Raw genomic sequence first — 72,089 nt, forward strand, 5'->3', positions numbered from 1 at the left:
ACATCAGTGCATATTTTCAAGTAAATAAAATGAGATTTCTAAAATTGCCATAGTTAATTACTGATGTTTAGTAGTGCAATAGATGACATGTGCAATTAAGGTCTTATGTTGAATGTTTGTGTTCTACCTTATTTCTTCTTATCCTTTTGTAATTATATTTATTTCTAATTTGACACTGCAGGGACTGCACCTAATTTCGTTGTATTTGTTACACTGACAATAATGATATTCTGTTTTTTTTTGAGTTGACTTAAATATTTTAGTAGTTGCTCAAAAATTATTTGTTTAGTTGGTGCATGCTCGATTTTGTCTGACTGTGAAGTGCACAGCATTTCCTCAAATGGAAGCAAGGGTTGTTAACACAGTTCCATCAGGTTTTTTTTTGTCTGCCGGCATTCCTTTGCTTTAAAATGAGAAATTTTGGTTATAACCTAAAAAGCTTTCATATGCTGTCTGTTTTGTGCATGTGTGATTAACAGTTTTAAAGGTTATTAATAATAAATCGTAGTGGTTTTGATTGTGCTGATGGATTCAAAGACTTGAATGTGCTTCATAATAAACAACATGTGGTTGGAAGGATGCTATGTAGGAGTAAGAAACTCCACAAGCTAAAAAGGAGCACACCGAAACCGCTAGGGTATCCCTCTTGGAGCATTTCCCCATATAAGGGGTTTTGGGCAAAGGTTGGAGTTTCTCTCTGTGTAAGATCTTGGGGTCAGTTGTCTACTTATTTACTTCCATAAGCTGCACAGTTGTGTTCTGATGCATACCGTTTGAGACCCACGGTTCTGCAGCATCTCCTTTGTGGATTCAGCTTTTGTTTGTCAAGAAAAATACGGTAAGTAAAACTTAAGAAAACAATGTGAATTGAAATAAAGGAAACTTGGTTTTGAATGACAGGCCACAGTGTGAAAAACCCAGGCAAACTGTCAGTTTTGTGAAAAGTGCAAGGATACCCAATAGGCGCTTAAAAGGAGAACATTTCCGGGAACACCTGCGGATATATGGTAACCTTATGCTGATGAGCTGATTTAATTTATTCAGAAACTGAATATATCCACTGACTTAACTAAATATTCCATTGTTTTTGTAGTAGTAGTTAAATATATATACTTATAATTTGGAAGTTTTTAGTTAATCATAACTTGTCACAGGCTGGCACAGTGGCGCAGTGATAGCACTGATGCCTTGCAGTAAGGAGACCTGGGTTCGATTCCTGGGTCCCCCCTGCGTGGAGTTTGCATGTTCTCCCCGTGTCTGCGTGGGTTTCCTCCGGATGCTCCGTTTTCCTCTCACAGGTTAGGTGCATTGGCGATCCTAAATTGGGCTTGGTGTGCGTGTGTCCTGTGGTGGGCTGGCGCCCTGCCCGGGGATTTGTTCCTGCCTTGCTCCCTGTGCTGGCTGTAATTGGCTCCAGCAGACCCCCGTGACCCTGTGTTAGAATATAGCGGGTTGGATAATGACTGACTGACTAACTTGCCACAAGTTTCACTTAAGTATTTTAAAATATTATCAGACAAGTGAAAACAGTATATTATGTTGTAGTAAAGTTTGAATTTGATTGAAATAAAATCCTGGTGCGTTTGATGATTGCATGGCAGCTAAAAGAGACTAATGGGGAAAGGAGACTTGAAGCAAGGCCCAGTACAGACACTTTCTCCTGTTGGCCATTTCATCAAGATTTGACTAAGATTCAACATTTTGTTTCTTTTTATCATAAATAAAAGTCTTAAATGCTCCAGTATGTGCTGTCCAGCATTATTGATATGAATTAATATAGCATTTAAATCATTGTTATTGTATGATTTTTTGCTGGTTTGTCAAATAATGCATTGTAAAAATTACAAATTTTCGCATTCTGATCCACAGGTCCTGCTAAAACATTACAGACATCAGGCAAGAAATTGGCTCTGCTCTCAGTGAAAAACATCCCAGCCTTACAGAGAAAGGCAAACACACAGGTTGGGATGGCTGGCTAATGAGTATAAAGTTTAAGCTTGGTAATTACTGTGCAACATTATGTGATGCAGGCTGCTCTGAAGTGAGTATAAATTGTAAAAAGAGAGTAGGTGAAGACGCAGAACAAAGGAGTTGCATGAAAAAAACTAAGAAAGCAGAGGTAAATTTCTTACCTAACCCTCCAGAAGGTCAGACAGATGTGTCTCTTGAGAAGGAACATCTTACAATTGTTGAAGAAACAAAAAAGGATGGTGGATACAACTCTTACCCAACAGAAGATTTAGAGTTAGACATGGTACACAGCCAGTACTTTGATTTGCTCCTCTGTGGAAAAGAAAGGGATTGCAAGATACTGAAGGAAATGAGTTGCAGACTTAAAAGAAACACTTTCACCAGCATGGCTGCAATCCTGTGTGCTAGTCCTCTGGGAAAAGAAGTGACATACCCCACCAAACATGAACTGAGAAGAATATCACATAAGATCATTGACTATTATCCTATAGTACGAGATTTGCCATGTGTAAGAGGAGTTGGGTTTTTTTTGTTGGATTTTTTTGGGCTGCAACAACAAGACAAATTAAATATTAAACACATATCAAACATTTTGATTCCATAGCTGACCATTCACTCCAAAATGTACAAGCAACTCCAAAATATGAAGTCCCCAAAGAAGAGGCAGGGCCTGTGCCCCAATGAGGAGTTGCAAAGAGGTCTCTTTGATACAAACAGAGAAGATGAGACAAATGGTGATTCAACTGCTTCAACCGTAATTCTTTCAAGCAGGGATGACGTGAGTGATGACAATGCAGTCCGAGTATGTGTTAACTATAAAAGTGTGCTGTCACGGTAATATTTTTCTGTACATTAAGACCTTACCTGTACTCTGTCTACAATTACCTCCATCTTTTGGACCAGAACATACTGCTAGGGATGCACAATACTGAGTTCTTGGCAATATACTATGTATATGACTATTACCAATATTTGACACATCATACCAGGATCATGCATTTAAAATGTGCATTTACAGTATCTTAAAAGTCATGTAAATTCTTATTGACCAAATAAATAATTTTCTTCCTGAAATGGATTTAGTAATCAACCATATTGTATCTATCAATTGACATCCAATAAAAGGATTTTCAGAATAGCAGACTACCAACACTTCTAAAACTCCATTAAAATATCACTGCTTTTCTTCAGCTTTTATTGCCTTTAATTCTGTACACACCGAATGACAGACAAGCGTTACTTCTGAATAATTCTGGGAAAGTGATGGTGTACCCTACGATCTTAATTTTAATAAACCTTTTTTGATTCCAGAATTTTGACAGCTGCCTCCTGATTCTGACAGACAACCAAATCAGTGAGGCAGTGATGCAAAGTTTCGTTTTTAAGCCAGTATTGGCTGCTTCCCTATACATTGCATATTGTAGTCATGTGTGTGATATTTTTTACACATATAATTTCACTTCTCTGCTGCAAAAGTGCTTACATTGAAATGTCGGTACATGACTGTCCTGTTGTACGTATCTGTATTAGCTGGCCAGTACAGTCTGAAGATGCAAGTGAGGCATTACAAAACACTTAACTACAAGTACAACAAACCAAAACCCAACCAACGTTACTCAAATTTTGGACTTTGAATTTGAGGCCAGATGAGCCTTTAATGTTTCAAGTGCAATAAGGGAAGAAGAAAGAGTCACAAAAATCTTTAAGGCATATTTGTGCTTCAAAGACACTCGAAATGTACGTTTCTTAACTTGTTCTCACTGGAACTCATTTGCTTGTTTCTGTGCATGCTGTTATCAAGTCTGCATAATGGTAGAGTCAGCATAGTTTTTGTCCTAAGCAATGGGTGAGTTGTGTCACATCCTGGATGGTGCCAATCTCAAATACACCAAGGAGACAAAGAGAAGATGAGAAGACTTCTGTGCCAAGGTGCAGTTCTATGGTTTCTGGATGAAGACCTTCACACCCCCTTTTCCCTTCAGGCTACATGAAGGTAAGTTGCTGTTCCCTATACCAAATTCATTGGAATCTGTCATTCCCAATCCTGCTCCTGAAGGACCTCCGGGCTAAATGTTTTATAAGCAGTTTCCACTGTGATGTGTTCCAATATGATGGTGTCAATAAAGCCTCATTGAACTGAAAGTTAAACCATATAATCATGCTGCCCTTGAACAGTGGAATCAGGTGTGTTGAAAATAGGTTGAACACACCTGGGCTGCCCTTGATGATTTGATGTATTAGAACAGTAAGATCAGAAGAACATACAGGGCAGTGGTGCTCCAGGAACAGAATTGGAAAATACTGGTGTATGTGACCAGCTCACATATTTATGTTCCTAATATTGCCCTTTTTCTCTGTGTTGGTCCCATAGTGGGTTTCACCATTGCCCTTCTTGATAGCACTCCCATCACTTTTTCCCCTCCCCAACTCGGGAATGACAGTGAAGCACTCCATCATATCCTTCAGGTGAGAATTATGTTGATCCTCTCTCAATGTTCCCATTGTAATATGTCCCTGAATTGTCTACCTTACGGTTCTCTTGAAACTCTTCTAATTCAAATTGAACTGTTTGTTTTTTGATACTAGCCAAGGATGGATCCATTACTTTACATTGAGAAGCGGCCTTTCTCTAGCCCAGTGTTACTCTTCGATGGAACAGCCTACATCCTCACCGTGGGAAATATATCTGTGAGCCAAAGAAAGACTTCTTGGACAGAATGCTAATGTTAATGACATACTACTACACTTACAAGTTAGGGAACAGCCAGGTCATTCATCAATATTCTTTTTATCAAAAAATTAGTTCCCACAACCTACATATCACAAAAATATTTAAATATTTAATATCATTTATTTGAGCAGAAAGTCTTAGAAAAGTTTACATTATTATAAACATTTTTTAAACATTCTGTAAAGTATAAACATGTCAGGTAAAGAAACCTAAATAACATGTAAGTAAAAATGTCCAGAGAGTCAATATACAGTGATATGAAAAAGTTTGGGAACCCCTCTCAGCCTGGATAATAATTTACTCTACTTTCAACAAAAAAAATAACAGTGGTATGTCTTTCATTTCCTAGGAACATCTGAATACTGGGGTGTTTTCTAAAGAAAGATTTTTAGCGAAGCAGTATTTAGTTGTATGAAGTTAAATCAAATGTGAATAACCGGCTGTGCAAAAAATTGGGTCCCCTTGTAGTTTTGCTGATTTGAATGCCTGTCACTGCTCAATGCTGATTACTTGCAACACCAAATTGGTTGGATGAGCTCAGTAAGCCTTGAACTTCATAGATAGGTGTGTCCAATCATGAGATATAAAAGGTATTTAAGGTGGTCAATTGCAAGTTGTGCTTCCCTTTGATTCTCCTCTGAAGAGTGACAGCATGGGATCCTCAAAGCAACTCTCCAAAGATCTGAAAACAAAGATTGTTGAGTCTCATGGTTTAGGGGAAGGCTACAAAAAGCTATCTCAGAGGTTTAAACTGTCAGTTTCAACTGTAAGGAATGGAATCAGGGAATGGAAGGCCACAGGCACAGCTGCTTTTAAACCCAGTTCTGGCAGGCCAAGAAAAATACAGGAGCGGCATATGCGCAGGATTGTGAGAATGGTTACAGACAACCCACAGATCACCTCCAAAGACCTGCAAGAACATCTTGCTGCAGATGGTGTATCTGTACATCGTTCTACAATTCAGCGCAATTTGCCCAAAGAACATCTGTATGGCAGGGTGATGAGAAAGAAGCCCTTTCTACACTCACACCACAAACAGAGTCGCTTGTTGTATGCAAATGCTCATTTAGATAAGCCAGATTCATTTTGGAACAAAGTGCTTTGGACTGATGAGACAAAAATGGAGTTATTTGGTCATAACAAAAAGTGCTTTGCATGGCGGAAGAAGAACACCGCATTCTAAGAAAAACACCAGCTACCTACTGTCAAATTTGGTGGTGGTTCCATCATGCTGTGGGGCTGTGTGGCTAGTTCAGGGACTGTGGCCCTTGTTAAAGTCGAGGGTTGGATGAATTCAACCCAATATCAACAAATTCTTCAGGATAATGTTCAAGCATCAGTCACAAAGTTGAAGTTACGCAGGGGTTGGATATTCCAACAAGACAATGACTCAAAACACAGTATCGAAATCTACAAAGGAATTCATGCTGAGGGAGATGTACAATGTTCTGGAATGGTCGTCACAGTCCCCTGACTTGAATATCATTGAAAACCTATGGGATGATTTGAAGCAGGCTGTCCATGCTTGGCAGCCATCAAATGTAACTGAACTGGAGAGATTTTGTATGGAAGAATGGTCAGAAATACCTCCATCCAGAATCCAGACACTCATCAAAGGCTATAGGAGGCGTCTAGAGGCTGTTATATTTACAAAAAGAGGCTCAACTAAGTATTGATGTCATATCTCTGTTGGGGTGCCCAAATTTATGCACCTGTCTAATTTTGTTATGATGCATATTGCATATTTTCTGTTAATCTAATAAACGTAATGTCACTGCTGAAACACTACTGTTTCCATAAGGCATGTCATACATTAAAAGGAAGTTGCTACTTTGAAAGCTCAGCCAATGATAAACAAAAATCCAAAAAATTAAGTGGGGTTCCCAAACTTTTTCATATGACTGTATTCAAAGTAGCCAAGTATTAAACTTCTGTTAGTGAATATTCACGCGGTTCTCCACCAGGTGGACATGTTTTGGGACTCTACCCCTTCAACAGGGCTGGACAAACTGGAAACTAAAGACAAATATATTTTATATCTTATCAAAATGTTACATAATCCATCACTCCGCCCAAATAAATAAGATTAGCAGCTTATTAAGACCTTATAGTCTGAGAAGTCTGAGAAGTGTAATACACATCACTAACTGAAAGAATGCCCAAAAATCCCAAAAGTGCATACAAAACCTACATTGTAGGCCTACATATGCACATATATTATATATATATATCTTTATATTTCTATCTATCTTATATATATATTGTCACACACGTGCGCATGGGAGGCAGTTAAAGGGCTTGAATGAGGGTAATTCTGAGCCAGACCCTCATTCCAGACACTGACTCTTTTTCTTGCTTTTCTGCAGACCGTTCATGGGAGATTTTGCCTGGCCCTGATGACATCGATTCTGGTTCTGACCCCTTTGACGTCACTTCTGGGTAGAAGACTATGGATGAAGACCCTTCCGGTTCCGGCCCCTCTGATGTCATTTCCTTGCTTAAGCCTATGGATGAAGTATAGGAGGTCACCTTTCTCCTATCCCCTCAGTTCTGTTTTGGACTCCAATTTGTGCACATCAGCGCTCTCACTTTATTCAATTTTGAAGCCAGGAAATATGGGTGGCTGCCCCAAACCTTGCTATGGCTCTTTGTTGAGTTTGTGACAATATACAGTAGAACCTCTGGTCACGAACGTTTCTGAACACGTACAAATCAGGTTACGATCAAAAAGTTCACCAAAATTTTGCAACTGTTCACGACCACACTCTCTGGTGGCGAACAAAAACACTGGCGGCCAGTTTCCCTTCTGGTTCGTACGCGCCAATGATTTCCCATTCTCCGTTTCCCATTTTCTTTTGTTTGCAGATACAGGGCCTAAGAGAGAAGCTGATGTTGCAAAAGGAGTTACAATGTTAACCAAGCAGGGGCCTCAAGTGCTGGAAGAGATGGAAAAACTGTTGCTAGTGTGGTTAAACGAGAACCAACTTGTAGGGGATAGCGTAAGCAAGGCGATCATATGTGAGAAAGCCAGGAAGATTCATGGCGATTTGCTGAAAAAAAATCCTTCATCGAGTGGTGAAGGTGAGGAATTTAAAGCCAGTAGAGGATGGTTTGAAAAGTTTCGCAAGAGAAGTGGTATTTAATTTTTTTCCCTGTGCTTAAAACTCATTAAAAAAGTGTTTATAGTGAGGGGTCCGTAAGGGTCTAGCGCGAACTCTTACAATGTTAGTTTTCTCTGTTGTTCAAGGTTTTCTCAATGTTTTTACATTTAGTTTACTATTACACTGTGCATTCTATGGTATAATTAAGTATTTTTGTGCTTAAAATTTTTTTTAAATATATATATTTACCTACAGTTTGTACGGTCTGGAACGGATTAATTGTACAGTGGAACCTCTAGATACGAGTTTAATTCGTTCCAGCACTGAGCTTGTATAGTGAATTTCTCGTATCTAGAACAAACGTCCCCATTGAAAATAATGGAAATCCAGTTAATCCGTTCCGCATCCCAAATATATTAACATAAAAATCAATTTTCCTAACAAATAACACTGATAAATTATATATACTGTAGTCTACCTTTAATAAATAACACTGGTAAATAATATAACTGATTATTAAAAGAATCAAAACAGGTGTCCAAAGTGCAGTAGAGCATTCAATAAATCTTTAATCCTTAAAACAGTTGTGAAGTGGAGGTTTAAAGTACATAAGAATAACAATCCTTTAACACGAGGTTAAAACGTCAACAGGAAGCAGTCTTCAAAAAACAGATGACAATCCCCGGTGCTTCTTCTCTGTTAGCGTCTCACCTGCTTCTCCCATGCAGGCTCTGCAACAGGCGAGACACTTAATGCAGCTGACCTTCTCTACACCGTCCTGCTTCAGCTGTTTGGCTCGCCTGTTCAGCTACACGCGAGCCTGTACTCGCTCGCTCTCTCACACCGACTTCCTACTGCTGCGGATTCCTGCCTCCTCCTGCAACCTCCGTTCTCTCTCCTCTCCTCTCTTTTCTTTTACTTCTTCTCCCCCATAACCGGCTCGCGCTTCTCTATATATGCGGGGAAGACATGGCAGCTGCTAGGGTTACCACTTTTAATACAAAAAAATAAGGGATGCATACGTATTGATTCAAAACGGGACGCGCAATTTCATTCTCAAATACTGGACGATTTCGTATTTTAAAGGACGGGTGGCAACCCTGCCCAGCCCATCAGCCACAGGACAAATCATGGATGTGGGCAGTTTCCCACCTGTGCACTTAGGTGAGAAACGCAGACACCGCAGATCGCCCTGCGGCTCACTACAGCTACCACGCCCCCTCGCTAAGCCGCGAGCTATACCCACAGCCTGGCTCGTGGCTCGTTACGTGAGCCAATGCTCGTATTTAGATCTGAATTTTTCACTCATACTTTCCTCGTATTTTGAATTTCTCGTATACAGAGGTGATCGTATCTCGAGGTTCCACTGTATTTACATACAATCTTATGGGGAAATTACGTTTGGGTCGCGACCAGAGTTTTGGAACAAATTATGGTCGTGACCAGAGGTACCACTTAATAAAATCCCTCTATGTTTGTCTTTAAAGGCGACAGAGACAGTTAAAAGGTGAATAATCAATTAATCACAAAAGCCACCAACTTGTATACATCAACAAATACTACAAAACTTTACACCTGACATATCGCAAATGTATTGCAACCCTCCTCTCAGTCATTCAAACAGTAGTACTAGGTGATGCCATCCACAAGTGCATATAAGAAAGCAATCACTGAGTGGAAATCATTCACTGAGAAATAGATGTGCATAGGAGTGCAAAAGCGTAGAATACCAGGGGCCTCATGTATAAACGATGTGTACGCACAAAAATGTTGTGTATGCCCATTTCCATGCTCACATTGCATTGTATAAAAACTAAACTTTGCTTAAAGCCACACACGTTTTCATGCCAGCTCAATCCCTGGCATACGTAAATTCTCTGTTCGGTTTTGCAAACTGGCAGCACCCAGTATCAAAGCAGTGCTATTGTTCCAGTGTGGTCTCCCTTTCTTTTTTAGATCCACATCCCTGACGCGGCTTTATCAAATACACTGAAATTAATGGCATATTGCTTATTAGTTTAAGGCATCTGATTGTAATCAATCTGTAACAATACAATGGTCCACAGAATGGCCAAACTATTCCAAATACCATAGCTGCTTTAGCGTTGTTACTATCACTGTACCACTCAGAGTATTTATTCCACTGTTTCTGAGTGTGGAATCACAGCTTTACAGCAGCTGATCAGAAAGAGAATTATCGATATACAGCATCAAGCACACGCTGCCTCAGCCATGCACACAGTCTGTTTGAATTTCTCCCATATGGCAAACGCTTCAGAGCCTTTCCTGTAGGAACCTTGTGGTTCAGAAACAGTTTCATCCCAAGAACTATAAATGCACTCAATCAGTCCATCAAGTGCTCCTTGTAGAACTGTTTGTGCTTATAAGTACAATTACCTCACTGTAAACTTGTTATACAGTTATAATATTGCACAACCTGAGCCACTTTATAAAGCTTGTATTTATATATGATGACGACTGGCTTTTAAGTCGATTTAGATTTCCAAGCACTATCTTCTTGGAGCTCTTGATATCATTTTTAAGATAAAATGCAGCAAAGTATGTTTATTACATTATACAGATAAACTTTTTACATTTAAATAAACTATATTGTTAATAATTAAACATGTGAGGACACAGTGGACAGCGGTAGTGACGAGCTAGTGCCCCGTTCAGGGATTGTTCCTGCCTCACGCTGTATGCTTGCTGGGATTGGCGCCACCCTGGATGGATAGAGTAATTAAATATGTACTACGAAGATATTTCAATGTTCCTTAAAGTTTTTCAAGAATCTGCGTTCTCAGCTTACAGATGACCTTACATCTATTACAGAGCTGCTTGTGTGGCAATTAGTTAGTTGGAGAAAGAAAAATAAAGACAGGAATTGGGGGTTAGTACGTTTGAAAGAGACAGTACTGCTGCAATAAATGATTTCATCGAAGGTCGCGCATAGTGCAGCAAGCATCTTGAGGGAGACTGGAACAATCTCTGGATGGGGCGCCAGTTCGTCACTATCAATGCGCCACCGTATTCCCATGTTTAACACATGCTTTAATTCCTAACATCATGAAAATGATATCAAGTATACATCTTAGTATTTAATTTATTCAGAGAGCTGTAATATCATGAATGGATTCTGTGTCCTGTCGGAGGAAGAGAAAGCACGTTTAAGAAGCACGTAGTGATTCACACACAGAGCACTGTAGAAGAACACATACAATACAAAGCATTTAACGCGCTACTTTAGTTACGATGGGATTTGAAAAACTAGTAAATTAAATGATTTTAAGATGAAGTTTATGACGTTCTGCTTTAATGACAAATTAAGCTATGTGAATAAAGTGAAAATTTCGAGATTAAAGTTGACACTTCAAGCTTTTTTCCCACTGTGTCCCTATTTTTTTCTTTTCTCTGTACCCTAATAAGCTTCCATATGACATTCCGATGGTGAGCTATGATTCGCCTTTTCATGGGGACTTTGATATCTAACATCTTCTTTTTATTTCTGGCACTGTGCACCTTTGTGAACTTGAGCTTTCGAGTTTCTCCGGCACTCTATGTCACTCAATCAACTTCCTTTTGTTGTTTATACCACTGTTTAAATCAACAAATAGTACGTTTTTCCTTGCCTCCACTTGGTATTCGCTGAAATTCTTCTATTTTCCCCGGTGCTTTTGCCATTGTCTTTTCACAGAGCACTGAACTTAAGGGCTATTTATGTTGATTTGCATATTCAAAGAGGCGTAATTCTGGGAGGAGACGGGGTGGGACGGCAGACGCATGAACGTGCGTTACTTTTCACACTGACTGGTATTTATGGAGCAGAAGAATGTGGAAGTTGGCATACGCAAAGATTTATGCATCTGCATTTTTGTGTGTACATTTCCACTTTTGTCCATAAGCCATGTTTTAGTGTGAATTCTACGCACAGCGTTATGCATGAGGCCCCAAGGTCTGGTATTAGGGTCCTTGTTGTTCTGTTTGCACTGTTCTCCAGTCATTTGTTGACATGCACCTATACCTGACTCTACCTCCTCTGCGGAGTTTTTTTTCATTCCCTGTTTTGGGGTATAGTTTTATTTCATTCAGAAATATTTTTATAGCTGATGTTCAGTTTAACCTTTTTTGTTCTACAGCGGTCCAGTGCCATCTCTCTCCTTCTCTCTTTGTCTCTCAGTCGGTCTCTAACTCTATCACTCTGTTTTGCTTTCTGCCTATCTCTTTCCGTGGTTGTTGTGAAATTCCTTTGGTTTGACAATGGGGTAGAGTAGACAGTATGATATTGGAACAATTTACTTATGTATGTATTTATTTATTTTTTCCCAGTAGTTTGCACAATAATAAGATATGGAAGAAGATGATCCGCTATGGCAACCCCTAACAGGAGCAGCCGAAAGAAGAAGTTTGCACAATAATACTGTTAATGGTGTGAAAGCTTGTTCCACTTTCAATGAATGTTGACATGAAATTCCACCTGCAGTCCTGTGAGTTTCGTAAAACAATTTCTGTTTTAATATACTTGAATATTGGATTACCTATTTCAAGATGAGCTAACTTGTTTCAAGTAACAGGACAATCACTCTCCACTGGTATTAAGAATGTTCTGCTTATATTATTGATTTATTCTCAAGTTCCTTTGCCTTCATTTTTCAGTGTGCTAAAATAAAGAATGCAAAAAAAAGAAAACTGAATTAAGAATTATTTTCTAATATTCAATGTATTTCCACTGTAGAAAGTAATTTGATCTAAAAAAAACAGAATTTTCTACTTATTTCAAACCGTTGAACACCTATCAGAGCTTTCTTATTTCTAGAATCAAACTAACTTACTGTATATTAAGATGTCTTGGCAATTAAAACTATCCTGCTGCATGGACAGAAAATTTCACTAGTATTAAGTTATTTTCTCCTGAAATTCAGTTTTTATATCTTAATTTTTAGCTAAGCTTTTTTTGCCATGTAAAATGACCTTGTGCCACATCCAGAGATAAATCCTACCTTGTGCTGGATGCTATTGGGATAAGCGAATGGATGGACGCTCTCACTTTTCTCTGTATGCTTTATTTCCCACTTACTGGTCTTAATAAAGTTCACCTCACTGTTCTCTTACTGCTATAATATTCTCCAGGTGCCTTTTGGTATTTCTAATTTCCCCTTTAGATGTTGCTCTCATATGTTCATGAGTACCTCACTTAGAATTAGTGCTATTTATGTTAGATGTATTAAAGACCTGTCTTATTTTAAATAATTTCTTTATCTTCTTAGGAATCCACAAAGGAGGCTTTTGAAGAATGATAGGTACAGCAGGTTTTCTGCATGCACTGATTAAAGTAGCAGGGTGCCATTTCACAGGAGGCAACTAAAGTGCACAACACGTCTTCAAGGCATGATCTGCCGCCCCTTGCATGAGCCCATCCAAACTCATTATGTCGTTTCTAAAGATGATTTATTTTACCTTTAAGATGTGTCATAACAAGAAGGGGAATATTTATAAATGCAACCAATTATTATTTTATCTATAATTAATTTAGAGGTATATTAAGAATTTACATTCTGACATTCCAGAATTTATTTTGTTCATCAATGGCAAAAAAAACTCTTAAAAATATGTTAAATATTGCACATTATAACATACATCTTTTCTTTCATAAGTACATTAGAACACATTCAGCACAACAAAGTTTGCCAGTCCTTTCTACTTAATTCTTCAAAAAAAAAAAAAAAAATTAAGTCAAGTTTTTAAAGTCCCTAAAGTCCAACTAGCTACCACATTACTTGGTAACTTATTACATGTGTCTATGATTTCTTTGTGTGAAGAAAAACTTTCTAATATTTGCGCGAAATTTACCCTTAACAAGTTTCCAACTATGGCCCTGTGTTCTTGATCAACTCATTTTAAAGTAACACTCTCGATCCACTCTACTTATTGCCTTCATAGTTTTAAACACATGTCTTCTCTTAATCTTCTTTGCACTATGACTCCTAAATCCTTCTCATTAGGTATATGTTCGATTTTCAGACCTCCCATTGTGTATTCAAAACTAACATTTTTACTTCCTATGTGTAATACTTTACATTTACTGACATTAAATTTCAACTGCCACAAATCTGCCCAAGCCCCTCTGTAATGACTTAACAGATTCTAGATTATCTGCTAGTTCACCTCGCTTGGTATCATCTGCTACCTTAACCAGTTTGTTATTTATATTCCTATCCAAATTACTTATATATATTAAAAATAGCTGCGGCTCTGGCAATGACCTCTGAGGGACACCACTCATAATATCTACCAATTTTGATGGGCTTCATCACACCATAACCTTCTGTTTCCTCTGTCTGAGACAATTTTTCTATTCATCTACCCACAACACCCTAAACTCCCACTTCTTTTAGTTTGATGCCCAATCTCTCATGTGGCACTTTATCAAATGCTTTTTGAAAATCAAGATAAATAATATCAAATGCTCTACTTTGATCATATCCTTTTGTTGTGTCCTCATAGAATTCCAGCATGTTAGCAAGACATGACCTCCATCTTCTGAACCCAAGCTGACTTTTCAGTAAAACTCCTGTTCTTACCATGTGTTGCTCAATCTTTTCCTTAATAATTCCTTCGATTTACTAACCTGTGATGCACGTTAATATTACTGGCCTATAAATGCTTATGTTAAACTTAGCAGTTTTGGTCTTTGCATCCTTGCTCTTCCAAAACACTGAGAATTGTATTATATTATGATCACTTGAACCCCTACACCAGGCATGCGCAACCTTTCCGCTATTGACGGCCGCACTACAGACTTTTTACTTTAATACCGGCCGCCAGTAAGTCCAAGTAAACTTAATAATGTTTTATGATTTATGTAAAAATTTACAGATTACACATTAAAACAGAGTATGATATATCTGACAATATTCAATTTACTGGTCTACATATGTAAAAAAATGTCTACGAAACGTCATATAGGACAAAAAACCTTTACAGCAATTGTTTCAGGAAGTTTGGAAAACATCGCCATTAATGGCTTCCTTGCTCTTGCATGTTTGCAGACAGACTTGCAAAGTCAGGGGACTCGCTGGAGACCATTAGGAGATGGCAGTGCTACATCGAATGCTACTTCCATTTGTTTATCCACGCTGCACCATCTCACCCCATTTCTCCCAGGAAATGCGGAGTAAGCTCGAGAGTCCCTAGGCCTCGATGAATATATAAAGGGCAACATTTTGGTCAACATACCGACCCGGCTAAGGAAGGTTCTGCGGTGTTTGAGATTCTACACTTGCAGGAGTCTAGAGACCCCAGAGTCCAAATCGGCTTTCGGCGTCACCATACCGACCCGGCCGACAAAGATTCCGCGGCGTTGAGACCCTTACTCGCTGGAGTCCAGAGACCCTACACCTGCACGGCCGCCATTACGTACACTTTAATATACACGTCCACGGCCGCCAAAGTCCTTGCCCACGGCCGCATGCGGCCGTACGGCCGCAGGTTGCGCACAGCTGCCCTACACCCTCAATTGTATCATGATTATTATAATATACTAAATCTAGACAGATTTCCCCCTCTATTAGTGTTTTAACATACTGTGTTAAAAAACAGTCACAGATTACATCAAAAAACTCATGTGTTCCACTACTTGCATAGTTAGCCTAGATTTCATTTGGGTGGTTAAAGTCCCCAATGACTACGCTATCCCTTGTAAACATGCCTTTATAATATTACTAAAAAGAATCAAATTAAAATTACTGTCTGCATTGGAAGGGATTTATAACACACTCCTAAAATAAGGCCTCCAGTTGAATCCAGACATCCTCACTAAGAAGGGGTTCATCGTCCAATTGAAGAGGACTGTGTTTACAAATTGAATAAGACTCGCTTTTAAAGAAGAAGACGTGCATCTATGTCTGCCTGTCCCTCTTTCTCTCTGTTAGTTTACCAAAACCATCTTCTGGGTTCACTCAAGGAGGCTCATTGCCATCCTCCTTTGGTTGGTCTTTATGACAGGATGGTGACTATATTCTAACCCTAGGGCACAGGGATATCACACTGTAAAAAAGAGAGGAGACAATCAACTAAGGACTAAGACAATCACAGGATTGACTGTGCTGACCAACAAGTGGTGTCATTCATTACATTTTCAGTATTTCATTACAGCTCCAGAAAATGCTGCTTCTCTGAGAAATCTTAAGATGGATTTTACAGTGGTCTTAGCAATGCAATAGTTTCACAAAATGCACCCCAATACAGTATGCTGAACTGTAAAACAAGATGAAAATGGAATGATGCAGTTGACAGTTGAGCCATAAACTGATGCATACAAATGCCACAAAGCTGGACATGAATTTACAAAAAGGTTGTCGCTGCACCACTGCAAATCAGAGCAAGCATCAGTAGTATGCCAGACTGATTGGCAAACACTGTATTTTTCTATTGCCAAAGACGAAAGGCACCTCTTCAGCTAATTACTACAGACCAGTGGCCCTTACATCCCACATCATGTAAACCATTGAGAGGTTGGTCCTAGACAATATGATTTCTTGTGAAAGACAACTTGAGCCCACTGCAGTTTGCCTATCAGACAAAGATCAGAGTGGAAGATACAATTGTCTATCAGCTCCACAAGGCTTGACAAAGCTGGCAGCACAATGAGGATTACACTTTTTTATTTCTCCAGTGCTTTCCAGACCATCCTGTTAAGAGGTAAGACTACACAGAGCCTGTCAAAGAGCCTGTGGTGTCCCGGATAATGGACTGTCTATCAGGCAAAGCTCAAAGACTATGTGAATACTGGAGCACCACATGGAACAATCTTGACTCCTTTTCTCTTCACCCTCTACACCTTGCACTACAAATATAACACCAAGTCATGTCTTTTCGCAGAAATTCTCTGATGATTCTGTATTTATAGGATGTATTGATAAGGGGGATGAAACAGAATAGTGAAGACAGGTTGATAACTTTGTTTCTTGGTACAAAGAGAATTGTTTGGAACTTAACTTCAGCAAAACCAAGGAACTGATTATTGGCTTTTGCCACACCAAAGAGTCTCTATGTCTGGTCAAAATATAGGGAGTGGATGTAGAAGTGAGCCACTCCTACAAGTACTTGGGGGTCCACATCAATGACAGGTTTGGTAACACTGAGGAATTCAACTTTTTCTTAGAAGACTGCGTTTGTTGGGTAGTGATATCCTTAACTCTTTTAGGGTGGATGTCGACTTTTGTCGACAGGAGGGGTTGAGGGCGAATGTCGACAAAAGTCGACATTCAGGGATAGAGGGCGACAATCAGCTGTTGATTGCGACAAAACTCACAGTCACGTCACAGGCATTCCCTCTCTGCTTGGAGGAATGTTAAGACTCATTGACTCAGCAACTGATCCTTGCGTGTGCTTGAGTTGCAATATGTAAACAAATGCAAACAAAGGTAAGATGGCATCAACATCTCACGAGGGAGCGAAGCGAGTGCAGAAAAGAAAATACTCGACAGATGACATTTTGCGCATTATTGTGGAGTTGAACTCTGATTTTTCAGAGTCGGATTTCATTGACAGTGATCAGGAGATCGAGCAAGAGATTGAGGATCCAGCATCGGCCGATCGGAGACCAGCTGATGCCACCCCAGCTGCTCAGCTGGAAGCTGAGCGCATTCGCGCTGCCAATGCACCTATGGCAAGGTTCGCGTGGGAGGAATACCCAGAAATTGATCCGTGGGAGTCGAACTGGCTACCGGACTTCACAAGAAGGCACGGCTTGCTGCTGGACACAACGGATTACAAGCCGCTGGACTATTTCAATCTGTTTTTTTCTGAGGCAGTTTTTCAGCTGATATCAGACGGGACAAACAGGTATGCAGAGCAATTTTTTGAATCGCGGGATGCGCTTGCTCCAAATTCTCGTTTTTCGAAATGGAAACCCACAACAAAAGACGAGATGAAGGGCTTTGTGGCATTGCAGATAGAGATGGGACAAGACTGGCGATATAATTTCAGGGAGCATTGGTCCAAATGTACTTTGTCACCTGGTGGCTTTGGACAGGATATGCCGCGTGATAGGTACGTGCTGCTGCAAAGCTTCATTCACTTCTGTGATAACCAGAAGCAAATCCCAAGGGGAGAGCCAGGCTATAACCCCATGTGTAAAGTTCAGCCCCTGCTTGAAATAGTGGAGCCAACATATAAACAATTTTATCAACCTGGCCGTGATTTGTCTGTGGATGAATCAATGATAAAATATAAGGGACGGCTTTTTTTCCGCCAACACATGCCAGACAAGCCCACAAAGTATGGCATAAAGGATTTTGTACTGGCAGAAGCAAACACTGGTTTCTGCCTGAAAGTAATTACTTATACTGGAAAGCATTCCTTTCAAAGAGAGAACTGTCCCTTGACAAGTCAGGTTGTGCTGGAGCTGCTTCAGGGCTATGAACATTTGGGTCATGTTGTGTACATGGACAATTTTTATACATCACCAGAATTGTTCATGGAACTACAGAGCAGGGGAATTGGAGCTTGTGGCACAGTGAGGGTGAACAGGAGACACATGCCTTCACAGTTGAAGCCAGACAGGCTGAAGATGAAAAGAGGTGACAATCCTGTTTTCATGCGGGCGGATAACTTGGTGGCACTGGCATGGCATGATGTCAAACGGGTGACTTGTCTTACTACAGTTCACACCAACAATTTATGTGAGAAAGTAATTTGTTCAAAGGGAAACCCAGAAGGTAGGAAGCTGGACAAGCCCATTGCACTTAAGGAGTAAAATTGCAAAATGGCTGGAGTTGATCGACTAGATCAGATGCTGGGGTCATATGCTTACGGCCATAAGTCCACCAAGTGGTACCACACTGTGTACCATCGCATGCGTGAGATTGCACTCACAAATGGATATATATTATTCAAGCAGGCAAACAGTGACAGCACTATGACTGTGGCAGATTTCCGCAAGAAGGTGGTTGACAGCTTGCTGGCAGATTATGTTGGAGTGCCTTTGGCAAAGCGTTCTCACAAAGAGCAGTGCCAGACACGCTGACTGAGCGCCACTTTCCTGCAACATATGAGGACAAAAAGTACAAGCCTGACTGTCTTGTGTGCAGCAACAGACAACTGAAAAAGAGGCACCAGTGCAACACGTATTGTAAGCAGTGCAACGTGGCAGTGCATGCAATTGGCTGCTTTGAGCGTTACCATACTTTGCAGGACTTTGCTTTGTAACATGTACAGTATGTGAAATAATAATATGTTAAATTATATAGTATGCAGTCTCATACAAAATGCAAAACAGTTATATTAGTCAAAAATAAATATTTTTTGTTGATTTGATATGTTAAGCAATTGTTTTGTGTTCTTTTTTAAAAAAAGTTAGTTTTTGGAAAAATATTCAGCCCTGGGAGAAAAGAAACAAAAAAAAATATTTTCTATACTTTATGTGACACTTCACTTCTCACTTCATAAGAGACCCACAGAATCAACAAGTTGATGAAGAAGCCAGGCTCGGTTATTGGACACACTCTGGACCTGCTGGAGGTAATAACGATGGACAACATTAAAACAAAAGTGATAACCATTATGAACAATGCTGCACATAATGTAGCAATTCTTTACATATACATACTGCTTTTCTCGGTACTCAAAACACTTTAGATCGTGAGTGGAGAGACACTTCATCCACCACATTCTCATCTATTGCCAAGTCAGAATTTTTTTTTCTTTGTAGTAATTTTGGTATGTACAACAACAACAACACCATTTATTTATATAGCACATTTTCATACAAATTATGTAGCTGAAAGTGCTTTACAAGATGAAGAAATAAAAAAGAAAAATATAAAAACAAGATTAGGCAATACTAAGTAACAAAGAATAAAGTAAGGATCGATGGCCAGGGAGGACAGAAAAAAAAACAAACAAAAAGGGTTGGAGAAAAAAACAAAAGCTGCAGGGGTTCCGAGGCCACGAGAACACCCAGCCCCCACTGTACTTGAATTTGTTGTTTATTTATTTATTGAGCTTTTATAAATAGTTAAATTACCCCTTGGGATAAGTGTGACACTAGTAGTCTCACAATGTTGGCAATGCAGCACAATACAACCTGACAGAGACAAGCAAGATGCACCATAAGAGTTAGCGCGAGCAGTAAAATGAACTGTCACACAGTATACAGCAGAAAAGGAAATATTTAACAAAGTTTTTGAGTTATTGGAAAGTTGATTCTTCATTTTTCCAACCTTTCGCCATTAGTTTCAGCTATGGGCCTCACGTGTGTTATTCCATGCTTACCAGCCTGTGTTTTAAAGTTGATAGCAAAGCTTAGTGCATGGCTGGGAATCCAGAAAGACAGCCACAAGGGAGTCCAGTTTGTTTATTAGTGGATTTATACCATTGCATTTTTTTTTTAGTATTATCCTCAAGGTTAGGCGGGACTATGTTTGGTTCTGTAAGTTGATGATCGATTATATTTATTTGTCTTGATGCTTTGATTTCTGTTAGAGGAGTGCAATTCCTCCTGCAGGGCCAAAATGGTGTCTCCCTGTGTGTATACAGCACATGCTGTACGGGAGAACTGAGTTATCTTCATAAGGATGGTTGTGGCCACAAGAGGTGGTTGGTTCACTTGATCATGGAGGCTTAGTGAGACGTAGTTAGTGTAAAGGGACTGGTGGCTGGGCAGTTGGTTACTGTTAAGGAGCAGCTTGAGGCTCCTGAATTTTTTTTTTTTCCTGAGCAATCATATATATTGAATTGGCTGAAGCAGAGTCCAGTTTTTGATGTTTTAGTTTAATAATAAAGATTAATTCCATTTATATATTAATTTCCTTCTTACCCAAACTGCTTAGGCAGAAGGGAACTACTTGAACCACCAATAAGGTATAGCACTCTCCTGGATGATGTGACAGCAACCATTATTACGACAGTACACTAACCACACATCACCTATTAGGTGATGAAAGGGTGGGACAGAAATAGCCGATTAGAGACTGGTGATGATTAGAGGGCCAGAATGGATGGAGCCATGATGAGCAACTTAGCCAGTACATTGAGATAAACCCTACCTTTTATGAAAAATGCCCAGAGAGTCTGAACCGTTTTATGTCATCTCCAACACCTCTTCCAGCAGCAACTGTAGCTTTTCATGAATGGTCTTCTACCCAAGTACTGGCCGGGCCCAGACATACTTAGCTTCAGGCGGATGACCTGTTTTGAAGCACAGGTAGTAAGGCTGCTAATAACCTTTTATGGACTTTACTTATTCATTTTTTTTCTCTCCAAGAATTGTTTTAACTCTGGACTGCATTTTTTTGTACCCTACACTTTTTACTATAAAAATTTACACTGAAAACTGAGTTTTTAAAAAAAAATACTTTACTATTGTGGAGCAAATATCTACCTTTTTTGTACTTTTGTCTCTCTTGTGCTTCTCTCAGTCCTAGCTGGTCCCAAACATTTTGTAGGCCATCTGCTCTGGTAGACGGTTTATGACACGACAACAAGATCTATATCTATATATCTGTATAATAATATAATGCAAAAATGTCCATGGTGTTAATACCTTTTATAGCCACTATATTGGACAGATTAGTGTTCAGTCCTCAATATTAGGGCTATGTGACAGGAAGCAACCATATATTTTTAGAAGAAAGACATAAAAATACAATATTGTCCTACGGTTATAAAGATGGAAAGCAGTACAGAATGCACATAATAAAACACTGCGGGTATTTCACATGGGAAAATACAAGTCTATAATTTTGTTCATCAATGTTAAAGGTGTCTCGAATGTTAATGCAGTTGAACCTTACACTTGAGATATGCACTTCAAATTCTTGATTGTAACTTTTGCGTACTTGAGATGTGAAGGTACTGGGATGGTGCCAAATTGTTTGGGTATAATCCAAGAATGATAAAGAATTTCTGACATATCAGTTTACTTCCTTCTACAGAAGATCCTGTAATAGGCAAAAACCATCTGTAGCTCTTGACAAAAATGCTCAAGGGGCCAGGCATCTGATGAAAGTCAAATTGTTATTGTAACGTGAATACAGAAGCAAACTTGTTTTCAAACTGAAAAGTCTTGCATGTATTTTATACTTGGTACATTGACTTATTTTCATTCTGAGTTTCTTCGTTTTCTTTCAAGGTGCTGGAAAAAGTGGCTTAATCATGAAAAATAAGATAAAAGCTTACATGCAACATTTAGTGTCTGCATGTCATTCTCATAGTAAATTTTTATAGTAAAGTATTTATGTAGTAATGTCAGAGCTTTAATAAATGAGCACAGTAACTATACTATCTCCCTACATAAGAAGACAGCTATGTATCATTATCAAACCTAAATAAAGCTGCTTCAGCTCAGGTTCTTCCTTTATAATAATGCTGTCATTGGAAAAGCTCTGAAGTTAGAAATATAAAACAGACAAAGTAAAATATAAAACACCAAACTACACAAACATATTAATAAACTAGACAAGCCACTAGCACGCATAAAGAGTACTGATTGCAGAGTCATACCTTTTTAAGCAAACAGAGATTAAGAGATGACATGACTGAAATTTTTAAAATTATGGAGGGACTTAGTACAATGTCTCGTGACTGTTATTTTAAAATGAGTTTAGCAAGAACACAGGCACACAGTTGGAAACATTTCTTTACAAGTAGAACCATACATAAATAAATAGCTAAGTAGTACTGTGGAGAGTACAGCTTTAGGGACCTTCACATTGTGACCTGAGGTAATTTTGTACAAAATACATTTACATTTATTTGCTTGGCAGTTGCTTTTCATCCAAAGAGGCTTACAAAACAGGTAGACATAATCTAATAACATTAGGAGAAAAAGATGGCCAAGTTTTGCTGGGTTAAATGTTCAGTTCTTGCCAAGTTTTTTTCTAATATTCTAATATATTGCAGAGATGTCTGTTAATTACAAGGAATCACCTGGAGTAAGAGTTAGGATTAGGGTTAGGTTAGGGTTTGTAATTAGGGTTAAGATTCAGGGGATAGTAGACCGAAGGCAGAGGACCCCAGTACCTAAGGTTTCCAGGTGAAGCAGACAGAATGAATACACAGCCATGACACCCACCTCTGTTGCAATGAAATGCTTTGAAAACATTTTACTGACAGATTAAGTTATTTAGGATACCCATCAATTTGCTTCTTGTGCAAAGAGCAGTTTAGAAGATGTTCTGCTAGTTACCTTACATCAAATCTGCACCTTTCTTGATAAGCGAAGTTTCTGTCAGATCACTATTTTTGGATTTTTCTTCAGTGTTTAATACCATCCAGTCTCAAATACTGATTGAGAAACTGAACAGTATGACATGGAATACAAACATCAACTCCATTGTCAAGAAAGCACAGCAGTGCCTTCACTTTCTGCAGCGGATGAAGAGAGTAAACCTCCCTCCTCCTGTCCGCACAACATTCTACAGAGGCGCTATAGAGAGCATCTTGACCAGAAATCTCACAGTCTGGTATGGCAGCTGCACTGTTTCAGGTCAGCGGTCCCTCCAGAGAGTGGTGAAGACGGCAGAAGAAATCATCAGAACCACCCACCTGCCTATACATGATCTGTACTTGTCACGCTTCTTAGGAGAACTACTAAGAGAGTCAGAGAAATGGACTGTTCAAACTTTTGCTGTCTGGCAAATGCTAGCACAGTAGGTGGTGCAATGCTACCAGACTCATGAGGAGTTTCTTCCCCAAGGCAATCAGACTACTTAACTCCCACCAACAACAAACATTTACTTTCCATGTTATACTAAACAAAATGCTTCACACCTTTTTTCTTACTGCATGTGAAGCCACGTAGACCTCCATGGTGGCCTGAAGCTGAAGTGGCACCACTGCAGCAGCACTAAAATGCTAGCGAAAGAGTCATCTTGCCTTCTTGTCCACTGAAAAAGAAAGGTAATTGCTAGGAAAATAACATAAAAAAAGGTGAGATCAAAGCTATAAATCAAGATTTGATCATCAAAACCTGTAATGCAAAACTAAAATTCAAAGTCTTAATTCAAGCTGGGATCAAATACCAAAAATACATAGAGAGAATCACGCCTAATTGCCCTTTAAACTTATCCAGTTTCAAGACAGTATGGTAGTTATGAGGCACAACCTTTATACTGTCACTCTTGATGCTGTTATCGAATGATATTCCCAGAGCATGATGGGAGTGTTAATGGGGCAACAGGCAACAAAAGGTTTCTCAAAGTAGCAGCACTCATTACCAAAACAAAATGTTGCTATAAATAAGATTATTAACAACTATAAAGTAAAGACTCCAAACTAAAAATAAACAAGAGAAACATATTCCTTAGGTAAGAAAACTCTGGAATAGATGTAAAGTTGATTTTTAAGCTTCAGGAAAGTTCTAAAAAAATTAAAAACGTTAATCGAAATATCAGCCAAAAAAAAAAAGGTTTTATAATCAGTCCATCTTGACAGTTTCCTACCTATTACATTAATTATGAATGGCTGTAGTTTTCATAAACTATTTATATACTGCATAATATATTCAAAATTTTTACTTGATTTATTGTTTTAAGCTTCTAGTCAATTAAAATGTGTCATTTTAGTTTTTACGATTAAATACTGAAGTGTATGTGGACAGCTGCTCGTGTCATAACATCCTTTCAGGCTCCTGTTGTTCTGAGTATGAAGCAGTGCAAGGTGGAATGATGTACATAAAATAAAAAATAAAAATGTGTGAAGTATTACTGTAAAAATGCTAAGAATCTGATCTGACTCTTTTGTAATAAACATATGTTTTGACATTTACAAATGTTTGCATATCCACAGAAATATTTGAGTAAGATTGTACATTTTTAAACTATTTTTACAAAAACATTTCAATTTTATTTGTTTTATGAGCCCAGCTGACTGAAATGTGTTGTTTCCCTTTTCACATTAGTAGTTTTCTGCCCAGGAACCCTGGAAAGCTTTTTTTTTTAAATGAAAATGTATGCTTACATATAAAGTGAAAAGAGATGCTAATAATAAATGTTTTGTGACAAGAAATTAATGATTTTACTTTCCCTTAAGCTGTATTAGGCTTTCTGTTTTTTGGGAATAGGGCTGTAGGAATGTACAATTGTAAGCTGATGGGCTATTAGCGGTAACAAAAGGATTTTGGTGCCACAATTTCTATTTTTTCGGCTAAATTCTTGAATAAAGGTGCTTTTGTTTTGTTATACCTTTTGTGGAACTGCTTACTTGATATTTGGACTCCAGTCTTCACACATTAATTTTTAATATTACGTGTTCAACATTTCTTGTATCACGTTTCCTGTCATCTTACATTTACCCAGATCATTGTAGACATGGAACACACATGAAATGCATGTATTACAAATTACGATACATTATTTACCCTATACAACTCCAGGCACCTCACAACCAGACAAACAGACTTGAGCTTGGAGAACATCACCTGCGTCAGTGGGGAATGGAATAGCAGGTTGCTTGCTGCTTGTGCTGATCGACACATCTGCAAAACAAAGACGTTGATGAAGAGGTGCGAAGGAATTTTTTTTTAAATAGGCTTCAGGGATTCTAGTGTTAATACATGAAACAATTACACATTTCCTGTTTTCCAGAAAGAAGAGAAAAAAATGAATGCTCCCTCTTTAGCTAGAACTGTTGTTCTTAAAAAGGTTTTAAAGGGTCCCTCATGATGCTAAGGTAACTGTAATATGCTTAAGTTCACCAAAATCTTTTCTCCTTTTGAAATAGCTTAACTGCTACACTATTCGCTTAAATTCGTAAAAAAATGTCAGAATCATTAGAGTCATACTCTACAATACAAGTTAAAAGGTCCAAAGGAAACTGAACAAAATTTCTGTTTTCTCTTAAATTATAAATTTCAACTAAGTAACATGCCACTTGCTTTTAAATTGTCTTGATCCTACGTACAGGTGGGAAAAGATGAAGAGGCAGAAGAAGTATCTGATTACCACATAAACGTTAATAATCAAGTGCATTAATACCACCTATAAGGCTTATTGTCTTTTGATATAACAGTTTCAGAGTTTGACCTGCCTTCTTGGAAAGCAAATTTTGGGTGTTCATTGAAAGAGTGAGGGCCTCCAGCTCCCTTCGAGTGCTGGTGTTGTGTCAGAGGGACAAATCACCATTTTTTAACTGCATGAACTTTGCCCCACAAAACAACAGTAAATGGCTTTTAACCTCAGATTTCTCAGAAATGCTGCTATGAACAGATACAGTATTACACCATCTCTCTTTATCTGTAAAGAGTTTATATACATAAAGTAGCAGCTATGGGACTCTGCTTTATATTTTGGTTTATGATTCTGTAAATTTTAAGTCAGTTTATACTTGTTTTCTTTTTGTCTCAGTGTATGGATCATATTATAATTTAAAGTTAGAAAGACCAGTCAGTTTATAACCCACAGGTAGGGTCTCTCTATTCATATGGAAAGTGGATACAGAACAGATAAAGGACAAGAAAAGGTGCATCTCCACTTACTGTACTTTGAAGATTAAAGCTTTAGAACAAAGTTATCAATTAAAGGAACAATTAGCAGTGAGTGACATCCTGGGGCCTGAAATTTGGGAGAATTGGCATAAAGTATGGAGGTGAAAGTAAGAGAGACTACCTATATACTCGCGTTTAAGTTCTCCTGCGCATAAGTCCGGGCTTGATTTTACTGTATAACTTTCAGTATTTTATAATGTCGGTCGTATAAGTCGAACACAGAAAACTCACGCTATAGGTCCAAGAGATTGCGATATTTTAATGCCCACCTGAGAGAGTAATCACGGAGCACACAGTAATACCCAAACTATTCTGAAGCGATGTTTGCACTGTTCTGTGTTTTTTGTATCTCACACCCTCATGCACCTTTATCGTAACAGCATCCCTTATCTACGATGGAGTGTTCGATCAGAAGAAAATATAAAGCTGGTTTTAAATTAAAAGTCGTTGAAGTGGTGAAAGAAATTGGTAAATTGCGCTACTGCAAAAAAATTCGACGTGTCTGAGAAACTGGTGTGAGATTGGAGGAAGCAAGAAGATGTAAAAAAAAAAAATTAAGTGTATTTTTGAATGGGCGTATAAGTCGGGGTTTGATTTTATGATCGATTTTTAGGGTTTCAAGACCCAACTTATACATGAGTATATATGGTAAATTCCATCAGACAGCCTCCATCTAGTTAGACCTGAGAGAGGCCATTCATGCATCAGCTTGACTTCTGTGACAGTCTGCCTTCAGATGCACATTCTGTGTTGCAGAGATACATTTTTAGATCCTACTTTATATATATATATATATATATATATATATATATATATATATATATATATATATATATATTGTAATTGGTGTATACTATCTCAGAAATTAAAGTAGGAAATTTCAATGTAAGGACAGGACCAGGGGCCTCATGTATAAACGGTGCATATGCACAAAAATGTTGCATACTCCCATTTCCACGCTCAAATCATGATGTATAAAACCTAAACTTGGCGTAAAGCCACGCACATTTTCACGCCAGCTAAATGCTTGCCGTACGCAAGTTCTCCGCTCGGTTTTACAAACTGCCGGCACCCAGTGTCAAAGCAGTGCTACTGTTCCTTTGTGGTTTCCCTTTCTTTTTTAGATGCACATCCCTGACCCGGCTTTAAAAATACACTGAAATTAACCACATATTGTTTATTAGTTTAAGGCATCTGATTGTAATTAACCTGTAACAATATAATGGTCCACGGAATGGCCAAACTATTCCAAATACCATAGCTGCTTTAGCGTTATGTTGTTTGAAAGAGACAGTACTACTGCAATAAATTATTTCATCAAAGGTCACACACGGTGCAGCAAGCATCTTGTGTGAGGCATAAACAATCTCTGGACGAGGCGCCAGCTCGTCACTATCACTGTGCCACTGTGTTCCCATGTTTAATACATGCTTTAATTCCTATCATCATGAAAATTATATCAAGTATACATCTCACTATTTAAATTATTCAGAGAGCTGTAATATCATGAATGTAATGGATTCTTTGTCCTGTTGGAGGAAGAAAAAGCCCATTTAAGAAGCACATAGTAATTCACGTACATAGAGCACATAGAAGAACATATACAAAACAAAGCATTTAACATGCTACTTTAGTTACGATGTGATTTGAGAAACTAGTAAATGAAATGATTTTAAGATGAAGTTTATGATGTTCTACTTTAATGACAAAATAAACTATGTGATTAAAGTGAAAATTTTGAGATTAAAGTGACATTTCAAGCTTTTTTCCCCACTGTGTCCCTATATTTTTTCTTTTCTCTGTACCCAATAAGCTTTCATGACACTCAGACTCAATGGGCTACAACCTTTTCACGGCGACTTTGATATCTAACATCTTCTTTTTTATTTCTAGCGCTGTGCGACTTTATGAACTTGAGCTTTCGAGTTTCTCTGACATTCTATGTCACTCGATCAACTTCCTTTTGTTGTTTATAAGACTGTTTAAACCAACAAGTAGTATGTTTTTAATTCCCTCCACTTGGTATTCCCTGAAATTCTTCTGTTTCCCACCGTGCTTTTGCCATTGCCTTTTCACAGAATGCTGAGCTTAAGGGCTATTTATATTGATTTGAATATTCAAAGAATTGTAATTCAGGGAGGAGTTTGGGGAGTGGCAGCAGGCGCATGCACATGCGTTATTTTCATGTTCACTGGGAAGTTGGCATATGCACAGATTTATGCATTTGGATTTTTTTTGTGTGTACGCACATTTCTGCTTTTGTCCATACGCCATGTTTTAGTGTGAATTCTACGCACAGCGTTATGCATGAGGCCCCAGGAGAATAGTGTGGCCAAAATACAAAGGTGATGTCAGAACTGGAAGTCAAGAATTGATTGCCAAAATCCATGTGGAGAAACCAAAAGTCAAATTTTTATTTCAAGAATGAATCTAATACTAAAATAACAAAGACAGAATCACATTTAATTGCCAGTAAGTTTCTCCTATGTCAGATATTTTTGCGCTTGTGTGAGCGACCTTTATATCGTCGAAGTGATTGATGTCATTGTCAAATAGTCTCAATGCATGATATGACCATTGTGTGTGCGACCTTTATACTGTTGCAATGAGTGACATCATTTTCACAAACTCTTAGTGCATGATGGGAATATTACTGAGACTCTCAAAATGGTGGCACTTGTTACAATAAAATGGCAAACAAAATAGCGTTATTAATTTAATAACTATTATATAAATGCTCCAGTACAAAAACCTCCCAGACAGCATGCTAATATGTTAAAATAACTGTATGAGCTTAAGGAGAATTCCAGAAAAAAGACTCATGAATTACAAGTGTGAAGCTTTCTGACTTTGATACAAGGAGGGCTTAATATCCAAACTTTGCTATAATTAATTTTTGTTAATAAATATTGCTTTGCTTTAAACCTGTATATGTTGTCTGGCAATTTTAAGTGACTGAAGTAAGTGAGTCAAAATATTATGAATTAGTGAAAGCTGCCCTATGTTATGAATAGGATTTCTTTTAAATATTTTCAGGCATTTCGAAATCTATAAAAATCATCTAGGTGTCGTTTCTGTGATTTTTACATTTAGGGAATTTAATTCTGTGCTTGTTTTCTTGATTGGAGCTGTCATTTACAAACTTACTACTTTTATTTAACACCTTTTTGAATGTAATTTTATTCTGACTATTGCAGCCACCATTTTGTGGTTTCAGTTGTCATGATGCTGGTCTTGGTTGCTAGGGGCGTGGTCTATAGGTTCATGACATTGGTGTAATTGGTGAGGGGTTAAAAGGTCACCTCAGCAGCCATTTTGTATCTTAGATTGAACTAAGTTGGTAGCTCATTTTTAGGGGAAAATTTTGTTTTGGAGAACTGGCTATTAAACTTGATATTTGGTTTATGATTTGACTTTGATTTTCTCTTTGTTTGACTTTTGTTTTTGATTCTAGTTATTTTCTCTCATTTTTTCTTTTTTTTAATTGTACTTCTATTTTCTGTATTGATTGCTTTTTCTACAGACCGTAAGTAATGTTGGTTTCTCACGGATGACCCAATTCCCCCCCCCCCCCTTTTTTTTTTTTTTTTTAAATGTATTTAAAAGAATTATAGGGGGAAGGTTGATCTTCTGTAAGAGGAAGTTTCAGAAAAACTTCTGATCTGTATGAAAAGATGTGTAATTGTTTCAAAAAATGTTCCCACTCTACCTTCAAGTGCATTTATTTTTTTTGCAAAAAAAACAAAGTGCATTACTAGAAAATTTTACAGAGTCAATAAATTCATGGTGGGAAATGGGGATGTGATCTTACATTTTTCATTTAGCATTTGTTTGTTAAATTTCAGTAACCAACTTTTCTGTAAGAACCTGTTTATGGTGCGAACTGTAGTGATATGTTATTATAGTCACTCTTGTGTACTGTGAAGTAAAGCATTTTATTAGTTCTTGTTAAAAGGTCTAGGAGTCGGTCCTATATTTATAAAAATGAAATGGTGGATTGTTTCGGTGCTTGTGACAGTGATGGGTCTCTAGAATATTTAAGTCTCTTGTCTGGTACAATGCAATTTATCTGTACAGGCTCAAGGTGTCTGTTAGGCATATGTCAGAAATACTATTGTAAAATAGGAATTCAAAATGTGAGTGCTTACACATATCAACAGTTTGGTGTAATGCTTTAAAAATACAAAATATTATGTACACGACACAGAGGATGTTCTTTGAAACAAATGTTTTATGTAAGAAGTTCTCTTTATGTAACTGAACAAAACTCCCCTTTTTACCGTTTTCAAAGCATAAGTTGCAGACCAGATTGGCATGTTCCACACAAAGTGCAGTGTGGCTTTTTTTGCATTCGTATCTTGAAAGCTTTCTGTGACCGCTGTCTCTGGTACATGGAGAACATCTATTTTTTTTTTTTTTTTGTTGATGGTCCTAGAGTGTTTTCATCATCTTCATTTCTTTAATCTAGGCAGGTAATATTTTTGTAATCTTGCTTGAAGATATCTTGGCATTCCCACTGTTTTTACACTCCGTCTGAGTAGTTCTCCTGCAATATGTTCTTTGGAGTGTATCTTCATGCTGTCATGTACATACGTAGTGAAATTGCACTTTTGGGTGCAATGTGCCTAATAGGAATGGTGACAAGATATACAGTAATAATTGTGACATATGGTAATAGTCTCAGACAAGTAAAGGAAAAGTGAAGGAAAAAAAAAAAAATCCTGTTTTGTCACGAATGACCATATTTGGGTGCAATGTGCCTGAGGGATCTCTGACACCATATTTGCCTTCCATGATGTTGAATCTGCGATTACTCCTCACGTTGTTTGCGGGCACGTGATGTGCAAGGTTGGTTCAGAGGTCCAGCTCCGCCAGTCGGAACATAAGATATATACAAAATTTTGTCGTGTGTGTTCCTGTTAGATCAGTTGTGCCCAACAGAGGGTAAATAATGTAAGGAATATGTCTCCACCTACACATTTCCAAGTAGGATTATTTCCACAAACTTTTTTTTTTTTTTTTTTTCCATCTCTTGGCTTATTTTGGGTCTTTGGTGGTTATGTAAACATAATCCTATTATAGATTGGGAAACTAATGAAATTAAGAATTGGGATATGAAATGTAAGGAAGAATTTCTTGATAGTTGAATTCGGACCAATACTATTTGTACACAAATTTAGTGTCTTGTTTTCACCAGGAGTGATTGTGATTATGCCATTTTTATTAACCTAATGCATTCCTCCCAAAGAGTAAAATCTGTCCATTAACCCATCCAGAATGTCGAGCTATGGAGGAATATATTAAAGAAAAATTGCAGAATGGATTTATTTGTTCTTCCTTACAGTCCAGTTGGGGGCAAGCTTTTTCTTTTTTGAGAAAAATCAAGCTAAATTAAACTACCAAAAATAAACCCACTTCTTTCCACTTATCTCGTCACTTGTTAAGTGATGGGCTCCGCTTTCTTCTAAATTGGATTTAAGGAGTTCATATTTTAATTGGAGATGAATGGAAAACTACTTTTAACACTGCTCATGGGCATTATCAATGCCATGTACAGTGATCCCTCGCTATATCGCGCTTCGCCTTTCGCGGCTTCACTCCATCGCGGATTTTATATGTAAGCATATTTAAATATATATCGCGGATTTTTCGCTGCTTCGCGGGTTTCTGCGGACAATAGGTCTTTTAATTTCTGGTAAATGCTTCCTCAGTTGGTTTGGCCAGTTGATTTCATACAAACGACACTATTGGCAGATGGCTGAGAAGCTATCCAGCTTACTTTCTCTCTCCCTCTCTCTCTCTCTCTCTCTCTCTTGCGCTGATGTAGGGGGGTGTGAGCAGGGGGGCTGTGTGCAGCTGCTTCCTGAAGGACACGTATTGATTTTTTTTTTATCTGTCTCTCGCTATCTCTCTCTCTCTCTGTCTTCCTGCTCCTGACAGAGGGGGTGTGAGCTGCCGCCTTCAACAGCTTTGTACCGGCGGTGCTTCGCATACTTAAAAGCCAAAAAGCCGTATTGATTTTTTTTTTGACTGCTTGCTTTGCACTCCTTTGAAAAGGAAGATATGTTTGCATTCTTTTAATTGTGAGACAGAACTGTCATCTCTGTCTTGTCATGGAGCACAGTTTAAACTTTTGAAAAAGAGACAAATGTTTGTTTGCAGTGTTTGAATAACGTTCCTGTCTCTCTACAACCTCCTGTGTTTCTGCGCAAATCTGTGACCCAAGCATGACAATATAAAAATAACCATATAAACATATGGTTTCTACTTCGCGGATTTTCCTATTTCGCGGGTGGCTCTGGAACGCAACCCCCGCGATGGAGGAGGGATTACTGTATTGCCCTATGAAGTTGCCAATGCACCCATAGGGCATTACTTTGATAGTCTGATATATTCAGAAATGTTCATGGGCATTACATGTCGCCATTTTGATTTTCTCTAAGGATTTAGAAACTCACTCAACACGTTCATGATGTACTGAAACGTCTGAGAGCTAATCACTTGTTTGTAGAATTTGAGAAATGAGTTTCATATTGATTCAGTTCAGATTCTGGATTTGATGTCATGCAAAATGGGATAGCAAAGGATCAAATGGTATGTGTGTATGTATGTAGTCTGATCTCAATAGATAGGAGCTGATCATTTGTATAAGTAATCCTCATTTTGTTACAAAAGGCAAGTTAACACAGGATTAGCAGTGACCAAACAACTGTGGCTGCCCTGATTGGCGCTATTTCATTATACATTTCGTTTTTCTCACTTAAAACCTGCAGGATATCAGTATTTTTTAATTCGACTCCTTCTCCCCCAGTGTCAGTGGATGGTTATGAACAACTTAAGATTCAGTCCATCTTGGATTCTTTGATGCTGGGGTAAGGGATAAGAGTATCTTGTACACTGGAAAGGGTATGGCCCAGAGGACCACTCTTTGATTCATTCTAGTAACATTCTTGCGCCTTTAAGCTTCAGAAGGCTCTCTAACAAGTCTGATGGGCATGTTAGGAGACCAAGTTCTAAATGGGGATCTGTTGTGAATAGTTTAGTTTTTTTTTTTTTTTTTAGTCTTATCCGAAGCTATACAAATCATTCAAGTGTTTCTGGGGTTTATAAATTCTGAATTTAATACTGTGATTTTATTTTCTTATTTGTAGTTCTCATTTAGAAGTTGACTGTTATGTAACGTTGTTGCAGACAGCCGGGGTCTTTGCCTGGCCTGGACGCCTCTTCACTGAGAGTTTTAGGGTAACAAGCATGGGCAGAACTTTACCTCCCCGGGATGCTAGATGGCAGCATCCATGGGTTGCAGTGGTGCCTCGGACTCCCACAGGGCTTCATTAGAGATGGAGTTATTTACAGCCCTGTTGAGATCCAGGGGATGCTGCAGCGGTTCCTGAGGCAGTGTGGATGCCTCTTCCTCCACACCTGGAAGTGCAGCTGGAAGTAGGGCAATGAGCACCTGCAGAACTTAAAGGTGACTTGAATAAGGGGCCAGCAGAGACTACTTGGTGAGTCAGGAGGAGGGAGATGAAGCTTGCCGGGAGGAGACAAGAGAAGACTGTGTTCTGATCATGTTTATCGGGGCTGTGTTGTGCTGGTGAGAAATGGGGAAGGCATTGTAACTAATTTACATTCAGTACTGCAGTTAAACTGAACACATTAACTGAAATATTAAAACTTAGCTCTGCAATATTTTATATCAGTAGCCTCAAAAATAATATAAAACACTCCACATGCTTGCTATTACTCCTCCCCATTTTCTCAAAGCTTTGTGAAAAGGAGTAACTTTGACCTCTAGTATCCCATTAGGAGGTTAATGCCAGGAGTCGGATGGGGCATGCACAACTTAAATCGTCCTGGTCATTTTTGATGAAGGTGCCTACTTGTTTACTCTTTATCATAAAGGTTGTTCTGTATAGGAAATGACACATAGTCCAAAAATTCCATAAAAATGAGGTTTTCCTGGGTCTAGAGGGGCAAAAATAAGGTGAAGCCCCAAAAAGCTTGATATGTCGTATTGCTAGGCATCAAGGTTGAACTTTAAATCCTTTGTGGTGGATTTCTCATACTGGTGAGTCGGGGGGCACTGGACCAAAAAGAAAAACCTGAAGTGAATTCAAAACATTCAGTAATTATAAAATAAAAATACCTTTTGTAGTGTGAGTTGAAAGTAATTTTACAATATTTGAAAATGTTATGATAAATTGCTTTACTCGTTGTGGATACAGCCACAGTAACCGAGATCTTTGTATTTCTCTACTTCAAGTTTTGTCTGGTTGAATATCTTATTTCACTCTAGGGTGTTATTACTCTTTTTTATATGCTGCATACACTGTACATCCCAATTTCTGTAACAATGTTAATTGGGTCAGATCCTCTTTGGTGAAGTTCATTTAAATAAAGCATCAACACAAACAGACAACTTAGACAACAGTAATTCTTATTCTCAAAAGCCCAATTTATATAACCAGTTTAACACAAACATGGTTATTAAATCATGGTAGACTACACTGAAGGTCAAGAGTTTAGGTCAATACATCAACAGGTTGTGTGCAAGAAGTATAGTGAAATCTAGTAGTCGTGCTCTTGGCGTGTGTATTTTCTTTAACCTATATACACAAATGAAAGTAGAGTGAACAAGAATGGACATGGGAATGTTTTGGTATGCAAATGCAGAGCAAACCCATAATGAACTTAACGAGTCACAATCGTACAATGACCAAGATCAAAGAATAGTCACAAACTGGAGCCATTAACTTTAATTCACAAAAGAACAAAACCAAAAAGGCAAACATCAGAGTCAAAAAGTAGAAGCAAGAGATGTTTGTTTAACTCTTTCCAGGGCTTAGGCCATATGGTCTAGAGTTGCTTTGCTATTTGCCAGTCTTGTGACAAATTATGGCATGGTAAACCTATATAAGATGGCAGCACATAGCTTGTAGCATTTTGATTTTTATTTTTTCTTGCTCTTTTCAGTGTTTCACAGCTAGTGTTTCCAAGATGACTGAGTGGTAGGACCTTTTTGCATTGTTTCTTTGGCTTTGTTTGCTTTTGCATTTTGGCTTTGGCTTCAGTTCAGTACTTAATCTTCCCAGAATTCCGACCTTTGCTTGTCCCAGATCTTGCCTTTTCTTATTTAAGTTTGTTTATCTTCTGGTCCTCTTTCCTTCTCTGCCAATAGGCCCCTGTGTGCTTGAGGTCAAATAAATTACAATATGCGGTACGGGGCAGAAGGCAGGATTATCTCTCTACCTTCATGGATTCGGCCTGTAATAGACCACAGTGATGCATACAACAACAACAACATTTGTTTATATAGCACATCTTCATACAAAAAGTAGCTCAAAGTGCTTTACATAATGAAGAAAAGAAAAATAAAAGACAAAATACAAAATTAAAATAAGACAACATTAGTTAACATAGAAAGGAGTAAGGTCCGATGGCCAGGGTGGACAGAAAAAACAAAACAAAAAAAAAAAACTCCAGAAGGCTGGAGAAAAAAATAAAATCTGTAGGGGTTCCAGGCCACAAGACTGCCCAGTCCCCTCTGGGCATTCTACCTAACATAAATGAAATAGTCCTCTTTGTAGTTATGGTTCTCACGGAGTCACTTGATGCTGATAGTCATACAGACTTCTGGCTTTTAATCCATCCATCATTGTTGGAACATCATGGTGCTTTGGGTAGATGCGCCACCACCAACAGGACACCGGAAAAGGAAACCGAAGAGAGAGTAGGGGTTAGTACAGATCTTGAATGAATAGTAGTTATAATGAATTGGATATACAGAGTATCAGGATTAAATTACAGTGAAGTTATGAGAAGGCCATGTTAAAATAATGTGTTTTCAGCAGTTTTTTTAAAGTGCTCCACTGTATTAGTCTGGCGAATTCCTACTGGCAGGCTATTCCAGATTTTAGGTGCATAACAGCAGAAGGCCGCCTCACCACTTTTGTTTTGCTCTTGGAATTCTAAGGAGACACTCAATTGAGGATCTGAGGTTACGATTTGGAATATAAGGTGTCAGACATTCCGATATATAAGATGGGGCGAGATTTATTTAAGTCTTTATAAACCATAAGCAGAATTTTAAAGTCAATTCTGAATGACACAGGTAACCAGTGTAGTGACATCAAAACTGGAGAAATGTGTTTGGATTTTCTTTTCCTAGTTAGGATTCTAGCAGCTGCATTCTGCACTAGTTGCAAACGATTGATGTCTTTTTTGGGTAGTCCTGAGAGGAGTGCGTTACAGTAATCTAGCCGACTGAAAACAAATGCGTGAACTAATTTCTCTGCATCTTTCAATGATATAAGAGCTCTAACTTTTGCTATGTTTCTTAGGTGAAAAAATGCTGTCCTAGTGAGCTGAGTAATATGCAATTTTAAAATTCAGATTACAATCAACGGTTACCCCTAAGCTTTTTACCTCAGTTTTGACTTTTAATCCTAATGCATCCAGTTTATTTCTAATAGCCTCATTGTATCCATTATTGCCAATCACTAAGATTTCGGTTTTCTCTATTTGAGAAAGTTACTATTCATCCATTCTGAGATACAGGTTAGACATTGTGTTAGCGATTCAAGAGATTCGGGGTCATCAGGTGCTATTGATAAGTACAGCTGTGTGTCATCAGCATAGCTGTGGTAGCTCACGTTATGTCCTGAAATAATCTGACCTAATGGAAGCATGTAGATTGAGAAGAGCAGTGGACCGAGGATAGAGCCTTGTGGAACACCATATAGAATATCATGTGTCTTTGAATTATAATTACCACAACTAACAAAGAATTTTCTCCCTGCCAGGTAGGATTCAAACCAATTTAAGACACTGCCAGAGAGGCCCACCCATTGACTAAGGCGATTCTTAAGAATATTATGATCAATGGTGTCAAATGTGGCACTCAGATCTAAGAGGATGAGAACAGATAAATGGCCTCTGTCTGCATTTACCCGCAAGTCATTTACTACTTTAACGAGTGCAGTTTCTGTGCTGTGATTTGTTCTAAAACCTGACTGAAATTTATCAAGAATAGCATGTTTATTGAGGTGCTCATTTAACTGTATGACTGCCTTCTCTAGAATTTTACTTAAGAAAGGCAGGTTAGAGATGGGTCTATAATTTTCAAGAGCAGAGGGGTCGAGATTATTTTTCTTAAGTAGGGGTTTAACTACCACAGTCTTAAGACAGTCTGGGAAGACCCCCGTATCTAATGACGAATTTACTATGTCAAGAACATTATCAATAAGCACGCCCGATACTTTGTTGGTATTGGGTCAAGGGCACAGGTGGAGGGTTTCATTTGAGAAATTATTTTATGTAAATCAGGTAAATCTATCCTAGTGAAAGAATTTAATTTGTTTATTATGGAGTACTGGGGTTTAGGAGGATCCTTAGTGTTGGGGAGATATACTATGTTATTTCTAATATCATTAATTTTTTGATAGCCTCACAGGTTTTACTGGAAGTACTTAGGAGGCATTCCTTTGAGTTACCTGGGTTTAACAGACGATCAATCGTTGAGAATAAGACTCTAGGATTACTAGCATTATTTATAATCTTAGAGAAATAGCAGCGCCTCTCAAGACGGACTGTGTTATTGTATTCTGTATTCTTATTTTAACTTTTAATATTTCATAGTCAATAGTTAGTTTAGTTTTCCTCCATTTACGCTCAGCTCTATGGCATGTTCTCTTTAAATCAGACACTCTTTGGGTCTTCCATGGTATAACAATGCTAGAAAATTTTTCAACTGTCTTTTCAGGTGCAAATAAGTCAACAGCAGCCCTCACTTTACTATTAAATCTTTCCACCTTTACTATTTACATTCTCCTCGCTATTATAGTTGGCACTATAAACGGACTGATTGGTTAGAATGTTTGTAAGTTTTAAAGCTGCTGAGGAGTCAAAGAAGCGTTTTTTAACAATATGCTTCTCATGAGTGTTTTCTATCATTATTTCTATATTAAAAAGTAGAAGAAAATGGTCTGATAGACCCGTATCAATGACCTGTTTTATATCAACATTTAGTCCTTTAGTAATCACTAAGTCTAACGTATGACCTGCTTTATGTGTAGGCTGATTAATGAGCTGTCTCAAATCAAGAGTCCAGGAGGTTCATAAATTCTTTTACTTTTTGGTCACATTGATTATCTATATGAAAATTTTGAAGTCGCCGACTATTAAGAGTGTGTCATAGTTCGTAATTAAGATTGACATCAAGTCAGAATTCCTCAAAGAAAGACGCGTTGAATTTTGGAGGTCTATACATGGATAATACTAGAACGTGTGAATCTCCCTGAATAACAATAGCGAGATACTCAAAGGACTTGAATTTACCAAAACTGACATTTTTACATTTTAATCTGCTTGAGTAAATGTTTGCTTGTCCGCCACCTCTTTCCTTGGCGATCTGCACGAGTAAAACTGTAATCCGGAGGCGCAGATTCGATTAAAACAGCTGCGCCATCTGAGCTAAGCCACGTTTCACTTAGTGCAATAAAATCTATTTTTTTTTTTTATCACTAATTAAGATCGTTGATAAAAAACGTCTTGTTAGTTAAAGCTCTAATTTTTAATAGTGCCATATTTAATGTTTCGGAGGAGCAGAGATGAATACTATGTGCGTTATTTGATATATGGAACAGGAATTAAGTTATTTTTATTAGCGCCGCTCTGTGTGTATTTTTTGTTTAATCTATAATCTGTTTTTATAGTTTTAATACATTGTTCATCTAAAGTAGTAACTAATTAAATTATTGGTGTTTATGCCGTATTGCTTAGATTTTCTATGTGCATTAAGATTGGTTATTACAGTATTTATGTTGTGCACTTTTATGGAAGATTTTATTAAACAATTATCATGACCAAGCACAGGAGTGGCATTTCGGAAGGGGTTAAAAGCAGAGATCGTCAAGACAAACGAATTACCTTGGATATGTTTTCGGAGAGGACCTGGGCACCGAAGCTGTTCGGATGCAGGCCATCTCGCTTGAAAAAACGCGGTCTTTCCCAAAAGAGGTCCCAGTTGTTGATGTACCCGATGTCTTGATTCTTGCAGAAGCCCTGCAGCCAGTTGTTTAATCCTAGCAGACGACTGTAGTACTCGTTTGATCGTCTGACGAGAGGGAGTGGACCCGAGATGAATATCTTTGCCGATGGGGTCCTCTCCTTTTGTGTCTTTAATGCAGTGAAGTCTGCTTTGAGGATCTCTGACTCTCGGTGCTTTATGTCGTTTACGCCAGCATGCAAAACAATTGCTCCAACTGCCCTGTTCTTGTGCTTCTTGTAGATTGCCGGCGCACGTCTCATCACATCTCAGACACGAGCACCGGGAAAACAAGAAACAAAAGATTTTCTATTAGGGCAAGTGATATTGAGGTCCCTAACAATAGAATCACCTACCACTATTACATCACCAGGAGCTGAAGGCGAACTGGGGACGCTTAGAGGGTCGAATCGGTTCTGTGTTACGATGCTTGCCTGTGCCGATGGAGGTGTTCTGGCCTTGAACCCCCGCCTGCATAGCTGAAATACACCGAGGTCCATCATCGGTGTTGCTCCTACGAGGCGCGGGGGTGAAGTTGACTTGAGCGGCGCAACGCGGGGTTGATGTTACGCCGATAACAGATGGCGAGGACGGTTTATCCAACAGCCGAGCCTTCAGATCTGTAAGGTATCTTCGTCTGGACAGAAGTTTCTGAATCTGTTCATCAAGTGCCTGGAGTTCCTCGACTACAATTGCAACGTGATTCACCTCACTATCGGCCATTGTCCACTTCCGTTTCCGCTTCCGCTTCGTGCCCTAGGAAGAATGAGAGAGAGAGATTGCAGCCAACTTAGTTGCCAGTTAACCTAAAACATCCATATTTGGGACACGGGAGAAACACTAAAGTATAGTGAGAGGATGTAAAACTCCACAAAGACAAGGATGTTCAGAGTTGAGCTTCAAACTCTGGATTTGTGAGATGGCAATGCTGAGCCACTGAAAATTCAAAATATAAATGATGGTATTAAAGTAACATGAACAAAATGTAAGAGTATATGTTGTGTTTAAGGCATTCTCAGAGCCAACAAAAAGGCAGGGAGTTGCCTTCAGGGATTAGAGAAAGAATTGTATTTAGGAACAGATCTTGAAGGTTACAAAAAAATTTCTGCAGTTTTTTGCATAGTTCTCAAGAAAATTGGAACAGCCACGACTCTTCTGGAGTTGGCTAAACAGCCAACCTGGGTAATTGTGGAAGAATGAACATGGTGTTCTTGGTCACCTCTTACCATGGTCCATCTGGCAGAGTTTGAAGGACCCTTTGTGGAGAATGTGGGGAACTTCCAGAAGGACAACCATCTTCCATATGGTAGAATCTCCAGACAGTTGTTAAAAAAAAAAAAAAACACACATGGAATCCCTCTAGGAGTTTACAAACAAAAAGGCACCTAAAGTCTCATTTGACATTGAGAAACAAGATTCTGTAGTCTGAACCCAAGATTAGCATCATGTCTGTACTAGAGTTTGATCTGATCTGCATAAAAATAATTACTGCAGGTAGATCAAAAAGAAATAAGTAATTCAGCACTGTTCCTCAAGGCTTGCTATGAGATATATATAACACTTGTCAAATTTTGTTTTTAAATACTACATTACTTTATCACCTTCAGGACATCATTTGCATGGAATTCGATTTGTTGGAACTCTCACTAATAAAACATCAATTGAAACATACAACATAAGGACAACACTAATCATCATTCCCAAATGCATTCTAAAATGATCAATAGGTCTAAGTGTTTATTTTGCTAAATTATTACAGCCAACTATGGATAAGATATTAAATTCATACCATATAGCTAATGGAGAAGGACTGTTATAACTGGTATACATGGTTGTGATTGACCTAAGTTGTATGCCAAATTAAAGGAGAGTGATGGCATCCAGTTTTACTACCATCCTCTTTTCCACGACCGCTTCCAGTGTTTGTAGAGTTCTTCCTGTGATGGTGCAGGCTTTCCTGATAAGTTTGTTCTGGCATTGTGCATCTTTTGCTTCCCCAGAAAATTGCAGTGAGGAACACCACACTGGCTACTATGGACTGGTAGAACATTTCCAGCAGCTTGCTGCACACATAAAAAGACCGGAGTCTCCTTAGGAAGTCCAATCTGCTCTGGCCCTTGTCCAGTGCCACTGTATTGTTAGACCAGTCCAGTTTGTTGTTTGTGAACTCCAAGGTACTTGTAGCTCTGCACCACTTCCATGTCCTCTCCCTAAATGATGACTGATCATGGAGACTTCTTGACATGTCTGAAGTTCACCATGGACCACAAGACTTAACAGGGTTCTTTTTAGGAGACTATTCAGCCATAAAAGTTTTATCAACCATAACCATGGGCCTGCTGTTAATCAAATGATGTTCACAAGAGCACCATTGATCATTACTGTTAAAAATCGCCTTCCCTACTCTAAACTCCACCATGCAGTGTTGAATTTAGTTTAGAAATATCAACATCTTGCCTGAAGAAGGGGCCCGAGTTGCCTCAAAAGCTTGCATATTGTAATCTTTTTAGTTAAGCCAGTAAAAGGTGTCATTTTGCTTGGCGCTTCTCGAAGTATCAATCTGTAAACTAACTGTTCCCACACCCATTTAAGTCCTATTCACTTATGTTTGTCTCTAGATGTAAAGTGTATATTATGTCTAGCTCAGTGAGATTTTTAGAAGCACTGCACGCCACTATGCCTCACAACTTCCTGTCTTTGGCAAAGACACTGTCATACCAGACTGATGGTGAAGATCCAAATGCTATTAATGACACACTTATAAAAGAATCGTTTGTTCTCTGTAATTGTCTCAGAAAGACAAAGTATATAAAACTGCACTGACTTTAAGGAATCTCGGCAGAATCTGGTTAAAAAAGGAATTGGTAGATGAATAGTAACCAAAGTAACAAGCAGGTAGTCCTAACGGGCAAAAACAAATGTAACAAGAATTGTAGTGATGTAAACGGGGGGGGGATCGGAAACCATAAAACCCACACAACCACAGCCAAAAAAAATTCTTTAATTTTAGTCAAAAAGCAAAGCCACAATTGGTCTCCCAGAAATTTTTCCTAACAAAGAACTAATAGTTCAAAAGTGGGAGTTGAATACAATTGAGGACATCAACAAAGTTCAAGTTGCAACCTTTATCTTTAACCCAGATATGTGCCACACACTTACCGTACCTAGCACTGGCAAAAATAAAGGTTCACAAACACCCAATAAACAAAATGGCATTGCAGAAGATTTTTTTTTAACATTAAGTGTATCAAGCAAAAACGGATGTGACCATATCATTGACCTCTGAAACCTTTAAACCAGTTCCAAATGTTTGTACAAAAAATTTAAAACCAAAAACCCAATCAGGACATTAAAACATGCTTGAATCTATGCATACATTAATTCCGTGTCCTGCCGGACAGTGCTGCCTTTAAATACAGTGGATTCAGAAAGTATTTAAACCATTCACCTTCTCACGTTTTGCCATGTTACAACAGGTCAGTTGAACAGGTAGTGTTGGTGCACCCACCACAATGACAAAGCATCTATCTGTCGCAGCCAGGTGATACGTGGGCATCCCCTTGGCCTGGTCCAGCTGCTTGGGTCCTCAATAGTGACGATCCTGTGTGCCGGATCACCCTCTGGGAATTGAACCAGATGGCTGTAGTGCCATAATTGATGTGCCCTTATAATACAGGTAATATGCCTCATTTGGGACTCCACGAGCAACCGCTTTTTCGACTGTCAAAGCCAGTGGTACCCAAAGATTATCTGTAAGAGACACAGAACTGAAGTCACTGAATGGTGTCCATGTCTCACAACCATATAGCAAAACAGGAAGCACCAGTGCTGTAAAGACTTGGACTTGATCCTTCGCATAGATATCGGGGGGTGACACACACCCCTTTCCATCGACCATGTCCATGCTCTTCCAATCTGTCTACTGACTTCATAGGAAGAGTCACTATAGACAATAATCCCAAGGTAAATAAATCTCTCAATGAGGTCGACACTCTCTCTGCACAGACACACTGCTGATGGCCATGCCCAAGTGGTCATTAAAGGCCTGGATCTTGGTTTTTATCCAAGACACTCCGGACTTCTCACTCAGACTCTCAAGAGCCCCGATCAGAGCCTCTAGTGACTCTGCAAAGATCTTGGCATCATTAGAATGTCAAGTCCAGTAAGTCTTTCTTCACCAACCAATGCCCCTCAGCTGAAACCACCCTGTCCAACATTCAGTCCATGCAAGCACTGAACAGAGTAGGAGCAAGAACACATCCTGATGAACCCCAGAATCAACTGGGGAAAAATGCAGAAGTGCCTCCAATCTGCACAGCACCAACCTTGTGTTAAAATTGTTTGAGGTATATATTATTTTTTTGCCCATATCAAGTAACACTTAATACCACAGAATGACAAAGCAGAAACAGATATTAGAAGTTTGTGGAAATGTCCTAAAGAGAATACCCTGTAATATCACATTGACACAAGTATTCAGACCCTTTACTATGACATGTGAAATCTGGTTCAGGTTCATCCCATTCTACTGATCTTTGTTTTTCCATTTTATTTGGAGTCCACCATTAGTCAATCCAGTTGATTGGATATGAGTAGGAAAGGCACACAGCGGACTATAGATGATCGAACAGCTGATAATGTCTATCAGAGCAAAAAAACCATACCATTAAGTCAAAGGAATTGCCTGCGGATTTGAGTCACAGATCTAGTAAGGCTACCAACAAAATCTTTGCGGTATTGAAGGTCCCCAAAAGCACAGTGGCCTTCATAATTCTTAAAACAGAAGGAGTTTGGAACAACCACGACTCTTCCTAGAGCGAGCCACTCAGCCAAGCTGTAAGTAAGATGACCAAGAACCTGATGATCATTCCTGCTGAACTCCAGAAAACCTGTTAGGAGAAGGGACAAACTTCCAGAAAAACACTTCACATATCTAGGCTTTAGGAGAAAATGGCCAGTAAAAGAAACATGGAAGACAATTTGTACTTTGCAAAAAGGCACCTAAAGTAAAGTCTCAGGCTATGAAGAAACAAGATTCTGAGGCCTGCTGAGATAAATGTCATGTATGGATGAAACCAGGCACTGCTCACCCCTTGCGCAATACCATTTCATCAGAGAAGCATGGTGGTGGCTGCATCATGCCGTTAGGTTGTTTTTCAACAGTAGTAAGTGTAAGAAGAAACCGGATAAAGTACAGAGATATCCTTAATGAAAAACCTGCTCCAGAGCTCTTTTTAAACCTTTGTTGCCTAAATTTATTTACAATTTATATGAAGAAATGATTTGTGTTTTTGCTATCAAGCAAATGCTAAATTAAGTGGAGATTGTTAATTTGAATACAGCACATAAGCAAACAATAAGCTGGTACATATTTTTATCTTAGCATAACTTACCTCAAATTTGGACAATTTCTTGAAATTAGCAGCCAAAACTCATTTGCACGGCCACACCAACACTTTGCTTCCATCAGGCGGATGTAGTTTCCACTACGACTGCTAGATGGTGTGTATGTATCAAATACGCATCAACTGACTTTGGTGGGATACATACTCCACCTTGGCCGCTTTCAGGCCAGAAGCGGTTTGAAACAAATTTGCGACGGTAGTCTACAAGGGGTTAAACCTCAGATTAGGCTGAAAGTTCCTTCTAAATGGACAATGACCCTAAACACAAAGCAAAGATGACGCAAGAATAGCTCGGGGACACCTCTGTCAATGTTGCCCAGCCAGAGCCTCAGATTTGAACCCAACTGATGTCTCTGGCAAAACCTGAAAGCAGCTGTCAACTGACTGTCTCCATCCAACCTGATAGAGCTTGAGAAGGTTGGAAGAGGAGAATGGCAGAAACACCCCATATCCAGGTGTGCAAAGCTTCTCATGTCATAACTAAGAAGACTCCAATCTGTAATCACTGCTGTAAGAGTCAATCTTGGAAAGTTAAACTCGTACTAATGTTTGCTTAATTTGAATGGGATATAATTTTCTTTCATAGATAGACAGTGGTATAGCCTTTTACCCCCTGTAAATTTTAATATAAGAACATTTCTTACTATAACTAAGTGTGTTAATTGAGTCAGTTGTTTAGAATAGGTCCCAGTGCACAGGGACTTAAAGACCCATTTACAGCACAGAAATGTATCTATCTATCTAAATGGGATAGGCATACAGTTTTCTGACTGTTTTGAAATGGTTCAGAAATGTTAAGTGATTTTTCTGTAAGCAAAGTTAAAGAAATGAAACAATTTATAAGCTTTAAACAGAACCTTTAACAAGCTCTTTTTCTTTGGCTATATCAATTTTCTTTGTGTGAATTGTTTTCCTTCGAATTTTTACTAAAGTTATTAAAATGAACATATTTCGTCTGTGGAATCATTTTGACACATCAGGCTTAGGGTACATCTGTTGCCATCTTACAATGCTGTGATTGCAGCCATTCCTCAACCCTCTATGAATGGTTCACACGTCTACTAATCAGTGGACAATTTGCATATCACTGATCAACTGGCCCTTTGTCAATGGTGCTAGTCTCTGTGATTAAGCAAAGGTACTGTTTATAAGGTTGGGGAAACCTGCAGTCAGTTGAGACTGAGGAAGAGACTTGGATAAGTCTCGAAATATTTCTCCCACTTAAAAACTTTGTCCAGATGAACAGAATCAAATTTCTAGGATTTCCTTACCTGGATTATTGAGCATGCATCGAGACATCAGGCTTTTGCTGAATCCCATTTACAAGCTGGAGCTGCTGGACTTTGGTAATTTTGGGTAAAGTAGCTACCACCGCCAAAGGGGCTTCAACTAGGTTCTCCGTAAAGGGTCGGAATACTTGTCAGTGTGATGTTAGTTTTTCTATCTTTTATTAAATTTTCAAAAATTTCTAAAATCCCGTTTTTGCTTTGTCATTCTGGGGTATTGAATGTTCTATCATGTGGGGAGCAAATTGATCTAAATGATTTTAGCATGAAAAACTGAAGGAGTTTGAATAGGTTCTGAAGACACTGGAAGTAAATTTTAGAATATGAAAGCATTAAGCATGAAGAGAAGAACAATATAATACACTTTTCAAAAATGAAGAACCAACTGCCAGAATGGATCCTACTGCCTTGAAAAGTTCTCCAGGAGCGCTGTACAATGGCTGACCCTGCGCTCTGTCTGCCAAAGGTCATGCAAAAAGTTTTCTCCATGGAGAATAATAAAGTATATCAAATCAAAAATTACTTTTCACCATTCAGCCACCTTCCATAATGCTTTCCTGTTACAGGCTTACAGGGATTTTCTCCCAATTTAGGGAAACACACACACACCCCAATAATTGAACTCTCAATGTATATTGTTGAGGTTTGGGACAAGACTGAAAAACCAATGCAGAGAAGGCTGAATTTTTAACCAACTCTGTGCCCTGACCAGGAATCCATTCAGAAATCCCTGAGTATGAGGCAGTAGCACTAACCATTGTGCTTCCACATACCATTTAACTACTTAATGAATCTGATTTAGAAATCAGCCGGGTTTCTCGAAGTAACCTTCTTGACACCACTTGAGACTGCGTATCCATCCAGATTAGCATTTAATGAAATGAATAGAACTATAAAATAATTTAAAATCCCTTATACAAAAATCATGAGTGGTATCTAGCTAAGCAAACCTTGAGCAAAGGATATATTTAAAATGCCAACCTTGTTTTTTAGTACATTTTTGAATGGTGGTTATTTTTCACAAGCTATATCATGTACAGCATATCATCTAAAATGTAATTTATTATGCTCTGTAGCCTTCTGCAAGCTTACATTTTATCTCCTAGTTCAGTCTTAACAAACTGACAAGTTTAGTATGCAGAATAAACTGTTTTGCATTGCTTTAATGTGCCTCTAAACTATTATGTGTAGGCTGCAACTTTAAAAACTGACAGCATATTCTAAAACATTTCAAGAAACAAAATGCTACAATATGCAGAACATACATTTGCTTAATAGGCACTTCAGGGAAGCCTTTTAGAATTCTTTATTTTCTGTTATAATAGCTGAATACTATTTTATTTTTTTCTTGTCGACGCTTGTCAACATATTTTCAGCATACTAATGTTTCAACCTCCTTGCAGTAATCCTGGAAATTTTAAAATTGCAGTTCATCCAAGCGTTCATAGCAAGAACATCTTTTCTTTTGAATGTCATTCACATTGAAATGTGCATAAACGAGTGCCAGTGGACTCACCTTGCAAAAACATACCTATTTGAATAAATACATCTGAAGGTTCAGTGAAACGGAAGGCACGCAGTTAGTTACTATCTGCAGAAGAGTCTTGGTTGAAGACCTTGCTTAAAACTTCCTCCTGTTCAGAGGAAAAAGTTACTTTTAGTACACATTGTAGTTTAGCCAAGCTACCTTTTTAAGGTGCTAGTGTTACAAAGTTTGTGTAGTACTGTGGTTAAGACTGACATTTTTTAACTTTACTAGATTAAGTGGTAGGAAACCTTAAAGTACTGGTTTTCTATTCAATACACAATGTTTTCTTCTCATAATTATAGACACGATCAAAATATTGGTACCCTTTCACTATTTAAAAAACAACTTTCCATGAAGTATGTTGCAACTGAGAAAAGGAATTGACATCCACCATTCTTTTTTCCATATTCCAGAGTAGACACTTATGATGTTGAGGTGGAGATCTAAACATAGCAAAAAGGGCTTTGAGGCCTCCAAAAAGCTTTAGAAAAAGCTTGCTTTTAGACCAGTCTATCCCAAATACCCTCTAGCTTCCAGCCTAGTAGGTCTCAAAATATTAAGCAGAGTTTGATAGTTCAAAAAGACCATAAATGTCCCAGAATACTCAAAAATGAGTTACTACTTTCAGATAAAGACAGAGGGAGAACCCAGCAGCAGTGACATCATAGTGGCCCTGCCCCCTTGGGCTCCACCCACAAAGTTCACAGAATGGAATTGCATTTGAAGACACAATACATAAATATTAAATAAGTATAGCAGAAATGACAAAAATGTAAAACATTAATTTAAAACTAACAAAAAAACATTAAATGCACAAGAATTCAGACTATTACATAGCACATTACAGTAATCCCTCCTCCATCGCGGGGGTTGCGTTCCAGAGCCATCCGCGAAGTAGAAACCATATGTTTATATGGTTATTTTTATATTGTCATGCTTGGGTCACAGATTTGCGCAGAAACACAGGAGGTTGTAGAGACAGGAACTTTATTCAAACACTGCAAACAAACATTTGTCTCTTTTTTTCAAAAGTTTAAACTGTGCTCCATGACAAGACAGAGATGATAGTTCCGTCTCACAAGTAAAAGAATGCAAACATATCTTCCTCTTCAAAGGAGTGTGCGTCAGGAGCAGATAATGTCAGAGATAGAGAAAAGCAAACAAATCAATAGGGCTGTTTGGCTTTTAAGTATGCGAAGCACCGCGGCACAAAGCTGTTGAAGGCGGCAGCTCACACCCCCTCCGTCAGGAGCAGAGAAAGAGAGAGAGAGACAGAGAAAAACAAACAAAAAAAAATCAATACGTGCCCTTCGAGCTTTTAAGTATGCGAAGCACCGTGCAGCATGTCGCTTCAGGAAGCAGGTGTGCGAACAGCCCCCTTGCTCAATCCCCCTACGTCAGGATCAGAGAAAGTCAGCGCAAGAGAGAAAGAGAAAAGTAAGCTGGGTAGCTTCTCAGCCATCTGCCAATAGCGTCCCTTGTATGAAATCAACTGGGCAAACCAACTGAGGAAGCATATACCAGAAATTAAGAGACCCATTGTCCGCAGAAATCCGCGAACCAGCAAAAAATCCATGATATATATTTAAATATGCTTTCATATAAAATCCGCGATGGAGTGAAGCCGCGAAAGGCGAAGCGCGATATAGCGAGGGATTACTGTACTTTAAAAAAATAAATAAAATAAATAAATAAATAAAAAAAATAAAACCAAAAAGGCATGGACACAATTATTGGGAACCCTTAGAGGTTAATTGACAAGTACTTTTGAAGTCAGCCATGGCATTTCTTTTTCTTTTAAACTAAGGAGTCGCTATTATGACGGCGTGGTTATTTGCTTACAGAAGCCAATATCAGTTACTGCTGTTTTCTACCCTACCTCCTCGATGCCAGTTTAGATACAGATAACAAGTACAAGGAACTTTTCCAAATGCACCTCCAAACACCCTGCTTCTTTTGCTCTTGTGCAGGTAAAACAAGAAGCAAAAAAAATCCTAAAGGGGGGGAAAAAGCTTTAAAAATTCCAACACGGTTCCTTAGTGGCAAACAAAAATGCATTTTTACTCTTAAAAACTTGGGTTTCTTTTAAACTCTCACACCACAGAAAATACCAGAAACACTCAACAGCCTCTAGCATTTGCATAGTTCATGTCAGCACGCCTCGGGCCTCAGCATGTCAGCCAAGTTTAGTTCATGTTGAAGTTCACAATTGGCAGCTGTGTGGCAATTTCTGTATAGTGTGAGTCTTACAACTAATTTGAATTAATATTAAAGGTGCTATAGAAGGTTTTTTGCTACATTTTATTTTTGTATAGTGTTCTTTTGAGCATATTTTTTGATTAAGATACATGCGCACATTAACAAGTTTGCTTTTAATTGTGCAGGATAGTCCTCAGTTGGTTAAGTCGATGTAAGGTATGTTTTCAGTATTAGCGTTTTAGTATAACAATTTAAATAGCTTTATGCTCATTTAATACAAAACATGCATATTAATTCAATGTGTTTTTTTTTTTTTTTTTTTTTTTTTTTTTTTTTTGTATAAAGCTCTTGGTTTATAAATTACAAAACTGTCTTTCAAAAATGCTTTGTTATGCAACACGTTTGTTTAAAATTATAGCTTTTGTTACAAATTTGTATGAAATAAATATTTGAAGAATAAACAGTTATGCAGGTTGAATCCTTCTGTTTGTTAATGCTGCCTAGTTTTTAGAGATTTATTATATGAATGGGTGTTTAGTTGACTTATAAACTGAGTTTGTGTTCTTTGAGGCCAGTAAAGCTATATTTATTCCCTTAAACAATCTCGGGCAACCACAGGAAGGGGTTTACTCAAATAATATTTCAGACAAGGATTGTAATTTCATTAAGATCTAGGCTTTTTATTTATCTGTGCAAAGCATAGAGGAACTTATTTTAAAATTAAACTTATCTAAAACTTCTCAAAGGTCTGTATCCTAATTTCAAACTATGTCAAAAAGTGCTGGCCTCACTAGGTTGTATGTTTTAGGATTTTCCCCAGATGTTTTTGTCAGGATTGCATTTACAATCTCTCCCAATTTCCTAATGGCATTACTTGGAACTGCTGTGATTTGCTGGTAGCTTGTATATTTGTATTGAGTAACCTGAAGAAAAGACGGGCAAAAAAACAAAGGGTCAACTAGAATTGGAGTCAAACATTCAAAACCAAAAGGTCTAGACTGAAATGAAAATCATGTAAGCGTTATAATGTTTTTCAAACAGAAGGTTTTTGGAATCTGAACTTGGATAAAGAAATGAGTAAAAGGTGACCTTTTGTCCTGTCAAGTCGTAAGCAATGTGTCACAACCTCTAAGAACATGCTACCTAACAATACAGATAGCGGCCCTAACAGTGTAAGACAAAATCTGTTAAAAGTATACAAGTAACATAAGTGATACCAAACATGGATGACTTGGGTGAGGAAACCCCCAAATCAAATGTAGTTAACACTAGATGAAACATGGCCAACGCCATTTCTCATTGTTAGTGTGGATGTTGCATGCCTGTCTTTCCTTTACTCTTCCTAAATTACTGCACTTCAAATGCCTATATGGTTACAACTCAAACTCTAATCATGATTGATAATATTTTTGTTTCCTTTTTTTTTTTTAAGGCCCTATTGCAGCCCCCAGAAATGCCATTACATGTTGGTCACCTGGTGTGAATCGCTGCCTGTGTCCTCCGACTTGCACTTTACTGCATTTGCATGTCCTTTTCATCTTGACACATCCTCTCCTGCCACTGTTATTGACGTCATTCACATCTATTACTGAACGTGAAGTGCTGTTTGACTATAAAATGAATAAATGAAAAAACTGTCACACTTGTAATCATTTACATTGTTTCACTACACAAGATGAGTTAAAAAAAAAAAAAAAAAAAAAAAAAAACTAATTTGAAGTCTTTTGGTGTTCCAGTTATTTCAGTTAGGCAATGAGCCACGAGTGAAGACCGCCACAGTGGACAGCAGCTCACTTACAAAGTTTTCAGAAACTATGAAATCACTCAATTTTTTTCCTGTATTTTTAACTTCATTTATGTAAATGATGTATAGTTCAAGTATTTCACTTATTGAATTACAGTTGTAAGTGTTATATAGTGTCACACACGTGCGATTTAGGATGCAGCTAAAGGGCTTGAGTTGTTGTAATGCTACATCAGACCAGGGGATGGCAGTGTGTGCTGACTCTCTGTGCCTTGCAGACCATTCCCAGGTCCAGGTACCGGTGCCTCTGATGACATCACTTCCAGTCCCAAAGTCATTTATGTTAGAACCGGAAGCGAGGTCATCATTGCCTCCACCAGCCTTTTAAACCTGCCATCTTAGCTCAAAAATATTCAGTTCTGCTTTGGACTCCGTCTTGTAAACAACTCGATTTATTTCAACCTTTGCACCCAGGAATATAATATACTGGTTTCTGTCTGGAGTCGTTTTGTGATATCAGTAGTTCCTGTTTGTATTTAATTTTTCTTGGGTTTTGCTGATGCTATAATAATTTATATACTGTATGTATTTTCTGGGGTTTTCATATCCAGAGAATTGTTCTCCTCATTGCTTTTTTTATTTTGCTCCTAATGAGACAACGGATGGTGTCCTGGGGGATCTCCTCACAGATCTGGACCAGGGCATCACTGAGCTCCTGGGCAATGCCCAGAGGGGACTGGGCGGTCTCGTGGCCTGGAACCCCTACAGATTTTTTTTTTTTCCCCAGCTTTCTGGAGTGTTTTTTTTTTTTTTTTTTTGTTTTTTCTGTCCACCCTGGCCATCGGACCTTACTCCTTTTCTATGTTAACTAATGTTGTCTTATTTTAATTTCTTATTTTGTCTTTTATTTTTCTTTTCTTCATTATGTAAAGCACTTTGAGCTACTTTTTGTATGAAAATGTGCTATATAAATAAATGTTGTTGTCTAGCCTGTAGAGGTCTGTGCATCCCTCCATGGATATGCCTCCCCAGACCATCACTGACCCACCACCAAACCCTCTTACTGCCCCGGGCAATGACAACTCTGGCTATGCCACTGACTAATAAGTAAGCATCCAAGTATCCATGAAAAGGGTCAGTTTTACATGCATAAGAGAGACAAATATGAACAAACACAAAGAAAGCAACCAAGCACAACTCCTACTTTTAACAAAAGAATCTTAAATCTTCTCCTTTACTTTGTCTTGTATTTTTTTTCATTGTATTCATCTTTACAATATACAGAGGATTCAGAAAGCACAGAGACTTACCCAAGACTCAAAGCTGTAAGTGCTGTCAAACTACCGAATTAAAGGTCTGAGCACAAATATGAATAACATATATTTCAGCTTTTGATTTTAATACCTTTCCAAATATCTGTTCATTTTGTCATTACTATTTTATCCTCAACAATAATTCATAAACTTACCCATTTTGAAATTTAATTCTACAACACAGTGTGCAGAAAGTGAAGGGGTCTTCATCTTTCTGAAACAACCTTCTAGTGAGGTACAGCGGGTTCATAAAGTGTAAAGTTGTAAAAAGCTGCTTAGAACTCTGACCTTCGCAAAAGGTGTTCGAAAAGTGCTGGTCGAGTGAAGAGAAGCAGGCAGGACCTCCTGACCTCTCAAATTCAATGCAGTTATTTCACAGCAAAAGTTAATGCGGTGGGTTGTGTTTAAAGGTTAAGCTTGAATATCAGACTTTTTAAGTACATAAAAAATTAACATCTCTAGTACCGCAATTTCAGTGTAAAATTACCTGTTTTTTTATTTTATTTGGCAGAAACTTCAAAGTTCAGAAAGGTCTGAATACTTTATAAAGTTAGAAAAGTGAAAATCAAGTTTTATGCTACTGTGCTAGTTATTTATAAGAAAACTTATTTATAATCAAAAAGGTCTGTTTTTCTGTGTACATATTCCTAATTTGAGTTAGGGAGGAAATGCTCTTCAGGGGGCACTGTGCATCTATTTGAAAAGCTTCTTGGGTTACAATTTAGTGAGTCACCATTCTATTCATATTTAGCATGCACATCAAAAACTAAATCAATAGCTGTCATCATAACTACCGTATAAACATATATTATTTATTTTGAATAGAAACAAATGGTAAAGACTGCATTTCCATAAATCATGTAAGAAAAGTTCGCAATTAGGATCAAAGTGTTAATGGCATTATTGCTTGTTAATTTGTTAATGCAATGAAATCTTTGTAAATAGTTTTTTTAACACTGATATCCAGTTTTAATGATCAGTTTATTAATGATTCCTAAGCTATCTGTTCAGACTGTATGCTCAGAAAAGGGTATTATCCATCCATTATCCAACCCGCTATATCCTAACTTCAGGGTCACGGGGGGGTCTGCTGTAGCCAATCCCAGCCAACACAGTGCGCAAGGCAGGAAACAAACCCCGGGCAGGGCGCCAGCCCACCACAGGGCGCACGCACACACTAGGGACAATTTAGAATCGCCAATGCACCTAACCTGCATGTCTTTGGACTGTGGGAGGAAACTGGAGTACCGGAGGAAACCCACACAGACACGGGGAGAACATGCAAACGCCACACAGGGAGGACCCGGGAAGCGTACCCAGGTCTCCTAACTGCGAGGCAGCAGCGCTGCCCACTGCGCCACCGTACCGCCAAAAGGGTATTAATTTACTGTATTTATTTTTTCATTTCTGCCATTTTAATGACTAAGAAGTGTCCTCAGCTTGGATTAAGCAGGAGAGAATAAAAGAAACAAAGCAGGACATGATCACAGCCCTATTACCAAGTGTACTCCACATGTTGGACATAATTTGGAATTGTTAATCAAAAATTCTGTCTTTGAATTACCCGGAAACCACCAGGAAATTATGCCAGATTTACATAAAGAACTCGTGCCTGTGTTATACCATGTGACTTAGTGTGTTACATATTTTCATAAAACAAGATTTATTTAATTAGTGAATTCAGTGTTTTTTATACTGTTGCAACTGAAATTTAAAATGCTACCTAGCATATCCTAATAAGTGGATGTACTCTTAAATGATCTGTTTGTTGCAAATTATTTAATAACCAATTATAAGGTTTTATTTTATCTTTCGGGGGTGCACGGTGGGTCAGTAGTTCTGTTGCCTCATAGATCCAGCATCCTGAGTTCAACTCCATTGTCTGTTTGGAGTTTGCACTTTCTCCTCGCGCGTGTGTGCGTGTGGGTCTTCTACAGATGTTCATGTGATGTTAATTGGTGACTCTAAATTGGCCCTACGTGACTTTGCACATGAGTGCCTGATGCTGCTAAGAGAGGCTTAATCCTTCATGACCCAGAATTAATTTTGGTAGTTGTGACGTCTGGGTTTGCCTCAGCTGGCATTACTTCCTTGAGTCTGGGGCATCGATGGCCATTAATCGAGATGGACCAGGGTTACTGAGAACATAAGATCTGTGGAAGTGCTTTGCACTTTGAGTGACCTAGAATTAAAAAAACCACAAACAGTGCAGTGAAATTATCCAGTAAATTTTAATAAATTCAATAAAAAACCATTGCACTTGTGAAGATAAAAACCATCAATAATCAAGTACCTTCTTCTTTGGCTGCTCCTGTTAGAGGTTGCCACATATCTGTTTCCATATCTTCCTGTCCTCTGCATCTTGCTCTGCTAAACCCACCATCTGCAAGTCCTCTTACTACATCGGTAAATCTCCACTTAGGCCTTCCTCTTTTGCTCTTGCCAAAGGAGAAGAATAAACAAGTACCTTCACTACGTTAAAATCCAAGAATAAAATTATGCAGACATTATTCTTGGTTCCTTTTTCTTCTGCATGCCAAGAATGTCTTTCTATCCTGTCTCCCAGACTTGGGGGGGGGGGGGTCGTCTTCTCCAGCAGGCCCATGGAGCAGTTCATCACACCTGCTTCTCTGCAATGTTCAGTGAGAGGGAACCTTCCCTGGAGTTCATTCCTCCTGTTTCTTCACAGGGTCACTGACCACTCTGCCTCCTCACCACCACACTAGCTCACTCTCCTGATTTTCTTCCCTCTTTCTTGTAGCCTGTTTTTTCCCACTCTCCTCCTGTAACCTACTCAAGCTTCTTTTTAAATTCATGTGGGTGCAGGTGCCTTTACACCCCACAGCAGCCACACCCCAACATTTCATCTTAGCTCTAGAATTCCTTTTCAGTTGACGACAACTTAAACTATGTAAAACATTGGCATGACAAATTGAATTGATTGGACATAGTTTAGAGCTTGCCAACACTTCACACTGCATGGCAGGACAAAAACCAAGCCATGAAATCCAAGGAACTCTCTGTAGACATCCACAGTAAAATTATGGTGAAGCATAGATCCAGGGCAATGATACAAAACATTACTAACACTGAGTGTTCCTAGGAGCACAGTGGCCTCAATAGTTGTGAAACTGGAGAAGTTTGGAATCGCCAAGACTCCTTTTAGAGTTAACTGTGAAAGAAGGGCTTTGATCAGGGAGGTGACCAAGAACCCAATTGTGTCTCTCACAGACAAGAGAACTTTTTGGAAGCATCAGCATTACAGTAGCACTCAGTTAAGCAAAGAATTTATGGTAGAGTGGTTAACTCCTGCTTAGACAATGTGACTGAGTCAGGTGATCTCCACCAGGAGATCAGCGATTAGTTTTGCAGCAATAATAGATTGTGCGTTTACTTACTGCTACAGTACAGAGAGGGAGAGTGTGGATATCCAAAAGAAGGAAAACCTGAGACTGCAAGGGACAATGCACAGAAAGAATTATGGAGTGAGGGGATTTGGCCATAAAGGACCAGAGAGAAGTAACTGGGGGACACTGCCAGAACATGTGGAAGAAAGTGTCAGGGGCATTTAAGGAACAGAAACCATGCACATATTCTGATTTAGTTTATTCAAGCATTCTCTGAACGATTTTCCTCCCCCAAGTAACCACAGCATAGAATGGAACTTTGGTAACAATCGTCTGGTAAAACATCTCCAACAGCTTGTCTCAAACATTTAAGGATCTAAGTTTCAAACAAAATGAAGAGCCTGCTATGGGCCTTTTTGTACTGCATGTCTTTGTTCTCCATATAATCCAGTCTACTATTCAGATGGACACCCTGGTATTGCTTATATACCTACACCATGTCTAACAACTGTCTGATTAATAAATCATACCTTCAATTCATATACCACCTTTAAATTAACTAAGCAAGTAAAACACTTTATAATGTCTCAATGAGCAGCTGGCTTTACATATTGTAAGAGACATGGCACAAACACACCTGTCAAACTCCTCAGTTTTAAACCCTTACAGTATAAATCTTTTTTTTTTTATAATTTTGCTGTTCCACAGAATCAATCTGGCATGACAATCTCAATAACTGAAAGTGAATGCAATTATTTCTGACTGTTCTCAACAGAAGTTTATTCCACATTAAATAAAATCGAAACTGATATCTTCACCAAAATATTGCTTCTACTAGGTGCATCTAACAGAATGGCTAAATATTACTTTTAGCATTAATATGTAATATGCATTAATATTTTATGCTCTACTTGTTAGGAGTACCTTCATGTGCTATCAAGCCATTACAGATGATTCAAAATGCAGAGGCATGTCTTGTGTTCAACCAGCCAAGATGGTTGTGTCACTCCCCTTTTCAGATCTCTTTGTAGGCTCCCTGTAGTAGCACATAAGTTCAAATTATTGATGCTTGCTTACACAATAGTGTTGGTCTGTACCAATGTGTGTAGAGATACTTGTGAGGCCCTTTTCTACTTCTTGCCCACTCGGATCTGCTGATGACAGGGGTCTGGTGATGCAACCTCTGCATGGCATCAAAGGTCAATCCAGTCCCTTCATGTGTAGCTTCTGGCTGATGGAACAAATTGCCTACCTCCATCTAAACTATTGACTCCCTCATTGTGTCAAGAAGCTTTTGAAGACTCTATTGTTCAGTGAATATCAGCCTAGATCATAATGGCTTTGATAGTTTCTTTGAAATAAGGAAGGATTACCTATTATTGCATTAATCTGTTTGGTTCAAAGCTCCTCACTTGTGGTGATCAATTTTATAGCCTTGTCCTGTAACACTTGTTTCTAAATAGTCGTCCAGACTGATGTTTACTCAGCTATGTTGATTTCTTTTGTAAGTTCCTTTGGATAAAAGCATCTTCTAGATGAATAAAAGTAAATATACAGATGCCTGCAGCAAGGACAGCTTAGAAGAAAAATAAATCCTATATCTTGAATGTAGAAACTACTGCATGTTGTATCTAAGAAGCAAGCTGATTACTGGAGTGTGTGGGCTGCCAAAGACTTGAGGACTCAGCAGTTCAAAGACACCTGGACATTGAAACAGATGAACATACACAGGCTTGGTCCGCAATAGAAATAAAATCCTTTCCCCTCTTTTACTCCATTTATCTTTATCTATTTACTTATTTTTACTAGCTTAAAGTTTTACTCTGCTGGCCTAGCTTTCTTTCTCAGTGGCGGGGATTGATTTGTATGGAATGTTTATTTGATTTTATTAAAATCAAAGACGCAAACTCCACTCTGATCAGTCCCATGTGCCCCAATCACATTTGGAAACCCTGGGTAATAAGCATGTTAGGCTGATTGTGAGATTCTTCATGGAACTGTACGTGTTTTAGCCTGTGTATTACCTACCTGCAATGGCATGAAATGCCTTTTTTTGTCTGCACACGCAGGTGTCTAGAAAACACTATGAAAACCCGAAGGAAATATTTCAGAGCCAAACAGACTTTGCAGTTTGCCAGGCAATTCGTACTTTTAGACAGATTTTCCGCATCACCTACAGTATATAAAGTGCCGCTTGTAAAAAACCTCAAAGCAATGCATACTGTCTGTGTGCCCAACTTTGTCTAGTTTGACTTCAAATATAAGGTGGTAATAAATCTTTGAGGTACAATATTCCCCCTCAGCTAAAGCGGTGTCTTTCGAAAAGAATTTCCTCCGGGAGAAATAAAGTATCTTACCTATCGTGCAAAACCCTCTCTATATGAAATTCTCTTCTTATAATTTGCGCACCGATATCAATTGGTCACTCTTTCATGAACGGTGAAGCCATGGCTGAATGAATTCCACGCACGGACACTGATTGTGTGTGAGCTAATCCTTGTTTACATAGAACAAACCTGCTCCGAGCAGGTTTGAGGATTTGGATGTGCTGCTATGACAACACATCCAGCAAGAGTTTCGAAAAACCGACAGATCCAGGATCAGGCCAAATCGTCAATTACATCCGGCTAAATGAGTAATCCACGTATGAAAAATACCTCCCTATACACAGACAATGTCTTTGCATCCTACATTTACACTCCAAATTTAACTTACCAGCAACACATTTCTTTCACTACCTTTTAAATTAGAAACTAATAAAGAAACCTTGCCTAATTTTCCTCACCTCCCATCTACTTTACCTCTATCCCATGTGAGAAGCAGCCCGGACGGAGGAGAATGTGCTCCAGTTTCATTTTTCCTTCTGTGATGGGATACTCCATACGTTTCATTGTACATATTTACACGGTCCATATGTGCACAATGCCTCCAGCACCAAAGTCCAGGCCTCTCCTTTCAGTGCCTGCTTCCTTCAGGCCACCTCCACTCTCCTTTACTTAGAACTTTGTCCACTCCTCGCCCGACTCCAGTTCCTGATTGAGCTCCAGCTGTTCTCCATGTCATGCCCTGGTATGGCGGAATTATCAGGAGAGCACCTGGAAGCATTCCAGGTGACCCTGGAAGGATCATCCTCCATTGGTGTGGCGGAAGTAAATAAGTCCCAGGCTCCATGAAGCTCGGGGTGGTGACCAGAGGCCCCAACGGTCTTGAGCCTCCCTGCTCTCCTTCCGTGGGCCTCTTCTATTCCAGGGCGGTTGCCCCCTCTTGGCCCAGAGGACAAATATGCCACCACCTAGTCCTCCCAGGTGTCCCGGCCAAGTCTGACCCCCCAGCCATGTATGACACTGCCCCATCGCCAGCGAAGACTTGTTGAGCGGCACGGCCCACCCCGTGAGGGTGGGTTCCCAACGAAGAGGGTCTTGTGGCTTGTCCAGGGCCCGGTCCTGCAATATAGAAAGAAAAGGGGGCAGAGCCACTGCCTGGACACCCTTCCCTGGCATCCCTCTGTGCTGCGCACTGGCAGCGCTCCCCCCGTCGACCGGCACCCCGTGACTTGCCTTTTTTTTTTTTTTTTAATATTTTTATTTTATTAATTTTCATTGTAATCATTCCATACAAACAGATCAATTATAACCCAACAAATTTGAAAACAAATCAAACCCTACCCCTGAGAAGGAGAGCTTAGCTAAAGGAAAATTGCTTTAAACTTTTTAATAAGGCAACATTAGACAAAAGAAGGGGAGAAGTAAATATCTATATAAATAAGAGATGGAGAAGGGAGTTAAATGCAATAATAGTTAATTCTCTTATTCTAAAATAATATTGATTAAATCCTGCCAAGTTTTGAAAAAATTTTGTACAGATCCTCTAACTGAAAATTTGATTTTTTCCAATTTCAAATAATATAAAACATCAGTTTCCCACTGACTTATAAGAGGAGAATTAGGATTCTTCCAATTTAACAAAATAAGTCTGCGTGCCAAGAGTGTAGTGAATGCAATCACCGTTTGTTTGTCCTTCTCCAATTCAAGTCCATCTGGAAGGGCACCAAACACAGCTGTTAGTGGGTTAGGAGGGATTGTGATACTAAGGCTGTCTGAGAGGCACTTAAAAATTTTTGTCCAAAATGATGTTAGTTTGGTGCAGGCCCAGAACATGTGACCCAGTGAGGCAGGAGCTTGGTTGCAGCGCTCGCAGGTTGGATCCTGGCCTGGAAACATTTTGGACAGTTTTAAGCGAGACAGATGAGCTCGATATATAATTTTTAGTTGAATAATTCTATGCTTTGCGCATATAGAACTCGAGTGAATTCTCTGCTTTGCTACCTTCCACTCCTTTTCTGATATATTGATTAAGAGATCTTCTTCCCAATGTCCTCTTGGATCTTTGAAAGGTAGGGACTCTAATAAGATTTTATATATTGCGGAAATAGTGTTTGTTTCCTCGGAATTGAGCAGTATTTTTTCCAGCATTGTGGAGGGTGCAAGGTGGGGGAAATCGGGCAATTTCTGTTTAACAAAATTTCTAATTTGAAGATAGTAAAAGAAATGTGTAGCTGGGAGGTTAAATTTTGAACGTAATTGTTCAAAAGATGTAAATATGTTGTCTATATAAAGATCTCTGAGCATTTTAATCCCAAAACTTTTCCAGGTATTAAAAACTGGATATACTTGCGAAGGTTGAAAGAGGTGGTTCCCTTGCAGAGGTGCCACTGATAAAAGATTTTCCATCTTAAAATGCTTCCTAATTTGGTTCCATATTCTGAGTGAGTAAAGCACAATTGGGTTATTAGTATATTTGCGATAACTTTCATTTATTGGAGAGCAGAGCAGGGAATATAAAGAAGTACTACAGGATTTTACTTCTATTGCAGACCAAGCCTGTGTATGTGCATTTATTTGTGTCCAGGTTTTTATGGCTTGTATGTTTGCTGCCCAGTAATAAAACTGAAAATTAGGTAAAGCCATGCCACCTTCTGCCTGAGGTCTTTGTAGGGTCGCTCTTCGGATACGTGGGTGTTTTGAGTTCCAAATGAATGAGGTTATTATTGAATCTAACTGTTTAAAAAACGATTTATTGATATATATTGAAATGTTTTGAAATAAAAAGAGAAGTTTAGGAAGGATATTTATCTTAACGATGTTAATTCTTCCGGCTAGAGTGAGATGAAGGGTTGACCATCTATGCAAGTCTTGCTTAATTTTTTCCATACAGACGCCAAAATTTTGTTGATAAAGAGCTTTATGTTTACTTGTGATATTTACCCCTAGGTATTTAAACTGATCTGCTATGGTAAAAGGTAGGGTGTCTAATTTATTATTATATGCTTGTGAGTTCACTGGAAAGAGTATACTTTTATTCAGATTAATTCTAAGACCAGATATCTTTTGAAATTCTGTTAGTGCTGTTAAAACAGCAGGGACAGTATTTTCTGGGTCCGATATATATAAGACCATATCATCTGCATATAAAGAAATTTTCTGTTCCAGTCCTTCTCTGACAATCCCCTTTATCTGATGAGAATTTCGGCAGTGAACCGCCAGTGGTTCAATAGCGATTGCAAACAACAGTGGCGACAAGGGACATCCTTGTCTGGTACCACGTTCTAGTTTAAAGTAGTCTGAGCAAATTTTATTAATACAAACTGAAGCTTCTGGACTGGTATACAGTAGTTTAATCCAAGCACAAATATTCGGGCCAAACCCAAATTTCTCCAATGCAGTGAAAAGGTAATTCCATTCGATCATGTCAAATGCCTTTTCTGCGTCTAATGATAGTAATATCTCTGGGGTGTTTGATTTTGCTGGTGAATATATAACATTAAACAAGCGTCGGAGATTTGAAGATAGATGTCGGCCTTTAATAAATCCAGTTTGATCTTGTGATATTACCGAGGGCAGCACTTTCTCCATCCTTCTAGCTAGGATTTTTGAGAGTATCTTAACATCATTATTCAGGAGTGAAATTGGTCTATATGATGCACATTGTAACAAGTCCTTATTTTGTTTAGGAAAGACGGTGATTAATGCTTGTCGAAATGTTTGAGGTAGTATTTGGTGGTCTTTAGCTTCTGTAAATGTTACCAATAAGAGTGGAGCTAGCTGAGTGGAGAATTTCTTATAAAACTCTACGGGGTAACCATCAGGGCCTGATGATTTCCCGCTTTGTAGTGACTTTATAGCGTCTAGTAATTCTGTTAGCGTTAGAGGTTTATCTAGTTCCTCAGCACTTAAAGCATCTATTTGTGGTATTTGTGGATTATCCAGAAATGCATTAGATTGCGTGTTGTCTTCTTTGGGCTCAGTGGAATATAAAGACTTATAGTAATCTCTAAATGTGTGCATTATTTTATTATGGTCGATGATTTCTTCTCCATTCTTGTTGGTGATTACTGGTATTGCATTGTGAACTTCTTGTTTATGAATTTGTTGAGCTAAAAGCTTATTAGCTTTTTCTCCGTGTTCATAGTAATGCTGTCTAGACTTATAAATAAGTTGTTCAGTTTCTTTAGTTGTTAAGATGTTAAGTTCTGTATGCAGGGCCTGCCTTTTCCTGTGAAGAGCTTCACTTGGACGCCTGGCTTGTTCTTCATCTATTCTAGTAATTTCATTTCTTAGCTCTGACACTTTCTTGGTTTCTAATTTATTTCTATGGGAAAGATATGAAATAATCTGGCCTCTTAGGAAGGCCTTTAGAGTTTCCCAGAGTGTTCCTGCAGAAACCTCTGTAGACGTGTTTGTCTCTAGGAAGAAGCTGATTTGTTTGGATATAAATTCTGTGCAGTTCTCGTCTGCCAATAAAAGAGGGTTAAGACGCCATCTGCGAGGTGAGTACGAGGGGCTTATTGATTTTAGCTCCAAGACTAGAGGGGCATGGTCAGAGATAACAATTGTGTCATATTTGCATGATTTAATTGTAGGCAGGAAATTATTATCTATAAAAAAATAATCAATTCTTGAGTAGCTATAATGCACTGGTGAGTAGAACGAATATGTTCTTGAGTTTGGGTTAAGAAACCTCCAGGGGTCTGATAAGTTGTGATCATTTAAAAACTGTGTAATTATCTTTGCAGTATTAGATGTCGTCCCCCCTGTCACGGGAGTCCTATCTAAGAGTGGATTTAAAACACAATTAAAGTCCCCAGCCATTATAATTTTATGAGTGTTCACATTGGGAATGGATGCAAATAGATTTTGCATGAATTCCTTATCATCAACATTGGGTGCATAAACATTTATCAAAATCATTTTACTGTTATATAAGTTGCCCATGACCATCACATATCTCCCTTCAGGGTCCGACACTACCTCTGATGCTACAAATGGAACTGTTCTATGTATGAGTATTCCCACCCCTCTAGTTTTCTTTATAAAGCTAGAATGGAACATTTGGCCAGTCCAGTCTTTTTGTAATCTGAACTGATCCTTGGTTAGTAAGTGGGTCTCCTGTAAAAATACTATTTTAGCGTTTAAGCCTGTTAGGTGAGAGCATACTTTCTTTCTCTTTAATTCGTGATTCAGGCCTTTAACATTCCAGCTCACAAAGTTAACTGTCCCATCATGGAGACATTGATTCTGAGTTTTTAATGTCATTTTATAGTTTTAATTGGTAATATGGCAGTTTTAATCTTAGTTTCAAGATTCCCCAGGAGTTGTTGCATGTTAGCCTGTTGCTGCATTGATATTTATAATTATAAGGATTATAAGAATAGATTAAATATAACCTGCTCTCCTTCTCTCCCCCCTTTATCCCCCCCCCCCCCCATTTTGCCTCCCCACATGAGGCTAGACCCCACTTCGCGATGTTCCAGTCCTCTGACATACGAAGAGACAGAGCACGTCCAAAACAAAACAAACCCCACCCTGCAGCGGCGTTACAGAATTAAAACAGAGATATCTTTTACAGTTAAATCCTTAATACTATCTGCCGAAAATGTTCTCATTAACAATATTTAAGCTTGAAATAATCTTCAGCGCTTTTAAGTTAAGATATTAAGATTAAAAAAAAAAAACAACCCTGGGAGTGATTTTAAAAACTAGTCTAGGATAAACCTGGTAATTCATACTATAATAGTATAATGGTAATTGTATAAATAGTAGAACAAGCATTAAACCAAGGGTATGAAGTTAAACAGTCTACTTTAAGGTATAGTAAAATAAAAAAAATAAATAAAAAAAAAAAAAAAAAAAAAAAAGGAATAAAAAAATAAATAAATAAAACGAATCCTACTTTAATCACTTCCACATTTTCACACTCACGTCTATAACTCTATAACTCTGATTAAAACATAAACATATAACATATAAAGTCCAGCTAAAAACAAAAAAAAAAAAAGAAAATAAGATGTATAATTATAATACCAGTCTCTTTAAACATGGATCCAGCGATCAGATCATAGGTCTTTCCCGTGCCTTGATAGAATACGGCTCTTTAATTTTAATTAACTTTCAAAAAAGTGTCGGAAACAGCTTCTTTAATTCTTTTTCAGCTTCTTCTTTGCTGAAGAAGATATAATGTCCATCTTGAACTTCCACTTTCAGTTTGGCAGGATACAAGAGGCTGTATTTGATATCGGCTTCCCGTAGCATCCTTTTAATGTCGTTGTAGGATCTGCGTTTTGCAGCTGTTGATGGTGAGAAGTCGGGAAAAAATACGAATAAGATTATTTTCGAATATAATCTCTTGCTTGTGTCTGAGAAGTGCCATCACATCAAGCTTACATCTTAGTCGTTCGAAGCGGACAATAAAAGACCTAGATTTAAAGGCGCTTGGTATCTTTGTGCGATAAGCCGTGGCTATCTCATTGTCGAGTTTAAAGTCATCTCCAATTATTTTAGACAGTAATTCTACTGCAAATTTCACTGGGCTTGAGCTTTCTCGTTTCTCAGGTATACCCTCAATTCTTATATTATTTCTTCTGCACCCATCCTCCAGGGCTGCAAGTCTGTCTCCAAGTTTTTGTATTCCGAGTTCGCAGCTGTGGCTTTTTCATCGGCGTTAGATGCCATTTGTTCCGCTGTTTCCACTCGAGCCGTGAGTCCCTGCTTAACGTCTTCCAGCTGATCTGAAACGTCATTAATATGATCATCAAGCCTTTTCAGTTTGGAGTTAGTTTCTTCAATGTGTTCCACTAATTTCTCCAACATGCCTTTAAAGTTCACGTCGAAACGTTCAAATAGACGCGTTTCCTTATCTTTGTTATCCTTCTTGAGCTCAGTGGCCACCTTCTTAAGATCATTTGTGTTATCTTTCTTAAGCTCCTTCATGGCCGTAACTATGGCAGTGGACTGTGTAGCGATCATCTCTTTCTGTGTAGCGATCATCTCTTTCAGTTCGAACAGTTCGCTTCTGCTTTCGTGCTCCGCAAGTGAAAAAGCAGCTCCTGTTACAGGCTCGCGATGAGTAGATGAGAGCACGTCCTGCAGAGCCCTTTCTAGTCTCGAATGATCCTCAGAAATCGGCGATCCCTCGCGACCTGTATCACTTGCGCCTTCGCTCCCATTCTCACTCTCGACTGGAGACGATACAATGGAGCGGGGTCCCAGGAATTCTGCGCACTCTTCTGCCTGTTCTAGGTCAGTCTCCGTGATGCCATACCTTACACTTGCACTCAGGCCGGAAGTCTGTCCGGACTTCGATGCAGCTTTAAGTTTCTTTTCCGGTTCTTTCTGACTTTTCTTCTTGTTACTCATGCTTGTATATTGTAGTGGAAGTTCCTTGGTCGGGTTAAATACAGGATACCTCTAAATAATATGAAATACGTGGGAAAATAAAGCCGCTGCTAGCGGAGCTCTGCTTCAGACGTCCATCTCCTATAAACGGACGAAACCAACTCGCCTTGCCTTTTTTGCACCCCCTCCACGGGTTCCATGCTCCTTCTGTTGGGACCACTCGCCCGATGTCCCCGCCGGCTTTGGGACTTCCATTCTGCACCCGCAGAGGGTGGCCCTTCTCCGGACATGAGCTCCCTGCCTTACATCCTCCCTTTTCGGAGGAACCGGCATTCTTCCCTCGGCTCCCCCTTTTCCTCTGGGGCGCAGTGACGGACTGAGTCTCCTTATGGTAAAGAAAGAGACCCCGTCGCGTCTGCGTCCCTGTAAAACGTCTCGAGGCTGCGGAGGGCACTAGGACCCAGGGCACTTATCAGCCCAAGTCCTGTCATCCTCCTCGCTGTTTCTCCCCTCGCCATGCACGCAGCACCCACCGCCACATCTACTGTAGAAGATCCCCCTACTGGACTCCAGTCACAGGGTTCACGGATCCTTTCGGAGGGACCTCCAACATGCTGTACGGGATCGGCTGCACTTACCGTTCCCGCTGTACTGCTCCGACCGAAGGTTCGATCTCTGCGCCGTTCCGTCCGCGCTTGCAGCGACTTCCTTCCCATCCGCCTTCTGCCCCTCAGTACGGAGGGCACACAGTTCCTGTGGAAGCGACTCCATGGAACGCAGGTCAATCGCCAGCACCCGTAGAGCCGCAGACATGAAGAAACAGCCATCAGTGAGCTTACCTCTTTGGGCCTGATGAAAAGGGCCCCAAAGAGCAGCTAGCGGTTGAGGCTGACAATCGGGTCTCTTCTGGCCATGAGATACATTCCTAAGTCCCGCCTCTCCACTGTCATTGGCGGGCACACGACACACCATCCAATCTCGTGCCTGCCACGGGGAGGGACTTCTGGTCCGCCGCCATTTTGGCTCTTCTCCCCCTGGTGCGGCGGCATTCTGGCTCTTGGAGTTGCAGCGCCGTTTTCTCAGCAGCCATCCCGACTGCCGCCTCCGCACTGCTGACAGCCCGTGGACCGGCACGCCTCTGCCACAGACGCGGAACCGGGCAGTCCCTGCCTGCAACAAAAGAAGTGCGTCCGACCCCGTAGAGCCGACCACCATTAGGCAGGGCACTTACCTCGCGGCTCCTGTCAGTCAGCTGTAACCGCTGCAATGGGGCCTTCCTATACGCGATGCCGTCCTGGCCGCTGCTTCGGACAGCGCGTCGGTCGGAGTCCGCTGCACCCCAGCAACGCCCGTTGTTGCTCCTCCGCACCCAGGGATCAGAGCCTTTCTGCTGCTGCGCCAGGCTACTCACAGAACAATTTTTGAACCCAGGTTCCTGTCTTGAACCAGGCAGACCATCCTGCCGACTACGCCACTATGAGAAGCAGCCCGGACGCAGACAGATGGACACCATTCTTAAGTCCACCACATGTTTATTGTACATATTTACACAGTCCATATGTGCACAAACCCAGTGCCTCCAGCACCAATCTCCCCAAAGTCCAGGCCTCTCCTTTCAGTGCCTGCTTCCTTCAGGCCACCTCCACTCTCCTTCACTTAGATCTTTGTCCACTCCTCGCCCGACTCCAGTTCCTGATTGGAGGGAGGCGGCCCCTTTTCTACATTCCCGGATGAGCTCCAGCTGCTCTCCATGACGTCATGTCCTGGTGTGGCAGAAGCGTCAGGAGAGCACCCGGAAGCACTCCGGGTGACCCTGGAAGGATCATCCTCAATTGGTGTGGTGGATGTAAATAAGTCCCAGGCTCCATGAGCCTCGGGGCGCTGCCTGGCGGTGACCAGAGGCCCCAACGGTCTTAAGCCTCCCCGCTCTCCTTCCGTGGGCCTCTTCTATTCCAGGGTGGTTGCCCCCTCGTGGCCCGGAGGACAAATATGCCACCACCTAGTCCTCCCAGGCGTCCTGGCCGGGTCTGACCCCCAGCCATGTATGACACCCAGAAAACATTTCGATCAGTTTTGAGGACTCGGACAGTATTTCTATAAACATTTTTAAGTCCGTCTCTTCCAAAGATCCCGGAGTACAGTGGGAAAAGGATCTCCCACTCAACATCTTGGAAAAGGAGTAGAAGATAGCAATGCACAGAATTCACTCGAGCTCCACATGTGCAAAGCATTCAATAATTCGACTTGAAATTATATATTGAACACATCTGTCTCATTTTAAAATTATCCAAAAGGTTTCCAGGGCAAGATTCAACCTGCAAACGTTGCACTCGAGCTCTAGCCTCACTGATCTACATGTTCTGGGCGTCTAGCAAATTAACATTTTGGACCAAAATCTTTAAACGCCTATCAGACAGCAGATGAGGAGGAATTGTGACACCAAAGCTAACTGCTGTTTGGTGGACTTCCAGATGGGCTTAAAGTGGAGAAGGACAAACAAACTGTGATTGCCTTTACTACACTATTGGCATGTAGACTTGTCATGCTCAAATGGAAGAATCCTAACTCTCCTATTCTAAGTCAGTGGCTAACTGATGTTGTATACTATTTGAAATTGAGGGAAAAAAATCTAATTCTCACATAGAGGATCTGTACAAAACTTTATCAAAACCTGGCAGGATCTAATCAACATTATTTTAAAATAAATTTTCTTTTTCTCTTTCTACTATTAGTTTTACTCTGTTGGCCTAGTTCTCTTTCTTATGGGTGGGGGTTGATTTGATTCAAACCTAGCTTTGTAAAACTTTCTTGTATGAAATGTTTTTCGATTTTAAATAAATTCACTAAAATGTTAAAAATATTACAAATATTATTTTAGCAGTTCCCCGATGTTTCAGGCATGATTCCCCAAATTCTGATTTTTTTTTTTTTTTCATCCTTTTTGTGTCATTTATTTACAGTAATGTTACAGTACTTCTGTTAATCATCTGCTTTGTATTGTGTGTCTTGTGGGTGATTCCCTAAGAGGCAGGACCGCCTGCCCATCACTACTTAGACTGCCCTCAGTCCTATACAGGCAAGGGTCTCCCACAGTTAAGGTCGGCTGAGTCCTTTGATTTTGCTGCTAAGTCGGTGAGCTGACTTGTGTTGTGTTTTGGCATTTTTGACCTTTATGCTCTTTTTCTTGACATTTCTGGATTTTGTATTTTGATTTCCTTTTGTGCTCCACAGAACCTTCTATTGTGCATTGGAGCATTTTTGTGAAAATTAATCTTTTCATTTTTATAAATATCCTGTTTGTGAATTGCATGAATCTGTGGTTATGAACTCCCAGGAGAAAAAAAGAGAACATACTGGAAATCTAATTTCTAGAAACTTCACCTGTAAGAAAAACAAAATTTAGTGGTATTTTTTATTTATAATGGACCAGGGAAAAGTAAAATCATCTTCAGGCATTCATCTTGGCTTTTCTTTCTCCTGGAAAACAAAAAAAGCGATTTGGTCAATGTGGTTATTGTCTTACATTACTGGCAATAATTCAGGACACATCTGTCACTGGTGTCACATTCTTTCAAGAGATTTATTTCTTGTAAGTACAGTTAAGCTGCATTCTTTATCAGAAAATGATTCTCTCCCAAGTTGTTGGTTTTTTTTTTTGTTTTTGTTTGTTTTTTTGTTTGGAATGCAATTAAATGTTCAGCTGCACAGGACAAATCCATATTAAATATTTAATAAAGAAGAGAACATCAGTAAACCTAAAGAATGTTAAATCATTACTCATTTTATTAATGTCAGACACTGAACTGTACATTAGTATTTTCATTACAGCATCATTTCACTCTAATTCCCTGGCGCTTCTTACTGCTGTACATTAATTTTAATGATTTTTCTCTCGCAATCTTGTCTTGACTAACATACGTACCTTCATTCAATCCTTCTGTAATGTAGTGAGGTTACACTGAAGGCATCTCTGAACATAAGTTTTTCAAGCTGGATGGAAACCTCTTAAGTAATGAATTTTTATAATCATTGAACCAGGCACACTACCTCAGATACAGGAGTTAACAAAACAGGCAACAAAACACAAGAAGAGAAACAAAGAGAAGCTGAAAAAAATGAAATTAGCATTTCTCTTGCACTTCTTTGAAAAAGTGTGGGAATTAATCATTTCTATTGAAAAATCTGTGAATGGCTTTGTACAATGCAGGCACCGGTTCTGAATTGAAAATGTTCCAGTAGTTGTCTCTTCCACCGCTGTGGAAATAGAAAGTGACTTTAAGGTTTATCATCCCTGCTCTTCTTAAAATTAAATGTCTTGCTCCGATTTTGTCAAATCGGATTTATTCATAATGTGTTGTTCAACAGCTGCAGCCTATAGCATTACAAGTTTACGATACCCTCTGTTTGAAGATGCACTCTTAAAATTAGGTTAGATAAACTTTATTTATCCCATGGGGAAATTCAAATGTATAAAGCAGTAGAAACATACAAAACCAAGGATCCATACTGTGATAGTTACCCGGACACCACCAGTCGGAGACCACATCTTTATAAAACACGCACGTTTATTAAACATTATATAAACAATTCTCACACTAACACACAATGCACTCAGCAATAATCACCACTATTTTAGTCCTTTGCCGCCTCTACTCCTCCAGGGAGCTTCGTCCTCCTCCCACTCCCGACTCTGGCTCACTGACTGCAAGGAGGCGGCCCCTTTTATTCCCACCCGGATGTGCTCCAGGTGGCTGATGTCCATCCGGCAGCACTTCCTGGTGTGGCGGAAGTGCTGCCCTTTGAACCGGAAGCACTCCAGGCGTCCCGGGCCGATCCCTCCGCCATCTTGCCAAGTGTGGCGGAAGTAATCACATCCGGGTCTCCTGATGCTTAAAGCGCCCCCTGGCGGTGGCCACGGTTCCCAGTAGGTCAAATCATCTTTGTCCCTTTCCCATGGTCCTCTTTTTATCCAGGGCGGCTGCCCCCTTGTGCCCCGGAAGCTATTAATGTCTCTTTCCAGTCCCTCCAGGCATCCCGGCCAGCTAATGACCGCAGTCGTCTGTGACAACTCCTAGGACAAATAATACAACCAACTGATTGATCCATAAATAAATAATTAAAAATAAACTTAACATGTAGATGAGGTTGAAGCATTGAATTGCCTGATAGCAGTGGGCAGAAAAGACCTCCGGAGGCGCTTCTTATTACAAAGTGGTGGAATGAGCCTGTGGCTAAACGTGCTCAAAGAGAGCACCACTAGGAGGGGACGGAGGGGGATTTTTCATGCTGGAATCCAATTTTGCCACCATCCCCTTTTCCACAATAGCTTCCAGTGTGTCCAGAGTCCTGTGCCCTGTGCTGGAGAAGGCTATCCTGATAAGTCTGTTCAGGTATTGTGCTTCTTTTGAGCTCAGGTTGCTTCCCCAGGAGACTGTGGTGTAGAGCAACACACTGGCTACTATGGACTGGTTGAAGCAGCTTGCTGACACATCAAAAGACCCAAGTCTCCTTAGGAAGTCCAGTTCCTTCTTGTCCAGTGCCATTGTGTTGTCAGACCAGTCCAGTTTGGTGTCTATGTGAACCTCCAGGTACTTGTAGCTCTGTACCACATCCACGTCCACCTGCTGAATGGTGATTGGTCTCAGAGGATTCTTGGCCTGTTGGAAGTCCACCACCAGCCCTTTTGTTTTGCTCTTGTTCAGTTGCACATTTTGTCCCTTGTCTTGCATCACAAGACAAAGTCCTCTACAACCTTCATGTACTTGCTTGTCTCCATTATTAATGCAGCCTATTATGGAAGAATCATCTGAGAATTTCTGTAGGTGGCAAGTGCTGGTATTGTGCTGGAAGTCTTTTGAGTAGAGGGGTAAACGGGAACGGGGACAAGACAGTTCCCTGAGGTGCTCCAATATTACACACCACCATTTCTGACGCTTATTTTTCTTCAAAACTGTGCATCATATAGTATACATCTATATGTAATTTTTTTTGTCTTCATTAGAAGAATGCAACAATGATACTCTTGTCAATACAACCAATTTTGCATACATAAGTCAAACAAAATACCTTATATACACCCACTCTGCTCAGAACAGCAGTAGTTTTGTGTTAGCAGCTGCTAAAGTTTATGTAATGGCACATGCTTACAAATTGTAAAACTGCATAAACATTCAATTACCAGCAAAATCATTACTGGTGATCATGCAGGAGAAATCATATTCTTTCTGCATATTTATTTAGACACTGGCGATACTTCATCAACTA

The sequence above is a fragment of the Erpetoichthys calabaricus genome, chromosome 9 (assembly GCF_900747795.2).
Source record: "Erpetoichthys calabaricus chromosome 9, fErpCal1.3, whole genome shotgun sequence".
Lineage (NCBI taxonomy): Eukaryota > Metazoa > Chordata > Cladistia > Polypteriformes > Polypteridae > Erpetoichthys > Erpetoichthys calabaricus.